This window comes from Ictidomys tridecemlineatus, chromosome 1 (assembly GCF_052094955.1).
Source record: "Ictidomys tridecemlineatus isolate mIctTri1 chromosome 1, mIctTri1.hap1, whole genome shotgun sequence".
Taxonomy (NCBI): Eukaryota; Metazoa; Chordata; class Mammalia; order Rodentia; family Sciuridae; genus Ictidomys; species Ictidomys tridecemlineatus.
In genome coordinates, this window is record NC_135477.1 from 75,176,122 (window position 1) to 75,247,960 (window position 71,839).

Below are 71,839 nucleotides of genomic sequence, written 5' to 3' on the forward strand. Positions count from 1 at the left end.
ATTATTTATTCAAGATAGTTTGTTCTTTTAAAGTTAACACAAGAGGAATAAACAAAAAGTCTCAGAACTCAATGCTTTTATCACTTGTTAATTTTATGTTATACACATTGAGGTCTCTTTTACAGCTATTAAGGAAGGGTTTTTAAGCATACAAAACCTTTATGAATACAAACTCAAAGAAAATAAAATTGATCAAGGTATTTCTAAGATTGTTTCCCTTCACGATCTGCGGTTTCAGAATTCCTTTTCAATGCCATAACTGCACCCCTGTTTCCCACACTGTGCCTCACTCCAGAGTCCAAGTGCTGCGATGCCTTGGGGTCAAAGCACTGGGTGTGTCCTTCCACCCACACGCCTCCTGTGAAAGCAGGGGTCTGTGGGGCTCCATCTGAACCTTGACAGGTCAGTGACTGCTCTGACCAGAGTACAGTGGAAGTGGCAGTATGTGACTTCTGAGGTGATGTCATAGAGGGCGCTACAGTTTCTACCTTGCTCAATTCAAATATTTTGAGCTCTGAGTTCAGACCTCTGAGCCACCATAAAAAAGGTGCACCCACCTTGAAAGCTCATGCCAAGAGGAAAACTGAGTCATAATAAAAGGCCACACTTAGGGTCTCTGGGGATGGTAGATACCTGAATTGGAGTTACCTTACCCATATAGGAGAGTGGGAAAGCCAATACTGACCTCCAGTCACCAGTAACCCAAATCTTTCCCGATGCTCAAATCTCCCTATAAGGTACCTCATGGGGACCCCTCTCTAATTTGCCATCCCTACCTGTCTGATTCACAGAAACTGTGAGCACAACAAAATTGTTCTTGTCACTGAGTTTATGTGCTTGTTACCAGGCAGTGGATAAGGGACTGACCTCCTATTCTAAGGGACTTAGGCAAGAGCACACAGTATTCATCGCCTTCTAGATCCTGCCATCTGATGGCTGACTTCAGGGTTCACACAAATGGCCCCTCCATTTCCAACCCACTGGCCTCCCAATTCCTGACTCCTCACCCACAGTGATGTCCTGATCTTCAGCCATCCTCTTTGGTTAACTAAATGCCTGATTTCCTTTAGGTGGACCCTTAAGGACCAGCTGTAAGGAGATGGGTTGTGGGACAAGGAGGTTTTTATCTTACACACCCTTCAAGGATCCAGTGACTGCTATTTGGTATTGTCTATATGAAGGGTATTGAGCAGAGTTCAGGTCACAAAGTCACCATGTCAACCTTCCTGTCAATCATAAGCACAGAAAATTCTGTCCCAGGGTGGGGGAAGGGCTGTGCAGACAGCTGGTGGCAGAATACTCAGAGCTGCTGCTTCCCCAGTCCCTGTGCTCTGAGTAGGGACCTGGTAGAGTGCTGTAGTGATCATTGGTAGTGATCATATGGCAATGGTCCATAGGGGCTATGATCCCTGGGTACAGGTGGAGGTGGCAGAAAAGGAAGCCAGAGGTGGATAGTGCCCAGCCTACCTGTAAACCTGTACAGAGAGCTAAATGCAATTAAGTTCACAGGGACATCAAGAAAATGGTGATCCACAATTCCTGGCTGCCTGGCACTGCACTCTTTCTGCTACTGCTGCTTCTGCCACCATCCCTTTTGAGAGCAGGGAGCCTACAGCATCATGGCGCTGGCTGGAGAATATTCCACCATGTGGGCAAGGGCTCAAGAAGCTACCACCACCGCCAAAGTCCTGGTGGATGGCAACGATGGCCACAGAGGAAAACAAAAAATGAATGCCACGGTGTGTTTGACCTCTACTTCATCCTGGACAAGTGAGTGGTCCTCTGGTTCTGTCCCCAGATAGCTCAGGGGGATTTGCTTTTAGGTTCCAGTCACTATGGTTGGAACATGGCCTTAAAAATTGCAGACTCCGGAAGAGGACAAACAGGGTTGTCTGTGGACAGACCTCAGGCATGGTCCTCAGCAGCTTACTTACTGCCTACAAGGAGAGACACCATCACAGGGGTCCTGGATGGCTCTGCCCCTCCAGCAGATCTCCCTGGCCCAGATCTTGTTCCTACCTGCCTCTCAGTCGGCTTATGGTTAGGATTCACCTTCTCAGCCGTGTGGAGGGCTCACTGCTGGCTCACTGCAGAATAGCTCACTGCTATTCTGGAGAGAGTGCTCTGTGGCCTCTGCTGGGCTCTCTCCCAGTGCCACTGCTCAGAATGTCCTGTGCTTTCCTGCCCCTCATGTTTGCTTCTTCCTTCCCCCATGTTACCATCCAAGGCATCTGCACTGACAAGAGCAGGTGACTCTATCTCAGGATTGTCCTGGGGAAGCTAGATGGTGCCTTAGGCACCTGTTGGCTGTCTAGAAAGGTAAAGGTGAGTGGTTGTTTGGTTCTGGAGAAGTGGTTTGGACCAGTCCTTTCAGAGAGTAGCTGTGATTCTTTGAGTTTCTCAGCTGCCCTGTGGTAAGTGTCTTATCCACTTCTCTAAGACTGTTGTGAGGATAGTGGGGGTTCGGCCCAGCCTTGAGATGTATGGAAGGGTCATTGGCATAGGTGCCAGTGTTAATGAAGTACTTGCTTATGACAGAGAAAGTAGTAAAAATTGATATTCTAACAGTTTGAGGAGGCAAGTCAATCCCCACATTTTGGGAGGGTTATATTGAGGATGGAAGTGGTTCAGTCAACCATAGCTGGTTTGCTGCAAAACATCAGAAAATTAGAGATCCTCCCCTTACCTTTCTGCAAAAATATGAATAAGGTAGGGTCCTAGAGAGGGCCAGAGAAATGGTTTCCTGAGTAAAGAAGGTCCCCACTTGCACCCCCAGTCATTGCCTCACACCGGATCCCACATGGCATCTTCAATGCCAGAAGAGACAGGCCCAGGTAATCAGGCCACACTTGGCTGGGGTTGGAACATGAGCTGAAGGGTCTGAACATTATCCAGACTGGGAAGCCAGGAAAGAAAGGAAGCAGCTCAAGTCCCCTGTGTATACCAGGTCAGTCTACAGGACTGAGGAGATCGCTGGATCTCCCTCAATTCCTAATGTCTGAATTGCCAACTGTCACTCCTATAAGCCTCAACAGAATCCTGTCTGAGGAGGAGCCCCTGCACTTCCATTTCCTACCCATGCTTTCAGAGGTGGCAGCCTTGATTCTGGTCACAGTGAGCCAGGGAGGAGTCCCTCAGCCCGAGGGAAATAACACACCCTTTCCCTGTGAGCCATCTCACAGGGTCTGTTGGAAGGGGCTTGGTACCTTACAGGGCCAGCATGGTGACAAGTACTTGGGGGGTGAGGACATCTTTCTCCCAGGGTTACCTGTGTGGGTGCTCTGTGGCTCTTTGAGAAAAGCAGCCAATGACCAAGTGGCAGCCTAGCCATGGGGTCACTCATTACCTATGGGGTCCTGGGAAATCAGCCTCATCCTTTTGTGATTCAGAATCTCTCACTGTAACATGACTGTCTTTGTACCCGCCTTGCCGGGCGAGATGAGGATGAAGGGAAAGTTGGCTGACTAGATGCAACAGCAGAGGATGAGTGTGATGTGCATCTCCAGGCTAAGCAGAGACATAGCTGAAGTGCTCCCAGCGCTCTCAGGGCTCTTGATGCAGTCCTGGCTCCTTCAAGCTATAGCTCTCTTCCTATGTCCCTCCTGCAGAGGCTGGGGGTGGGCTTCAGAGCACCTCTGCTGATCTAGCAGGGAAAAAGACCAGGGTTCAGGCGGAGCCAGGTTGTCTGAGACCCTTCACCCACAGGGAAAGCCCATTTTGATCATTCATTTCCCCCACCCCCATTAGTTAGCTTTCCATTGTAACAAAATACCTGATATAATCAACTTAAGTGAAGAAAAGTTTATTTTGGTTCATGTTTTCAGAGGTTCAGTCTCTTGGCCCTATTGCTTTGGGTCTGTGGCAGCAGCACAATTCACATTAGTCAAATTATTGAACTAGCCTAGGTTAATGGGTAAAGAAAACGTGGCATATATACCCGATGGAGTACACAGCACAAGGAACCCACTCACCTCATGCCAACCAGCAAGCAAAGGGCAAAATGGGGAGTGTCTGGCGTCCCAACATCCCTGTCCTTACACAGCCCCAGGGACCAATCTTTCTTCCACTGGACCTCACCTCCTCAATGTTCCACCACCTTCCAGTAGCACGAGAGAATTAGAAACAGCTCTTCAGCACATGGCATTTGGGGGACATTCAATATTTAGACTATAACACCTTGATCACCTCCACTTTATTGTTTGCATCTATTAATTGTCCCATTTTAGATATTGTGTAAGTGGGTCATATTGGCCTTTTATGTCTAGCATATTGCACTAAGCACAGTGTTTGCAAGGTTCTGCAGTGTAGCATCCATCAGAACATCATCCATGGTTATGGCTGAATTATATCCCATCGTATGTTCATGTTGTTGACCCATCATCTCATGATGGATAATTGAGTTTTTTCTACACTTGGCTATTGTGAACAATGCTGCTGTGAAAAATCTGTATATGGGTCTATGTGAGTCTGATTTCACTTCTTTTGGGGATAGTCCAAGAGTCATATTGCTGGATCTGTGTTTAGCCTTTTCAGGAGATGTCAAATTGTTTTCCACCATGGTTCTATTATTTTACATTCCTTCCCCAAATCCACTGTTTTTGTTTTCTTTTGTTGTATTTATTTATTTATTTATTTGCTTTTTATAATAGCCTTTCCAATGGATATGGAATTATATCTCATTGTGGTTTTCCTTGTCATTTGTCTAATAAATATTTATATTATCTTTTTATGTGCTTCTTAGCTATTTATGTATCTCCTTCAGAGAAATGTCTATGCAAGTCTTTTGTTCATTTCCTTCTTGTTCTTTATTGATTGTTGTTTGCTTTTTATTGCTGAGTTGTGGGACTTTATATCTTTCTGGATTCTTACCCCATATGAGATACAGGATTTGCAAATATTCTCTTACATTTTGTGGGTTATCTTTCACATACTTTTTATTTTCTTTCTGAAATATGGTCATTTGTTGTTACATATTTATACATGCACACAATATACAATATAAGGATGTAATTTGGCCAATATCACTAACCAGCACATGCCCCTCCCCCCCCTCAACTTCTCCCATTGGACCATTTTCTCATCTGATCTCCCTTTGATTTTGATAAAATCTGCTCCCACCTTTCTCTTCCTTTCTCCTTTCTAAGTTCTTCATATTTCAGAAAACATATGACCCTTAACTTTCTGAGTTTGACTTATTTTACTTGGCACAACAGTCTCTAATTTCATCTATTTTCCTGCAAATGCCATAGTTTCATTTTCTTTATGGCTGAATAGAACTCCATTGGATCTGTGTTTAGCCTTTTCAGGAGATGTCAAATTGTTTTCCACCATGGTTCTATTATTTTACATTCCTTCCCCAAATCCACTGTCTTTGTTTTCTTTTGTTGTATTTATTTATTTATTTATTTGCTTTTTATAATAGCCTTTCCAATGGATATGGAATTATATCTTTTTTTTAAATATATGCCACGTTTTCTTTACCCATTCACCTAGACTAGTTCAATAATTTGACTAATGTGAATTGTGCTGCCATAACATGGGCATGCATGTATCACTATGGCATGAGGACTCTAATTCTTCAAGATAAATATAGAGGAAATGTATAGTTGGGACACATGGTGGTTCTTAGTATGTTCTAGATATTAATCTCTGTTAGAAGAGTAGCTAGCAAATATTTTCTTCCATTTTATAGGTTCCGTCTTCACATTCTTATTTGATTTGCCAAATAAGATCTTATTTGGAGAAACTTTTTAATTTGATGCCATCCCATTTATTAACTCCTGGCATTACTTCTTGAGTTTTAGGGGTCCCATTGAGAAAGTTGTTGCCTGTGCCTATAAGCTGGAATGTTGACCCCAAATTTTCTTCTAGGAGATGCATAGTTTCTGGTCTAATTCCTAGGTCTTTGATCCATTTTGAATTGATTTTTGTCCAGGATGAGAGATAAGTGTCTAGTTTCATTCTACACATAATCAATTTAACCAGCACTATTTGTTGTTAAACGCTGTCTTTTGGCATCCTTGTGAAGGATCAAATGACTGCCAATGTGTAGGTTTGTCTCCGTGTCTTCTATTCTGTACCATCAGACTGTATGTCTGTTTTTATTTCAGTACCATGCACTTCCTTTAGTATAATTTCAGATCAGGTATTATGATGCCTCCTGCTTCACTTTTCTTGCTTATTATTGCTTTGGCTATTCTGAGTCTCTTATTCTCCCAATGAATTTTTTAAAAATTATTCTTCTAATTCTGTGAATAATTTTATTGTTATTATATAATTTTCACCTTAGATTTCTTCTACTCCCTTCATTAATTAATTAACAAGCATATATGCCTATTTTTTGAGGTTATTGTGAAGAGAATGGTTTTCCCGATTTCTTCCTTGGCTGAATCACTGTTGGAGTAGGAAAGCTGTCAATTTATGGATGCTGATCTTCTATCCTGCTACTTTGCTGAACTCATTTATAAGCTCTAAAAGTTTTCTAGTGGAGTTTTGAGGATCTTCTAGATGTAGGACCATCTCTTTGGCAAGAAGAGATAGTTTAATTTATTTTTCTATTTTTATCCTTTTGGTTTTCTTTTCTTGCCTGATCCCTCTGGATAATGTTTTATTGTATTATATTTAATAGGAGTGCTGAGAGTAGACAGTTCATCTTGTTCCTGGTTTTTGAGGAAACACTTTTAGTTTTTCTCCATTTAATATGTTGTTAGCTTTGAGTTTGTAATAAATTACCTTTATAATATTAAGGAAAGCTCTTTCAGTCCCTAGCTTCTGTATCATTTTTATCATTAATGAGTGTTGAAGGCCTTTTCTGTATTTATTGAGATGATCATAAAATTCTTGTGCTTAATTCTGTAAGTGTTCAATTACATTTAATGTTTTGAATATGTTGAACCAATCTTTCATTCCTGGAATGAAACCAACTTGACCACAGTGTATTTTTTTATGTGTTTAGAATGCAGTTTACTAATATTTTATTAAGGATTTTTATACCTATGTTCATTAGGCATATTTGTAGTTTTCTTCCTTGATGCATCTTCATCTGGTTTTGGTATCTGGGTGGTACTGGCTTCATAAAAAGCATTTGGGGGTGTTCTCTTCTTTTCAATTTTATGAAATGCTTTAAGAAAGAATGGTTTTAATTCCTCTATGAAGGTCTGGTAGAATCTTGCTGAGAATCCATCAGGTCCTGGTCTTTTCTTTTTGGAAGGCTTTTAATTTCTGTTTCAATTTCATGACTTGATATTGGTATATCTGGATTTTCTAGATCTTCATAATTAAATTTGGGTAGGTCATATGTGTCTAAAAAATGGTCAACGTCTTCAGATTTTCCAGTTTATGAAGTATAAATTTTCTAAATAGGTTCTGATAAAATATGGATTTCAGAAGAGACTGTGATGATATCTTCTTTTCATCTCTTTTTGTTTATTTGGGTCTTCTCACTTTCTTTTGAGTAGTTTGGCTGAAGTTTTGCCAGTCTTATTTATCTTTTCAAAGAACAAACTCTTTGTTGTATTGATTCTGTGTAATTATTTCTTATCAATTTTGTTAATTTCGTCTCTGATCTTAATTATTTTCTGATTTCTACTGCTATTGAAGTTAGTTTTTTCTTCTTTTTCTAAGGCCTTAAGGTAGAATATAGGATTATTTACTTGGAATCTCAATAATTTTTTTTAATGTAGGCACTCGGTTCTATAAAGTTCCCCCTTAGAACCACTTTCATGTAGGCATGGTGCATGCCTGTAATCTCAGCAATTTTGTAGATCTAAGATTGGAGGATCACAATTTTGAAGACAGCTCCAACAACATAGCAAGACACAGACTCAAAATAAAACTAACAAGGGCTGGATATTTGAGTCAACTATTAAATGTCCTGGATTCAATCTCCATTACAAAAAAGAATTGCTTTGGTACTGTCCCAGAGATTTTAATAGGTACTGTCCCAGAGATTTTGATAGGTTGTATCTCTGTTCTCATTCATTTCTAAGAGTATTGTTCAATATCCATGTGTTTATGTGACTTCTATTATTTCTTTTGTCGTCGATTTCTAGTTTCATTCCATTATGATCTGATAAGATACATGGGATTCTATAGATTATTTTTGTATTTGATAAGATTTGGCTTCTCCCAAATAAAACCGGGTTTGAGGAGTACTCTTTTCCTTGCCTGCCGTGCCTCCTTTGTGGGAGCTGGGTCAGAGGAGCCATCACAAAACCCAAAGAAAACATTAATAATAATAATAATAATAATAATAATAATAATAATAATAATAATAATATTTTAATGTGAAAAAAGGAAAAGATTTGCTTTGTGGCCTAGAATATGATCTGTTTTGTAAAAAGTTCTATTATGACTGAGAAAAAGGTAAATTCAGCTGTTTTGCATAGAATATTTTGTAGATGTTCATTAGGTTGGTTGATTTGATTAATGCTTTTATCTAGGTTGAGTTTACATGTTGTTGACATGTAAACTTTATTGAGTTTACATGTTGTTGTCCTGTTTATTGGTGATAAGGGTGTATTAAATTATTTGTCATTATTATGTTGTTGTCTCTGTGGGGTTTATGTCATGGAGCATTTTTATTTATGTAATTGGGTGTGTTGACATTTGGGGAATAAATGCTCAGTATTGCTCTATCTTCCTGTTGAATTGTTCCCTTAACCAGAATGTAGTGGCCTTCCTTGTCTCTTCTTTGCTTGAAATCAGCTTTGACAGATATGAGAATAGTTAACTCCTGCTTGTGGTTTGTTGCATGAAATATTTTTTCTATCCTTTTTCCCTAAGCCTGTGGATGCCTTTGCCTTTAAGATGATTTTCTTATGAGTAGTATATAGTTGAATATTGATATTTAATTAGTTTTACATGACATTAAAATGCATGTATGCACTTTGATATATCATACATAAATCGGGTATAATTTCTCATTTTTCTGACTGTACATGCTGTTCTTTCAGTTAACCTGTATATTTTAATTGTTGAGTTGAGACTATTAACATTCAGTGTTAGTATTAATATATGTTTGTGGTTTCCTGACATTTTGATTTTTTGCTATATTTTATCCTGCCTTGATTCGAATTTAATGTGTTATTCTTCTATTGACCTTCCTCTGACCTTCCTGAGAATTTTGGGAATTGTTTTTTATTTCCTTTGTGTGCACACAGTATTCTTTAATAGTGCCAGCTTGGTGTTCATGAATTCCTTTAGTTCTTTTCATAGAAAAGAGCATTTTTCATGAGATAGTTACAGAAAACTTTTCCCATTTCAAAATGAGATAGATATCCACATACAGGAGGCTTATAGGACCTCAATTATACCCATTCAAATGAGAAGCTCTCCAAGACACATCATAATAAAATAAACATATATAATTATTTATTATTATATTATATAAGTATTTTTGGGCTTTCTATTTTGATCATTGGTCCGCATGACTATATTCATGCAAATTACCACGGTGTTTTAATTAATTTTGTAATAAATTTTGGATCAAAAATGTGCATACTCCGAGTTAGTACTGGTCTTTTAAAGTATATTGTGGCACTTTGATATTCTATAAAATTTATGGATGAGTTTTTCTACTTCTGAAAAAAAATACCATTAGGGTTTTAATGAAGACACATTAAATCTTTAGATAGTTTTGACTGGTGTTGTCATCTTGACAAAATTTGTCTTCTAATCCCTAAAATGTGATATTTTCTCATTTCTTTATGTCTAAATTATTTCAGCAATGTATTATTAGTTTTCAATCTACGTCTTTTATTTATTTATTTATTTGTAAATTTATTTATTTATTTATTTATTAATAAGTATTTTTTCCCAGCTGGATGTATTTATAAATGAAATAATTTTCTTAATTTTCTTTTTGGATGCTTCATTGTTAAGATTTGGAAATGTAACTGGTTTGTATATTTTTAAATTTGTGTCCTGTTATTCTGCTGAATTTGTTTATTAGAGTCAAAAGACTGTTTAGTAAAATTTTCAGATTTTCTCATGTAAGAATATCATCTACAAAGAGTAATAACCTTATTCTGTCTTTCTAATTTGAATTTATCTTATTCCGTTTTCTTCCTTACTTTCTCTGGTTTGAGCTATCAATATTATGTTGAAGAAAAGTGATAGTGACAGGCAACATATCTGGATCTTAGGAGAAAGGCTTTTATCATTTTTTAGTCTTTCATCATTGAACATACTAGTTGAATGTCTTTCGTATCTGGCCTTCGATATTGAAAATATCTTTCTTTAGTCATAACTGTTTTTTACAAAGAAATGTGCGGGATTTTTTTTTCCATATGTTTTTCTCCTTCATCAATTGGTATAGGTTTTTTTTCTTCATTTCAATAATGAGGTGCATACACTAATTTTTTTTAGAACCATCTTTGCATTGTGAAAATAAATCCCACAATGTATAAGCCTTTTAGTGTGCTTCTGAATAAATTTCATACATTCCACCTGGTATTTTGTTAAAGTTATTGTATCTATGTTCAGAGGGATTGTTGGCCTATACATTCCTCAAATGTCTTTATTTGACTCTGGTGTTAGGGTAATACTGCATCATAGAATGAATCTGATATTTTCTCCTCATCTTCAATTTTTGGAAAAGTTTAAGAAAAAAATATTGAAATTTCTTTCTGAATGTTTTCTAGAATTTACCAGTGAATCAAGGTAGCCTTTTTGGGGTGGGGGGATGTAGATTTTTATTATCTTTTAAAAATTGCAGGTCTATTCACATTTTCTATTTGTTTTCATGACTTACTTTAGGTAGATTTAGTGTTTTTAGAAAAAAATACCATTTCATCTAGGCATACAATTTGTTAGCCTAGATATCCATCGTATGCTGTTAATTTCTATAAAATTGGCAATAATGCTATTATAATGTTGATTCTCTTTTATTTATCGATTCTCTAACATCTTTTCTACTTCATTCTTTCACTAGCTTTGAATTTAATTTTATTTTTTCATAAGTGGTAAATTTAATCTATGGATAAATCTTTTTACTTTTAAATGTACTTGTTTTTATATAAACAAATACATTTAAAAGTAAAAAGATTTATCCATAGATTAAATCATCTTAGGACTGCTTTAGCTTCATTCCATGTTTTCTTATGTTGTGTTTTTATTTTTATTTATTTGTCTCAGGTACTTTCCAATTTATTTTTTGATTTATTCTTTGAGACATTGACTATTTAATAGTACACAGTGCAATTGTTTAATTTCTGCCTGCTTATGAATTTTCAAGGTCTCTTTTTGGTTGATTTTGAGGGTTTTTTTATTATGATAAGGAAATATACTTCAGGTGACTGAATGACTATCCTCATGCCAATTACTTGTGCGAGTGTGTGTGTATGTGTGTGTGTGTGTGTGTGTTTCTGTTTTGTGGCTTAACATGTGATCTACTAAGATGAATCTTCCATGTGAATTTGGAAAAAAAATATGTATTCTGCTGTTGTCAGGTAGGGTGTTCTGTAAATATCTGTTTGTTACAGGATTTTTTTCTTTTTTGTCTTTCTTATTGTTGCATTATAATTATCCCCATACTGAGATTCAACATGCCACAATAATACATTAACATGATATAATTTGATCAGTTTTAAATAATGATATTAAAATCTTCTCTTTTGACTTTTCTCTATTTTCTTTGTTTTATATGGTCCTATTCATGATTGAAAAGAGCATCTCAAAATCTCAAACTTGAGTTTAGCACTATTTACTTAATTCTGTTCAATTTTGTTTCATGAGTTTGGAACTATGATTTTTTTTGTAGAGGTCTGTTTGTAATTGTAGTATCCTTTTTGTGAATACACTTTTATGACCATGACCTTATGAGTTTCACTTTAAATTATTTGCACCTTTAGGTCTAAAATGAGTCACTTGTAAACAGCATAAAATTAGATCATGGATTTTTGTTTTCATTATTTAAAATCCATTCTGACAATCTGTGTCTTTAGATTTTCATCTGCTTGTAATTGAAGTAATTTCTGTTAGGAAGGGATTTGGCATTAAATGGTTGTTTCCTGTATTTTTTCAGCCTTTTCTGTTCTTCCTTTTCTTCTTCTGTCTCTTTTTGTGCTTAGTTGATACTTTTGAAATGAGACATTTCATTATTTCATTTACATTCTCATTTCTTTTGTATGTATTCTATTTTGTATATTTTCTTTGTGATTACATGCAGATTACTTGTAGCCTTCTAATCTTATACATAGCAAGCCAATCTGAATTTCTGCCAACTTAACTTTAATTACATACAAAAATTCTACTATAGTCTGAAATCATGTAACATTTTGTTACCAATGCCACAAATTACATCTTTACATGTTGTGGGCTCAATAATATATATTCATAATGATTTTGGGCATTTGTCTTATAAATGCTGCAGAAAAGAAAAATAAAGTTACAAAACAAGATTACAATAAAAATGGTTCATATATTTGCTCTTTTATTTATCTTTCTGTGTTCAAATGGCTTTGAGTTATTGTCTGGTGTCTTTCACTTTTTACTTGAAGGACTTTATTTAGTATTTCCTAGAATGCAGTTGTAGAGCTTGTCTTCTGGATCTTCAATAATCTATTGTATGACTCCACCCAAAATCTTTGGCCCAGGACATCTATGATTTGTCTCCTGAAGGTTTGTGGTTGTTATTAAGTAGAGTGCCTGTTCCTTTTTTATCCATGTTTCAAGTTATGCAAAGGAAAGTTGAGGGAATCAATCCATGAAGTATCCCCAAGACAAGTAAAAACATATGGACACAGTAATTAGCAACTGCTCCTTCTGATTGAAGAAGAATAATTTTAAACTAGGTCCACTGCTCGAAACCAAACTGTTTCCATACTGGGAATAGAGTAGGGGAAGTGTGATAAAACACTACGTACACATTTCTGTGACTTTGAAGATGGCTTTTTTTCCACTGAACACTTATATTATTGCTATCAAAGTTTCATTTATTTCCAGAGATTCTGCAAAGTTGGCCTGGAAGCATTCAGGTCTTCTGTTGCTTTTGTCTAATTGTATATTTGTTTGTTTTGTGTATGCTCTGTGTGTGTGTGTGTGTGTGTGTATGTGTGTGTGTCTGTATGTGTGTGTCTGACTGTTTGTTTTGGAATGCTTCCATGATTAGTAGAGCATTGAGATTCAAAGACACCATTTCTCTGAACAGCTACTAGTTTGATACTATAATTGCATTTTTAGATTCATCTCAAAACATTTGAAGATCCATTGAAATTTCAATTACTAGAATGAGGCTCACAGCAATTTAAAAACATAATTAATTAATAAATACTCCTGCCCAACTCTGTGAGACTCCAGATCCCATTCCCCCAAGGCAACCACTTGCAAACCTACTAACTTTCATTTATGATATTATGCCCTTCTTTCTAATTATACGTTTGTTCTGGCTGGTGTTTCTTTTTGTTTCTCTCTTTACAATGGAGATAAAGCATTGGCTTCTTCATAACTGGCTCCCCTGCATGCTTCTGTAACGTCCTCTTTCATCCTGCCTACATGATCAAATCACTATGATGTTTTGAACTCAAACATTAACATCAGAAGTGTCCTCAGTATCCAGTGTTCTTGTCTCTCTTGGGTACTAGCATGATTGGAGCCTTATGTTTGGGAACTTCAGTTTTCTAGGGAGTGGTTTGTCTCTGTATTCCTTTACTCTTTCCATAAACACTGTCTTTCTTCTTCATTTTTTTTTAGATTTTTTAAAAATAATCTATTGGTTTTTAATTTTTATCTATTTATCTATCTATCTATCTACCTATCTATCTATCCATCTATTTCGTGTGGTGCTGTGGATCAGACCCAGTGCATCACATGAGCTAGGCAAGCATTCTACCACTGAGCTACAAACCCAGACCCCTTTCTTCTATGTTTTAGAATACACAGCCTCTTTGGAAATCATCTCAAACTGAAACTTTTGCAGAGCATATGAAGAGGTTGATGACTCTGGCTCCCCACGAGTCTTCAGTGGACAATACTCCTGGCTACAGAGTCAGGGTTGGGGAACAGGAGAACAATAAGAGTAAGAAAGAAAGCAAAGAGTGTTACCCTCAGTTAGGAGAAGGAGTTGTCTTGCACATTAGCCTGGGTGGTGTGGAGAGCAAAAGTCTGTGTTATGGATGGGCTTGCTATCTAGCACTTAGTCAGCCAGATATTGTTGGATACCACATCATTATCCAGGTATGCCAAATGAAGTGGGCAGTGTGTGGGATTTGGAGAAAGATCTGGTTTCAGATCCATGCTAGATATGAATATGGTCAAGAATTGCTTGAGGTTTCAGAGCCTCAGTTTTCTCAGTTGTGCAAGGGGAATAAGTTCATATTAAAAGGAATGCATGCACATCAGTTTCCTGGCATATGTGCTCAGTGAAGGATAATCCTGATATTGTTAGGGTTATATAGATCTTATTTCCTCATCGGCTACATGCAGTTGGGTATGAAGCCTAGAGGAGGTAGTAAGATGGTAGAGAGAAGGTTGCTATTGGTAAGTGACAATCAGCACATATAAGCATGACCTTGCAGACACTCAAATTTAAGGACACAGTGATAAATGGAGAGAAGAAATGGTGACTCCTGGTAGGGATTATGACTCTCATAACATATCAATCACATTAACCACCATGGATCCAGGAAAAATGTCCAGACAAGGGCACCAGCCTCAGTTTCACCATAGACCATCTTTCAGAACTTGGACAAAGAGCATAGACATTAAGCTTGACATTTCTCTTCCATACCTGGAATCTACTTGCTGTTCCTTCATGCAATGCAGACTGTCAGCTGAAGAATTGCAAACACCTTTGTTCCTACGATGTAGCCCAGATGGAAGTGATTCCCACAATGTGGAAGATCAGGAGGACCCAATTTCTTTTCCCTCCTTCCCAACAATCCAGGGACTAAATGTGAGACAAAGAGAGGAGGGACCTGAGAGTCAGGATGGGAAGAGCCTGTGGGTCTCCCTCCTAGTTGGAAATGATGACAGCTGGACATGCTGCTTCCCTGGCAGTGCATACTGGAAAAGGCCTTCTGTGCTCAGAGTAGCTGAGAACTGCAAGCTGGTGAGAAACCTAGGATATAAAGCAAGCTCATGTTTCCATCTGTACTTGCTGAGGTTTAGGTTCCTATTGGAAATTCCTGCACTTGCTGCTGTGAGTGCTGGGAAATGTGGGACAGTGAGAGGAATCTGGCAATGTCATGAGGTTACAGGTCAGACATAGGTCTGCAAAAGAATCCCCACCCTGAGGGATGGGGGACTTACAGACCAGGACTGGTCACACCCTGGGCCTGGGATAGGGCTGTCCAGGTATGTTTGATGGCAGTGATGTCAAGGTCCCTTATGTGGGCATCCATAGAGAGAATAGGAAATGGTTAAAACAAGGGCAAATGGAGGGAAAAAGAGAACTTGCATATCAGACCATATGGAGGTGATGGACCTTTCTATCCAAGATATCTTACCCATTTAGAGTCTACACAGGCCCCATGTAGCACGACCAGCCACACTGGTAAATTATCAAAGTTCCCTCATCTTGGGATGCCCCACAGCCCCAGGTTGGTGGGGTTGCTTGGCCACTCTCTGCTACTCCTGGCCCTGACTAATGTTACCTCTAAGGATGATCCACTCTAGTTCTTGGTTCTGGGTTGCACTTATTACAGAGCCTGCTGGACAGCGGGGCAAGGCAGAAACTGCCCATTTGTTGAATATGCCATATCCCCAACTCGTGTTTCCTTTGCTTTTAGGTCCAGCAGCGTGCATGGCGACTGGATTCACATTTATTCCTTTGTGGAGCATTTGGTGCATAAATTCAAAAAGTATGGCTTCTCCACACTGCAGGATCCTATATGCTGCAGGGAGCACTACTCTGGCAGACAGAGGACATGGCAAATACATTTTGTGGGTGTCAGAGCACCCTCATGTAGGGAGCACAGAGAGTGCCCAGGGTGCTGGTTCACAAACCACACTAGATATGTGGGGTCTCAGCAACATGGGACAAAGAGCATAGATGTTAAGCCTGACATTTCTGGGGCACAGGGCATAGTGCAGAGACACAGTCTTGCCTCCAGGACCTCACAGGCTGGGAAGAAGTCAAGACAGACAAAACAGTAAATCAGTAACTGGCCCCAGGTTTCAAAGTTCTCAGAGTCTAAAGAAAGGTACAGAGAACTAGAGTTTCCATGGAAGTTTAAAGGAAAAAGCAAGAGTGCCAGAAATCAAAAGTAGTTTTCCCCAAAGAAGGTAGAAATTTTAACTTGATCTTTAAGGATAGAGAAAAGTCAGGGTCACAGCAACCATCAAGGTGATCTCTAATGAATGTGGGGATCTGGAGACCTCTAATGATGGTGATACTGAACATGCAGGGGAGGGAGGGAAATTCAAAGCCAGGCTCAAAAATGAGGCTGTACTGATCAGCTTGGGGCCAAGTCAAGTGACTCATCATATCAGGTCAAGGGATGTAGAATTCACCCTGTGAGCCATAAGGAAGTCACGGAAGATTCATGGATTGGGGAAGACAAGATCAAGATTGTGCCTTGGGAAGAAAATTCCAATAGCTATAAGTGAAGTGATTTGGGGAAAAACAAGATACTAGGAGATCAGCCAGGGAGGCCTGTAGAAATCTTACTATGGGGTCTGAGGGTCTTGGGTTATAGGGCACTAAAGAGAGAGAAAGGGGAGGCAGGTGTGTAAATGGCTGCCAAAAAGAAGATGAACTCTTTGAGCCAGAGTGAAGTGGGCTCAAAGATACAAACAAGGTGACAGTAGAAGATAGTCCAGGTTGGTGGGCTCATGGAGGAATGTAGATGTATCTGTCTCCATGAGTGTGGGTTGTGTGTATGTGTGTGTGTATGTGTGTGTGTGTGTGTGTGCACATGCATGTGAGTATGTGAGTGTGAGAGAGAGAGTTGGGGTGTTGGGAATACAGAGCTGAAGCAGGAAACCTTCAGCACCCTCTTTTTCCTTGGACACTTCATCTCCATAGTCTTTAGAATCCTTCACCAAATACTTCTGACCGCCCCCCTCATGTGAAATGACCCCAGGGCAGAAGAGATGGGGTGGGGATCAGGGAAATATGCACCTCCTCCCTGGCTGCTCACTGATATCCAGTAGAACCAGTGCATTGGCTTCTCATGAACTGTGCTTCCTCCTCAGCCCAAATATGCAGATGTCCTTCGTTCTCTACTCAGAAAATGCAGAAATTCTCATGCCGCTCACTGGAGACAGGTAGGTGCTGCTGTGAAGCCCAAGGCAGGCCTGATGAGCCTGGCCACATGGAGCTCCAAGGATCTGAGAGGCTCACGGAGAGCAAGGTGGGCTGGTCCTGACAACCTTAAATACCCACATTGGCCTCCAGCCCTGGCTTGCCAGTGCCCCTCTGTCGACTGCTTCATTGATACCTGCAGATTCTGTGCTTTCAGAAGTTCATCTACCCTGCCCTTTATCAGCCCTGAATTCTTCCCTGGAGGCTGGCTGTGTCAACCTTCCCCATCCCTATTCTAAAAGCTCATGGGGCAGATAGGTAGGTCCCACCAGAACTCTGGCCTGGGACCTTCCATGGCAGGTAAATGCCTGCCCAGGCCAGTGAGGCAGGGAGACAGCCTGGGGACCATGGGAAGTGCTTTGTAGAGGGTCTAGGCCAGGAGGGGCCCTGAGTCCAAGGCAGGGATGGGTGCTGCAGGGAGGCATGAGGAGCAAGTATCCAGGGTGTGGAGGTGGAGCACCTGTGCCAAGGGGCCCAGAGGTGGGAAGTTGTGGAGCTTCTGACTGACTGGGAGGGAGGGAGAGCTTGGGATGCAATGTCCAGTGCTCTGCAGAGTAGGACAGGCACAGAAGAGGGGTGGAGACACTGAAGACATCTGCATGTTTGGAGTTGTGGGGGAATTTTTGTTCAGGGACACCCTTCTCCCCCCCCCCCAAAAAAAAAAGCCAGTATCAGGGAATGAAGAGGGACAAGCCAGCCCCAGGCAAGAGGAAGGAGTTTCAGGGCATATGGATAGGTTGACACCCAGGTATATCGTCAAGGAGACAGGGAGGGGCTGACTCTGTGGACACAGGGAAGGCCTGGGTTGGTGTCCTGTGGTGTGGGTTGGGGAGAGATCTGAGTGGGTGTGAGGTGGTAGAGAGGAAGGATGTGGGAAGGATGCTGGTGGGGGTCCCTGAGGGGCAGTGTTGCTGGGCCGGCAGCAGGAGGTGCTGGGCTGGGCAGCCCCTGGTTTGGCCTTCCCTGGGCAGGGCTGGGTGTGGCCTCCTCACCCCCCGCCCTCAGGGAAGAGCCAGGCAGGGTCAGGATTAGGGCCTTCAGTTTTCACCCAGGGGAGCTTCTCTCTGCCTGCACTGGAAAGCCACCCTCAGGGTCTATTTTCTAGGTCATTTTGCTGACTCAGCCTATCACATGTACTCAGCCCAAGCCTCAATGTGCCCCTTCCTGTACCATCATTGCCAATAGAGCCATCTGGCCTGCCCTAATCCTGTCTGTCTGCTTTAACAGCATCCGACAGGCCAAATCCCCCAGCCAGTCCACAGAGCACTGTTGGGCATCCTCATGGCCAGCCTTGGGTCTTTGTTTCAGAAACATTTGAGGTCCTGGAGCCCCAGCTCTCTAATTAAGCAGACTAGCTACTACCTTTGGCAGGGGAAAGGGAGGAAGAAGGTCAGGCCAGAGGTCTGTGGCAGTGGGGGATAGTAGCTGGCAGAGCTTAGCCACATGACCTTTCCTCAACCCAGCCTTCCCTATGGAAAGACAGAGTGTTCAGGAGGACAGTGTTCCAAGATTTAGAGATAGAGGCAGGAATGATGAGGCCCCATGGTGTCTCTCACACACAAGCACACCCTGTGGGCCTCCTTGTGTAGGCCCATGGAGAGCTCCCGGAGGCCTAAATACTCTCAGAAAGGCATGAGCTCAGAAAAAGGCAGACATTACGTGGGACCCTCTAAGCAGGCCCCCACTCTTGCCTGACCTGCCTCAGGGCTCATGGAATCATGGACAAAGAAGGCTGTAAACCTCCTGTCCAAGTCCCAGAGCCGAATGTGGGTCAAGGTGGTGCTTGCCTCGTGTCCTCTCCTGTCCAAGCAGTTCCACAGTAGACAGAGCTGTGGGGTAGTGTATGAGCTGGTTTGTAATAGTCAATCTTCCTAAGTCAAGCTTCATTTTCACCTTTTTTTTTTTTTTAGAAAAAAAATTCATGAGGGTCTTCGACAACTTCTGAGAGTGGTACCTAGAGGACAGGAACATATGCAAGAAGGATTTAAGTTGGTATGTAGGGCTGGAGTCTGGAGTCGAGGTTGCTGGCTCACTGCTCTTAGAGCTTTACTGAGGAATCTCACTCCCCGCCCCCCACCAAATGTTTCTTCATTTCCTTGCAGGTAAATGAGCAAATGGCAAAAATCAGCTCCACAGGTAAGTTGCCCTGCCATCTTCCTGGTAAGTGGGGCACACAGCTGGTGCCCCTGGGTGAGGTGTGTGCAGATTCCTAGCTCCTAGTGCCTCTTCCTAGCCCTTGCTCTTGGAGTCAGTACCTCTCCTTTCAGAGCATAGGATTTTTGCATCAGGTAGGCTCTGCTGTCCCCTGTTTCAATGCAAGGATCTTGGTCACTCTATGATTTTTGACCTAGGGTTGTTCCCAGTGAGCAAAAAGAAAAAGAAAAAAAAATTGTAGGAACCTTGAGCAGACTGAGGCCTCTTTTCTGTGGAATCCACATCTTGTTTTCCCCTACCTGGCCTTACCTTCCTCTTCCTGCTCCCATTCATTTCTTCCTACTCTTGAGTTGCCTCCGGGGCATACAGCTCAGACAGTGCAACTATCTCTTTTGCTTAGCATGCATGAGGCCCTGGGTTTGATCCCCTGCTCCCCCCACAAGATATATAAATATATATATATATATATATATATATATATATATATATATATATATATTGCACACCCTGAATAGAAGTCTCTCTGAACTGTGAGCTTGTAACTTCCATCAGGAATAGGTGGAACTTGTTGGGGAACAACAGTGAGGGGTTGTGGGGTCCCCTTCTAAATAACTACAAGACTTGACACAGATGCCAAGAGTTTCTACAAGCTGTACCTGAATTGGGTGCTTGGCTTCTGCCATGTTCACTGGGCTCTGCAGGAGGGTCTGATTGCTCCTTCCTCCATACAGCTAATAGGCTGGCCCTTGTAGACAAATGGCTGGGCTTCCTGGGGCGGGGGGAAGGGTTCACAGACAGGGAGTTAATGAGAACTCAAAGCACCTGTCTCAGAATGCTGAGGTGAGGGGAGCCCCAGACCTGCCTGTAGTAGTCACTGCAGGGCTCTGGAGACCTGCAGCAGTGTCACAGCTTCTTTAGCTCCACATGGACACGTGCTAACTAGGCCCCCCACTTGTTGATTATTCTGTAGGCAACAACGTGGCCAGCATAATTATTGCTCTGATGGGTGGACTACTAGAAGAAATGACATTTAAGGAGACCAAGGAAGAGGTGAGTCCAGTCCGTGGTTCTCTGCACTGTGCCCCACAAAGACTGATGATTTACTCTTTGACACCTTTTTTTTAGGCTGACAAGTGTCGGAGTCGAGGGGCAGTCATCTACACTGTGGGTGTGCTGGGATACAACAAACACCAGGTACTTCAGAGCAGATGCCCAGGGGTCCCTCTGCAGCCTAGTTGGGGAAGGTCTCACGGGTGGCTTCCCAGGGCCTGGAAGAAGCTGCTCTTCTCACCTGCCTCAGGGAACTTGAAAACAGGTGGCTGCGGTGAAAGGACAACCAGAGGGTGTGAGTCACCAGCATCACCTGTGCTGGGTGGGTGGGGGGAGCTTCCTGCTCCCTAAGCCTGGGCTGTGGGCAGAAGCCAACGTCTGACCCCAGCTCCTGACACTCCACTAGCCCCACTGCAAGAGGGCAAGACACTCTGCCCTGGGTCTGGGAACCTGCTTTCTCAAGACCCTGGGCTAGCTGAGGGGCTCAAGTCACCTCTTTTCCTTTGTAGATGACAGCCATTGCAGACTCCCCAGATTACACAGTTGGGGTGGACACAGGATTTAAGGATCTGAAAAACATTGTTGAGTCGGTGAGTCTGGCTGAATGTGAGCAGAGGTGATCTGCGTCTCTCTGGATCCTGAGGATCACACTCCTAGCCCCCTTCCTCCCCTCTCTCTTCCAGCTTGCTTCCAAGACCTGCATTGAAATCACATCTGTAGAGGCTTCCACTCTGTGTGCAGGAGGTGAGAGCTGAGGGGCCCCTGGGGTGGACAGATGGTTTAATGGATGAGTGTTCACATTGCATGAGTGTGCGTGAATGTGTATGTGGTGTTTTGTGTGGGAGGTGAGACTGCATGGTATGTGTTGTGTATATGGTAACAGTGGTGTGGGATGTGTGTGGTGTGTGTGTGATGGGTGTTTCAGTGTTGTGGTGTGTTGTCTACTGTGCAGGAGGATATGAAGTGTATATGCACTGTGTGGTGTTTATGTGATGTGTGGTGCATCTCAGAATTTGTAGGTGGTGTGTGGCATGTGTGATTTGTAGAATATCTTTGTGGTGTTTACAGTCTCTAAGAGTAGTATATGCTGTGTTTATCATTTGCACGAGCCATGTATTGGTGTGTGTGTTTCTCTGTGTGTGACTTACGGGTGGTGTTTTGTAGTGTGTATAGTGTTTGTGTGGAGTTCTTTATTGAGGTGTATGTGCTGTGGACCCAAGTGTGGGTGTGAACTGTATGAATTATGTGGTTTTGGTATAGCTTTGTGGGATATGTATTCAATATGTATGTGGTGTGTGTCATGCATGTTTGTAATTTATGGGTGGCATGAGTGGTATTACAACAGGGAGTTTGGTGTTTGTGTATATTTATGGTTTCTGCCTATATAGGTCATGGGGAATATACATGAGTGCACAGTGTTGTGTGGTATGTGTGCCAGAGAATATGTTGTATGTGAGCACAGTGGTATTGTGTGCGGTATGTGCTTATGTTGTGGGTGTGTAGAATCTGTATGCAGGGTATTTGTGGTATATGCAGTATTCAGGGACTGGTTTGTGGTGTGTTAGGAGTATGGTATTGGATATTATGTTTTTTTGTATGTGTGTGGTGTGTGATTTAGTACCTGTGGGTGGAGTGTTTTTCTATGGTATATGGAGGGGTAAGTGTGCTTGGGGTATACAGTATATGCATGTGCATATGTGTGCCGAGGTGTATGTGTGGTAGAGTGTTTGTGGGTGGGTGGATGTGTGGGGAGGTGTGCATGGGTGATGTGTATAGATATGTTGTATATGAAATGTACATTGTGGGGGTATGTGTGTTAGAAAGCATGGTGTGGGTATGTGCCCAAATATTATCTATCTAATACAAAATGTTTAATTGCAAAAGTAGAAAAACATATTTTTAAAAACTCTCAAGGAAACACTAGAAAATCAATGGAGCAACATTTAACAGGCCAGTAGGTCAAGAGAAGTCAGGGCTCATTCCAGGAGGACCAGGCTGATGGGGGATTTGAAAAATCTGTAGAGTTAGTACAGCCACAAAAAGTGTGGAAACAGTGATATCAATGGATAAAGAAAAATAACTGAACAAAAGTCAGCTTCCAGTGTCCCTGCCTGACAAAGGTGTCCACCCTGACAGTCACCCAGTGGGGAAAGGGCCACTTCTGTTCCTTGTCCCCAAGGACTAGACCTAACCAGGATGCCTCTGACCATCCTGCATTCCTGCCTCAGTGTGCTGAGGACACAATTGTATGGTCTTGGGGATGGTCACCTCTCCTTGTCACAAACCCTGTATGTAGCCTTGGTACCACATGGTTGGTGTCCTCACACTGTGGTTGATGGAGACAGAACCCACCACCTCCTTTTATCCCTGGTGACAGCTCAGCTGCTACAGTGAACTCTGGCCCAGGTAGCTGGGTCCTGGCCTCCCTGCCCTCGACAAGGAGGCTCCATGGCCACAGGCTGTTGGCAGCAGAACCGTGTGTTCATCCATGCTCTGCTACCTGTGGCACCAGGCCTGTGGCACCAGGCCTGTGGCAAAGTGTGGCCTAATATGGATAGAAATAGTACTGTCAGGACTGTTGGGAGACACAGAGGTGGTGATTGGATCGGCACTTGGAGGCTGATGGGTCCTAAGGACAGTGGCAGGTCCTGATATTTCCACTTTGGTTCTTGGTTCAACATTCCCCCTGCCTTTGCTTGTGCTGGGCAAGTACTAAGGGGTGGGGGTGGACTCAAGGACCCCCATTCCCCCATATGGCCTCTTCTGCTTCTGGTTTAAAGCAGCCCAGGTGGCTGGTGCCTGTGTGTCATTATGTGCCCTAGACACACAGGCCTTGGCATCTGAACAGTTAGGACAAACCCCAGCTGGGGATGTGAGATGTCACTCCCTCTCCTAGCAGCTGTACCAGTGTGACAGATGTGTCCAAACACAAGCTCAGCCAGTGACCTGTTCACTTACTGGCCATCTTGTGCAACTTGCCACATACAGAGGGACAGTCACTCACATGGGAATCCCAAAGCAGAATCCTTAGAGCTAAATGAAACAGATCAATCCTCAGTTTATCCTGTGAGAATCAATACATCTGTCAGAGAGTCTGATGAAGGAGGTCAGGTGAAGAATAAAGTCCTTGATCAAGTGAGCTGGGGCATCTCAAGTGCCATTTTAGTCTGGAATGAGTCAGACATGGGTCAGGAGGTACCGTGCAGGTGAATAGGCCTGGAATCTGACTCCTTTGCAGCTGGCCACGCTGCTCTCCTCTCTGTTCCCTGTATTGGCCTCAGGAGAAGGAGGCTACACACTGGTAGAAGGAAGTGCTCTGTGCTATACAGGGTGGTGGCTGTGCTCCTAGGTATTTCATGAAGAGACAGGGATGAGGGATGATGTGCTGGCCTCAGGACCCACAGTTGGGAATGGACACATCCTGAGAGGAAACCTCCTGGGCAGGGTAGGGGCCTCTCCTGTGCCATACCTGTGTTCCTGCCCTGCTCCTAGGGTCTCCACTATCACAGGCAGGAGGAGGAGAGAGAGTCCCTGTACATCCAGGAGCCCCACAGGCATAAGGCAGGGCTTCTTCAGCCTGTGCATCAGAGCTCCTCTCTGCCTTCCATATGGGAGGGCCGGCTCAGTGCACAGCCTGGGGCCCTTGTGTGAGACTTCCTCTGAGTTGGACCTTGTGCATGCACTGGTGTGGGCTATAATCATGAACTTTTGGGATCAACTGATGGGAGGAGGACCACCAAGTGTCCAAGGCCCAGCCACCTCTGCCACATCAGATGAGAATGTGTCCAGAGGGACCCATGGATGCTGGTTCAGACGCAGCTGCTGCCTCATTAGAGCCCTTGGGAATCTTACCTTGTGTGGAATGGACCCCCATGAACAGTGAGCGGAGGGAATGCAGCCCTCAGCTCTTCCTCACTTAGACATTTTAATGTTTTGTTTGTTTGTTTGTTTGTTTTTCTAGAAATCTATGAAGTGATTATTACTGGACAAGGTTTTCATAATGCAAAAAGTAGGGACCAGGTTATTTGTAGATTCCTGTTCTCAGACAACATTCACGTGGGTAAGTCATGCCTCATACCACCAGGTTACACATTTATTTTACAACAGAACCCCATCCCTCAACCAGCTAGTTCCCAGTCCCTGCTGACCATTCTCAGTGGGTATTGTGTGGTTAGAGGCAATGTGGACAAGTGGAAGGAGAGACCTGCTGGGATGCACGGCCACCACTCCTTTCATCTAAACATGGGAAGTAATAAATCCTCAGCAGCCCAAGAGTGTCCTGGAGTAGGGATTCACACCTCCACAAGGATGAGTTTATGCTGGGCTGTCCCCACAGCAGCATTTGCCCCACAGTGTCCTCAGCTCCCTTTCCCTGATGGCAGATGACCTGAGCTCAGGAGGCTTACGGTAGGAAATGTAGCAGCACCTAGTCTCTGGACCTAGTCAGGTGCAGTGAGCCTCCCTGGGCCTTCAATCATTCCTTCAATCAGAGAATAAATCAAAGACACTGAAACCTCAAGACGGCAGGTACAGAGCTGGCTGCCCATCTTGGCTCTCACACTTGACCACAGCTAAGGAGGTGTAAAGAGGATTTAGACTCAGGGCAGAGAAGGTTCCATGACTACAAGTTATAAAGCTCTTCCCAGGCTCCCAAGGGAGGGAAGGAAGGAAGGAAGGAAGGAAGGAAGGAAGGAAGGAAGGAAGGAAGGAAGGAAGGAAGGAAGGAAAGAAGGAAGGAAGGAAGGAAACCCTATTTCCTCTTCAGGTTTTCCCATCTCAGATGACACCACCATCCACCCTGTTCCTCTGGTCAAAAATCCCAGTGTCATCTTTGGTTTCTCATAGCTCTATCCTCACACCTAAAGAGTCCTGCAATATTTATGGCTGAACAATATCAAGAACCTGTACATTCTCCTGAAAGATCCATCAGATGTGAAATAAAGCACAATTGTTTTTCCAAGTCCATAAAAATCACCCCACTCTTGGCTCACTCCTTCCCAACTCAACAAGCTCAGTAGTTCATGACCTCAGGGCCTTGGCAAATGTCACGCCCACAGCCCAGAACACTCTTTCCTCCCTCTGTTCACTGGACGTTCTTTGTCTGGTTGGTATGAGCTCCTCAGAGAGCACTTGCCTACGTAAGTACCAAGAATTGTATATGAATTTAAAGCACCTACCACCACTCTCATCATTCCCATCACACACTATCTGAATTCCCTCACACCATCAAGAGTGTTTTTCATCGTGTTCCAGATATTGCATCAATTCATGTGTGAATATTTTAGTTTTTTAAAGGACAAATTGTACCTCTACAAAAGGGAACAGGTCAGGCATAATTAAGCAGCCTTCCTCCCCCTGCATGCCCTGTCCTTTCCTCTGCTTATCAATGGCACAACACTTTGCACTATTTCCCATGAATGTTCCCTTACTCTCATTTTGTTCAATGTCCTCTGCAGTTCCTAACAGGAGATTCCTTGAGAGTAGGGCCTCTTGCTGCCTGTTCCTATTGGAGAAATGAGTTCTGCTCAGTGATGGGCAAAGAATGTGCTCAGCAGATGTCTTTGAAAAGAAGATAGGCAGAGGGGAGAGGCTGGGACGTGGTCAAAGTATCAGCTCTGCTTGCTCAGGGCAGGCAGAGCATGCCAGGGTAGATGAACAGGTCTGTTGACATTCTCATGTCATTGTGTTTTAGATAACAACCCCACCAGTATGAGCAAAACTTCCATAATTTGTCCTGGACCAATGATAACACAACCTAATCAGTAAGTGCCCTGCTTGGAGGTCTTAGGGTGGGAGATCAGGTGCTCAGCATTTACCACCACTATGTGTAAAGAATTTGGAATGCCCACCTCTGCCAGGAAGCATGCCTATCTCTTAGTGGGAGAAGGGAATCTTCCCCACCTTTCCTTCTTGGTGACCTGCAAGGGGTTTAGGAATTCACAGTGGCCCAGGATCTGCTGAGGGCAGGATGCATGAGACGATGTGCCCTAAGACTGGTACCTTTGTTCCAATTTGACTTGCAGAAATAAGATGACATATTCTGTAATAAAATTAAGGATGGTGACACCATGCAGAACTTTCTGGTCACTCAACCTATGGCCATGATGACATCAGATGCCATGAGGAAGAATCGTGGTCTGACCCATAGTCCCCTTGAAATCATGGCTGAGGTCTTTCTCCTCATGCTTTGGTCAATGGGCTCTCAATATCCACCTCTATACTCCTGGAGATCTTAAATGCTGGGATTTCAGAGTCATTATCATGAGGATTTCTATGGGCTATGGTTTCCCAAGGGTCTGGGCTGGTTCTCAACATCTGTCCTTTCTGTGCCTTAGGGAGGTATTTGTTGAAGTCAGCTTGAACAATGGTCTCAGCTTCATTGGGAACCAACACAACATAACCAGCTCTAACTGTATTGTAAGTACCTGGGTGGGGATGCAGCCCCCCCGGCCGTGCTGTCCCTGCCCCTGTTCTAGATGCCAATGCACCCTGGGCAGAGGGTACCAGATAGGCCCAGAAAGCAGCTTGGACAGACAGGTTCCTCCAAATTCCAGGTGGGCCTGGATGTGTGGGAGCCTGGATGATTGCCTGTTACATGCTAGAGTCTATAGCATCTAGGGTGCCCACCCATTTCATGTGGGAATGCCTAGGTACAGGGATCTGGCTGGTTCTGCCAGCTGAGGTAGGATGTGTGTGTGCACTGAATTGGTGCCTCAGTCATGGATGTGATACCAAATTCATTCTGGACCTGGCCTTGAGGCCTGCTCAGTAGCCCTTCAGGAATGCCTGGGTCCTCAGTTCTCCTCTCTGCCCCAGCTGTCTCCCTCTGTGCCTGCCACCTTACCCCACTGTGGTTGGAAAACAGCTACCAGTTGCGTGTGGCCTTCTCAGCTCAGCAAGAGCAATCTGAAAATGAGGGTGTTACCCACCCAGTGTAGATTTTCTGAGTTTCACATCATCCCAGCAATTTAACCAAATGTAGGATAATAGGAGGCCTGGAAAGAGGAGATTGTGCCCACCTGTTGTTCACCTGTAGGTACAGTCTGAGTTTGTTAGGACCCTACAGGTTTGACAGTCCTCCTCAAGGTCTGTCTTGGCTTGTTCCTGCACATCCACACACAGATCATCAGGCTGAACTCACACATGTGCTCATCAGGAGACCATCTGTTCATAGCCCATCCTGAAACAGGCACAGATAGGAAAGAGCACAGGCACAGCCCAAGTGACCCCAGCCCAGCCAGTGCCCATCACTGTCACGCTGCATGTTGCTTCTCCTTTCAGCCACCTGTTTTCTAGCCACAGGCTCCTCCCCCTGTTACCCCTCTGTCGCCTTCTCTCTAAGCAATCACTTGACTCTGGACAGTGGAGCAGGCTGTGTGCCCACAGGATAGCCTGGGATCCCTGGACCAGAATGATCAGCCCCGATTCCTTAAGCCCCATATGGACCTTAGTCTGAGCAAGGACATTCTAAACTCTGAATTCACAATTACCCCTGGAGGAGGGCTGCTTCTCCCCTTGGTTAAAGATGTGCTAGCTGAACCTCTGAGAAAGGAATTGGAATTGGTTACAGAGTCCGCAAGTGTGGGGAGGCCATGGGTTGACAGACAGCTGTTGCCTGTTTCTGCTCTTGGGCCTATATCTTTCTGGGAACCCCTTTATGGGCATCTGTACTTATTGTGGTGTTTACAAAGTACTTTTTTAAAATTTATATATGACAGCAGAATATATGACAATTCTTACTATACATATAGAGTATAATTTTCCTATCTTTGGTTGTATACAAAGTTATATTCGCACCAATATGTCTTCATACCTGTACTTTGGATGATAATGATCATCACATTCCACCATCATTATTTACCCCACGTCCCCTCCCTTCCCCCTCCCACCCCTCTGCCCTATCTAGAGTTCGTCTATTCCTCCCATGCTCCCCTCTTCCTATCTCACTATGAATCAGCCTCCTTATATCAAAGAAAACATTCAGCATTTGGTTTTTTGGGATTGGCTAACTTCACTAAGCATTTCCTTCTCTAACTCCAACCATTTTCCTGCAAATGCCATGATTTTATTCTCTTTATAGCTGAGTAATATTCCATTGTGTATACATGCCACATTTTTTTTATCTATTTATCCACTGAAGGGCATCTAGGTTGGCTCCACAGTTTAGCTATTGTGAATTGTGCTACTATAAACGTTGATATGGCTGTTTCCCTGTAGTATGCTTGTTTTTAAGTCCTTTGGGTATAGACTGAGGAGAGGGATAGCTTGGTCAAACAGTGGTTTCATTCCCATATTTCCAAGCAATCTCCATACTGCTTTCCATTTTGGCTGAACCAATTTGTAGTCCCACCAGCAATATATGATTTTTTCCCCTCATCCTCGCCAACACTTATTGTTGTTTGTCTTCATAATAGCTGCCATTCTGACTGGAGTTAGATGATATCTTAGAGTAGTTTTGATTTGCATTTCTCTAATTGCTAGAGATGATGAACATTGTTTCATATATTTGTTGATTGATTGTATATCCTCTTCTGAGAAGTGTCTGTTCAGGTCCTTGGCCCGTTTGTTGATTTGGGTCATTTGGGTTTTTTTGGTGTTTATCTTTTTGAGTTCTTTATATACCCTAGAAATTAGTGCTCTGTCTGATGTGTGAGGGGTAAAAATTTGCTCCCAGGATGTAGGCTCTCTGTTCACTTCACAGATTGTTTCTTTTGCTGAGAAGAAACTTTTTAGTTTGAATCCATCCCATTTATTGATTCTTGGTTTTAATTCTTGTGCTATAGGAGTCTTATTAAGGAAGTCAGGGCCTAATCCCACATGATGAAAATTAGGGTCTACTTTTTCTTCTATTAGACACAGAGTCTCTGGTTTAATTCCTAGGTCCTTGATCCACTTTGAGTTGAGTTTTTTGCATGGTGAGAGATAGGGGTTTCATTTCATTTTGTTGCATATGGATTTCCAGTTTTCCCAGCACCTTTTGTTGAAGAGGCTTTATTTTCTCCAGTGCATGTTTCTGGCAACTTTGTCTAATATAAGATAATTGTAACTTTGTGGTTAGTCTCTGTGTTGTGTACCATTGGTCTACCAGTCTGTTTGGGTACCAATACCATGCTGTTTTTGTCACTATTTGCTCTGTAGTATATTTTAAGGTCTGGTATAGTGGTGCCACCAGCTTCACTCTTCCTGATTTAGCTATTCTGAGTCTTTTTTTTTCCAGATGAATTTCATGATTGCTTTTTCTATTTCTATGAGGAATATCATTGGAATTTTGATCAGAATTGTTTTAAATCTATATAGTGCTTTTGGTAGTATGGTCATTTTGATAATATTAATTCTGCCTATCCAAGAGTAAGGTAGATCTTTCCATCTTCTAAGGTCTTCTTTGATTTCTTTCTTTAGGGTTCTGTAGTTTTCATTGTATAGATCTTTCACCTTTTTCATTAAGTTGATTCCCAAGTATGTTTTTTAGGCTATTGAGAATAGGGTAGTTTTCCTTTCTGAGGATTTGTCACTGATATACAGAAATGCCTTTGATTTATGGGTGTTGATTTTATATTCTGCTACTTTGCTGAATTAATTTACTAGTTCTAGGAGTTTTCTGGTGGAATTTTTAGGATCTTCTAGGTATAGAAGATCATCAGCAAATAGTGCAAATTTAATTTCTTCTTTTCCTATGTGTATCCCTTTAATTTCTTTCACCTGTTTAATTGCTCTGGCCAGCATTTCGAGAACTATGTTGAATAGAAGTGGTGAAAGAGGGCACCCCTGTCTTGTTCCAGTTTTTGGAGGGAATGCCTTCCATTTTTTCTCCATTTAGAATGATGTTGGCCTGAGGCTTAGCATAGATAGCCTTTACAATGTTGAGATATGTTCCTGTTATTTGTAGTTTTTCTAGTGTTTTGAACATAAAGAAGTGCTGTATTTTGTCAAATGCTTTTTCTGTGTCTATTGAGATGATCACATGATTTCTATCTTTAAGTCTATTGATGTGATGAATTACATTTATTGATTTCCATATGTTGAACCAACCTTGCATCCCTGGGGTGAATCCCACTTGATCATGGTGAAAGATCTTTTTTATACATTTTTTAATTCAATTTGCCAGTTTTATACTGAGAATTTTTGCATCTATATTCATTAGAAATATTGGTCTGACATTTTCTTTCTTTGATGTGTTTTTGCCTGGTTTTCGATTCAGAGTGATATTGGCCTCATAGAATGAGTTTGAAAGTGCTGCCTCTTTTTCTATTTCCTGAAATAAGTTGAAGAATATTGGTATTAGTTCTTCTTTAAAGGTCTTGTAGAACTCAGCTGTGTATCCAGCCGGTCCTGGGCTTTTCTTGATAGGTAGACTTTTGATGGTATCTGCTGTTTTGTCACTTGAAATTGATCTGTTTAAATTGTTTTATATCATCCTGATTCAATTTGGGCAAATTATATGACTATAGAAATTTGTTGATGCCTTCGATATTTTCTATTTTATTGATATTTTCTATTTTATTGGAGTACAAGTTTTCAAAATAATTTCTAATTATCTTCTGTATTTCTGTAGTGTCTGTTGTGATATTTCCTTTTTCATCACATATGTTAGTGATTTGAGTTTTCTCTCTCCTCTTCATCAGCATGGCTAAGGGTCTGTCAATTGTATTTATAATTTTAATGAACAACTTTTTGTTCTGTCATTTTTTTCAATTGTTTCTTTTATATCAATTTCATTGATTTTAGCTCTGATTTTAATTATATTCTGTCTTCTGCTGCTTTTGGTGTTAATTTGTTCTTTTTTTCTAGGATTTTGAGACATAATATTCGTCATTTATTTATTGGCTTTTTCTTCTTTTAAGGAATGAACTCCATGCAAGAAACTTTTCTCTTAGAACTGCCTTCATAGTGTCCCAGAGATTTTAATATGTTGTGTTCTCATTTACCTCTAAAAAATTTTAATCTCCTCCTTGATGTCTTCTGTAACCCATTGTTCATTCAGTACAATATTATTTAGTCTCCAGGTGTTGGAGTGTATTTTATTTATAATTTTATCATTGATTTCTAATTTCTAATTTCTAATTTTATTCCATTATGATCTGATAGAATGTAGGGTAGTATCTATACATTTTTATATTTGATACGAGTTGCTTAGTGGCACAGTATATGGTCTATTTTAGAAAAGGATCCATGTGTTGCTGAGAAGAAAGTGTATTTTCTCATTGAAGGATGAAATACTCTATATATGTCAGTTAAGTCTGAGTTATTGATTCTATTATTGAGTTCTAAAGTTTCTTTGTTCAGATTTTGTTTGGAAGATCTATCTAGTGATGAAAGAGGTGTGTTAGGTCACACCAAATTATTGTGTTGAGGTCTATTTGACTCTTGAACTTAAGAAGAGTTTTTTTGATGAATGTAGAGGCTCCATTGTTTGGGGCATATATATTTATAATTGCTAAATCTCGTTGGGCAGTATGTAGTGTCCTCCTTCATCCTTTTTGATTGACTTTAGTTTGAATTCTACTTTATTTGATATGAAGAAGGAAACCTGTGCTTGCTTCCGCAGTCTATGTGAGTGGTATGATTTTTCCCAACCCTTCACCTTCAGTCTGGGATGCTGCTTTTTTTTTTTCTATGAGATGAGTCTTTTGGAGACAGTGTATTGTTGGATCTTTTATTTTTTTTCATCCAATCTGCTAATCTATGTCTTTTGATTGGTAAGTTTAGGCCATTAACATTCAGGGTTCTTATTGAGACATGATTTGTATTCCAAGTCATTTTTGTTTATTTTTGCTATTTAATGTGACTTGGTTTCTCCTCTGAATAGATTTGCCTTTAGTGTAATATCTCCCTCTGCTGATTTTCATCATTGTTTTTCATTTCCTCTTCATGAAATATTTTGCTGAGGATGTTCTGTAGTGCAGGCTTTCTAGTTGTAAATTCTTTTAACTTTTGTTTATCATGGAAGATTTTTATTTCATCATCAAATCTAAAGCTTAGTTTTGCTGTATATAAGATTCTTGGTTGGCATCCATTTTCTTTCAGAGCTTGGTATATGTTGTTCCATTAAGGGTCTGGGTTGAAAATCTGCTGAAATACGAATTTGTCTCCCCCTAAATGTGATCAGATTCCTCTCTCTTGTGGCTATTAAGATCCTATCTTTATTCTGTATGCTAGGCATTTTTATTATAATGTGCCTTGGTGTAGATCTGTTGTAATTTTGTACATTTGGTGTCCTGAAGGCTCTTATATTGGTTTTCCAATTCGTTCTTCATGCTTGGGAATTTTTTTGATATTATGTCATTAAAGAGATTGTACATTCCATTGGATTGAAACTCTGTTCCTTCCTCTATCCCAATAACTCTTAGATTTGGGCTTTTGATTCTGTTTCATAATTCTTGGATGTTCTCTTCATGGTTTCTAGCTATCTTCACTGTGTGGTCAACTTTATTTTCCAGGTTGTTTACTTTGCTTTTATTATCTGATGTTTTTTCTTCCAGGTGATCTAGTCTGTTGGTAATGCTTCCTACTGAGATTTTTATTTGATTTATTGTATCCATCATTTCAAGTATTTCTGACTCTTTTTTTTTCCAGAGTCTCTATCTCAAGAGAGATCAAAGTAATCTTTTGCTCCCTGTATTTGCTTTCTTACCTCTTTGTTGGAGTGATCAATTTTTGCCTGTATTTGCTCATTCAGGTCATTCTTTAATTCACAGATCATTTGCTCTCATCTCTACTGAGAGCCTAGGTCTCGTGAGGACTGGTGTGGGCAGTACAAAGTACTTTACTGTCAGTGGCGGTGAGCAGTGAGGGCCAGATTCATCAGACATGAGGCTTTAGGGACTTGTTTTCCTGGGCTCAGGGGATTCTTTCATCAGGACCAGAGGCAGCAGGGTCAGCAGCTCTCTGTGAACCCACTTATACCTTATCCCATGTGCTCCCTGAAAGTCAGGCAACCTGAGAACTAACAGTGAGACAGATAGGAAGCAGGGGGTGGGCAGTCAGGAAGAAGCCATCGAGTCCTTCCCAGGGCCTATGGCAATGGTGCTGTCAGGTCCATTCTTCTCTTACAGGGAACACTGGGCAACTTTGGAGTTCCTGTCAGCACCACTGTCAGCACCACTGTCAGCACCACTGTCAGCACCACCGTCAGCAGCACTAACACTGCTGTCACAGGCATGAACGCTGCTGTAAGAAGCAATGTTATAACCACTATCAGCAGCTCTGCCAGACTCTTCGTCAGACATTCTGTCACTGGCACTTACAGAATGATTTCAAAAGTGCCCTTCGACAAGCGCTTGCTTGCTTTGCTGCCACTTTTGCTGCTGATCCCACTGTTGGTGTACTGTTGCTGGAGATACTTCTTCAAAGTGAGTATGTCCACCCACACAGCCCTGGGCTCAGGCAGAGATCCTACATCCAAGGCAGTTGCCCATGAGCTCTGAAGCCATCACAAGATCCAGTGAAGGCACGACTGACCTCACATTCCCAGACTCTAGACACAGCTGGTTCGTATAGGGTCTCCTTCTAAGGCTATTAGAGTTGGCCTGGGAACCCTAGATACTGGTTTCAGGCCTGCCTTGAGACCTTGAGAGAGGACACCCAGAACCTCTGAGACCAGGAGGAACTCTCAGCAAAGGATCAGGCCTTGGATGAACAAGGACCTGGGGCTGGCCTTTGTGTCAGAAGAAGAGGAGGAGAGGGACCCTGTGAAATGCACGTGGCCCCAAATGCAGAGTGATGCTGGCCAGGGAGTTGTAGCAACCTCTGGGCCAGAGGAGCTGTTAAACCAATGTGGATCTCTGCACCTTTGTGGTGCCTTCTGCCACTTCTTCATCTCCCATGGCTGAATGCCAGTGATTGGAGGCCCATGATGGGCTCCAGAGGTAGAGAAAGGAAGCAGGTACCCTCCTGGCCATGGGGAGCTCCCAGACCTGAGTTCATTCAGGGCATGAGAGTGAGATGTCACTCTGGGTAGGATGCAGTCAGTGTCCTGAGTACAGCAAAGCAATAGCAAAGGACTGAGACTCGCACCCCGGGGGCATTAGGGAAGGCAGAGGCTCTGGAGAGCAGGGATGGAAGGAACATCACAGAGAACTAGGGAATGGAAGCAGAAAGAGCTGATGTGGGAAGGACAACAGCCAGCACAGGGCAGGAGGGTCCTCATTGTGCACAGTGGGAGCAGTGAGCAGAGAAAGCCTATGACTATCCCAAGGTGCGGAGGCAAGTGAGGGCACCAGAGACAGAGAGGATCTCCAGAGGAAGAGAGGCCAGAGTGTGTTCTGGCTCCAGGTAGGTTCTGGTTAGATGTGCAGCACTCCAGCAGCTGAGCCTCTCTAGGGGTAGGCTGCTTGGCCTGGCTCATCTTCCATAACCCTTCTAGGAAGCATGAGACACCCAATGGGTCAGGTGGAGCCTGCTACACAGAGCACCTTAGGCACAGGGAACCCCTGCCCCCCCACACACACACACCAAAGCCAAGCCATGTTCCATTTCTTTGCTCCATCCCAGTGTCCCCTCTGACTGCAGAGCCCAGGCAGAATCCATGACACCCCCTCCACTTCCTGACTTTTGTCTGTTTAACATTCCAGGATATCATGAAGCCACCTCCACAAAAGGTACGTGCAGGTTTGAATCAAGACTTTGTTACTTACCTGAGAACAACACTGACCTTCAAAAGAGGCATCAGGAAGCCTGTGCCCTGGAGCTCAACCTACCTGGGGAAAGACAATGGGAACAGAGGGTCAAAGAGGGCTCTGGGGAGGACATTGACTAGGTTGATATCACCCATACAACTCCCCTCCAGGCACCCAGAAATTCTTAACCATGAATCTGTGCTACAAAAATAGTGCCTTGAAGGCATGTTCAGAAAATGTGATGATCTCTACTAAAGTAAGTGGGCTTTCTGTGGGACTCAAAGGACTTACTGTAGAATGCTGAGTAATCAGGGAGCCTTTTGCAATAAGAACCTCAAGTTTCAGGTGCTCGTTCCCTTCTCTAGACTCTGGAGGTTGGTTTGGCTCCTTTGAATGAGTCTTCATTCCTGTCTCAGGAATTGAGGGTGGGTCTGGGTTAGGGGTACCTGGGACTGGAATGTGGTAGGAAGCTGGCCTTCCTGCCCAGGTGGAATCTGTACTGGCTTCACATTGGCCTGGGAAGGCTGCATCTGCACCTGCCATAGCCAGCTGGAGTGACAGGCATCTGCAGAGGCAGGGCCACTGAACAACATCCTCCAGGCCAGGCTTCTTCCAGCAAGGGAGTATCTGGAGAGCTAAGAACACAGAAGTGAGGTCATTGGCAATTTGGGTCACAGACAGATGTGCAAACAGGGGGACTTTTACTGTTCTCCTGTGGCATATACTCCCCTTGGTGTGGGAGGCTATTCACTTGTCTTTTCTCTTTGGGGGAGGGTACCAGGGATTGAACCAGGGCACTCAACCACTGAGCCATATCTCCCAGCCCTATATTCTATTTTATTCAGAGACATGGTCTCACTGAGTTTCTTAGTGCCTTACTGTTAACGGAGGCTAGCTTTGAAATCTTGATCCTCCTGCCTCAGCTGCCCAAACTGCTGGGATTACAAGTGTGCACCACCATGCCTGGCTCATTGGTCTTTTCATGTAACCCAAAACATTATCCAAGTGGCCCCAAAGGGCAGGGTTCCTGTGCCTACAACCACGTGTCCAGCTCCCCAGCACCCAGACTATGATGCAGAAAGGTATTTTCCTTCCTAGGACCCAGAAGAAGATAAACCACCTCCTCCACCACCTCCACCACCTATAAATACATGCCCCACAGTGATCGTCTCCTGTTGTGGGTGTGGACCCAGAGCAGTAGAGGTAAGAGGGGCCCATCAGTGGAAGTGCTGTGTCCCTCACATTAGGAAGGACTTGACTTTGTGGAACTGTTCATTTCATGCCACAAAATAACCAGAGGCCCATAACTTGTGGCTAAGGAAGGCAGTAAAAATGAGGGTTCACCCCACACCAGTTTACTGTTCCATCAACAAGGGCTCTGTTATTAGAATCTGGAATTCTGGACTATGGCCAATAGCTAACTTCTGGCCAGTCTCTATCTTCAAGAGACTTAACCCTGGAGAAGTGGGTTTTGTTTCAGATTCCTGGTCCATGGTAGGTAAGACAAGAAAGTGACAGAGAGACTTTAAGGTTAGGGACAATACAAACAAAAAGGACCAGTGCTGAGAAACCTTCTTCCCTCCATGAAAACTCCAGAAATGTCATTGTCCAGACAGGCTTGACTCCAGGCTATTTGTACAGGGCAAAGGAAAAGCACAACCCAGTGACTCTACAGCTCACTGAGGTAGGATGGCAAGAGTCACAACAGGAAGAGGCACAGATACAGGCCCTGAAGGGCATCACAAATTCCCTGTGCAGGGGTGGAGCCCTAGGATGTAATGTCAAAGCCTGAGGAGCCCTGCTTAGCCCAGAAGAGCCAGGGCCCATCTTGGTGAGAGAGAAGCAGGCCAGGCAACAGCATTGGGCCTGGGACAGGGGTGCACAGGCTCTCACAAAAAATGGTGTTGAGGAAGGAAGAGCACCCAATTACCACTGGCTTTGTGCTCCTCCTCCCTGGTTCTGCCTGTACATTACTTCTCCCAGGAGCTTCTAGCCCCTCTAAAGCCTCACAGGCAGCTGAGAAGCCATGCCTGCAACTCTCCTGATAAGGGACCACAAAGAAGCCAAAACATGCTCTCCAGAGGACAAGGCCACTACCAATGGTCTGTTCCAGTCTGCAAGGCCTGGGCCTATCCACTCAGGGCCAGAGAGGCCTGGACTCCAGAGCTTGAGGCCATGTGCTGCCCTCTTCTGGCCTCCTCACTGCCTTTCTCTTCTCTCTGTCCAGGTCTCAGGTACCTGCTCATGAGAAGGACATTGATACCTCTTTTCTACCCTCTCCCTGTCTGCCCCCTCCCCTTCCTGGAGCTCCTGCTCAGGACCCCAGGCCCACCACATGTTCCCTTTTGATGACGTCTGCTTGTCCACCACACATCCCTCTCTATGTTTGTGCTTCAGGGCGATCCTGACTCCTGTTGCCAGTATGTCTACCCAAGCTGCCACCCAATGCCAAGCTGCCGCCCAGTGCCATTGACTTGGTATCATCCCAGGGACCAGGTGAGCCAAACACGGGGATGCTCCCAATGGGAAGAATGGCCACCATTGTGGCCCTTGAACAGTTGCCCTTTGGTACTGTGCCTCATAGCCTCAGAGCCATGAGTGGGCCTATGCTAGAAGGAATGCCTAAGACATGGGACAGGTCAGGTCCCTCTGGAGTTTCCCTGACAGTGTCTGTGCGTGGCCCCGTGCAGTTCTCCTGCTATTCACTGGAGACCAGCAGGGCTGGTGGATGTGGTTGATAGTGCTGCAGGGCCAACACTGACCCCTTTACCAGGTGTTAAAGCTCTGGCCTTCTTTCATCATCTGGTGACATAGGGAAAAAGCACATCACTTAGTTGTCTTCCTTGGAATGTCACAATACTGATTGATGGCTGTTATTTAGTGAGTCATCCTGTGGGCCAAAGGCGAGCCTCAGAACTTTTGCTATTTTCATCGTCCCGGTAACTGTACAGGAGGGGCTAGTAGATTCCCAGTTTACCTTTAAGGGCAAATCAAAGAAAAATTGAGTGACCTGTTCCATGTTCAAAGTCTAGGACTCAGAGAGTTGGACTTGAATTTGGGCCTAGTTCACTTCCTTCATTCACCCAATTCCCTATGAGGTCAGCTTTATGACCTGGTGATGGTTATTTTCAAGTCACTGGAAGGCTGCCTTGATGAGGCCAGAACCTGGAGAGTTCTCTTCTGACTTTCCTTGGGGCTCATGTGCCCAGACCCTTCCCTCCATTCTCGAGCCTTCTACAAAGAGAAAGTTCAGGGCCTGGAGGATGACAGTCAGTGCCCAGGAACTCTGTGACTGCAGCTCAGGTAATACCACCCGAATGGAGTCAAACCCAGCCCTCATTGGCTGGGTGTGTGCATATTTAGTAGGTCCATGCTGGCCGAAAGCCTCTGGATACTCTTGATAAGAAGTGAATGAGAAGGCCTCTGTTGCTGGCTGACATGCAACAGGGCATCACTTGGTGATGGAGGCTCTGGGGCTCCCCAAGAGATCATTCCACTCAGTGTCTCTGAAAAAGGCCATCAGGCCAAGCCCAGGTTGCCACAGATGACCATCCTCCATGTGCTTTCTCATGGAGCCTCTCCACCTTGCAATTGCCCCCATGCCCACACAGACACTCACCAGTCTTGTGCTCTGAACAAGAGGAGACACCCGCCCTGAGAGGTCCACTCAGGTAGGATGGACAGAACTAGATGGACAGCTGTGAAAATGAGGCATCTGAAGAAGAGGGAAAGCCAGAAGCCAAAAGTGGACATAGGAAAGAAGCCAGAAATGTCCTCCTGTCCAACAAGATGTGAGTATGAGCAGTTTCAGTGATCAGTCCTGTGAAACAAAAATTTGGAGGACAGTGGCCAAGTGAATGTATATAGAGAGTTTCCCATCTCTGCCCGGCCTCTCGATTGTCATCTCAGCATGTCCAACCTGAAATCTTATGGGCAGGGGGATCCATCTTGTGGACACTAAGGTCAAAAATGTACACAGTCCAGAGAAGGCCAGAAAGTTTCCCACAGCCACCCAAACAGTCAGTAGAAACATCTAGAGTTACGTGAAATCAACCCCATCTCTCACCTAAACCCAAGGAGACCCATAGCTGTGCCTAACAGAAACTCACTTATGACTCTCTGCCACTGTCCATTTGACATAGCCCCTCCCCACCACAGACCCACTGAGTGCCATGTAAGGCTTCTGTTGGGTTCCACGTAGTTAGGGATGTTGGGAGGACTTCCAGGTCTCTCCTTTTAAGCTCTCAGTGTACTGGTCCCAGGGCTTAAAGCGAGCCAGCCAATGAAGCAGATGAGTGGGTGTCAGGTTAGACCTACAGTCCTCCACGGGGCACAGGCAGCCTTCAACCCCAGTCCTGCATATACATGGCCTCAACCGGGTTCCTCCTTGAAGTCACTTGGCAATGTATCATCAGGACCTGGCCTTCCTGCATAAGCAGAAAGAGAGCCCTTGTTGTTGGGAACCTGAGAGACCAGGTTCCTCCTGACTGACTTTTCAGGTAGGATAAGGGATAAAGTTAGGATAAATGATTTATCCCTAGCCTAGGAGCTCAAGCCCAGGTGTGATGTGTGGCAGTATCGGTCAAGGGGCCTGCCCAGGATAAGTGCCAGCTCTCTGTCATTGCAGGCCATCTGTGTCCCTTCATCTCTCTTCCTGATGTTCCTCTCAGGGCTTCACAAACGCCCTCTTGCAAGGTTTGGCAGGAAGTGGAATCAGCAGGGTCAGAGTCCTGACAGAACTGGTGGTGCCCCCCCTCCACCCACATTCCACCCAGAGGGAAGGCTGTTTGGAATCTCCTCCTCCTGACATGGAAAGGCAAACAGGCCTGGGGAGATGAATGAGCTCAGCAAGTTAATGAATCTGTTCAGATGGAGCTGGTCTTGAACTCACAGGAACTGCTATCTCCTAAAGCCTCATTTAGTTGCTTTTTCCAACAAATCCAGACATTTTTGCACTTCGGCACATCATAACCCAGGAAATTCTAAAATGGCTCAGTTTACCCTAAAATTCGGCATTTTCACAGTGAAAGCAGTCCATCTCGTTTACTTTCCACTTTTGTAAAATAAATGTGTTCCTCTGCCCCAGAGGGACTTTTCTAATTGTGACCCCTTTGAGATCAACTCACACATACATACAAAACGAAGCAGAAAGATTCAGTCCAGTTTGTTAATCTTAAGCCAAATCCTGCCTCCCTTTAAGGGGAGGATTCCCTTCCTTCTTTGCCTTAGGTGGCAGTCATTCCACAGGTAGAAAATGTACCTCCTAAATCAGGAAAATCAGGCTGATGTGAAATCTCACTCTCGCTCCCTGAGTAGAATACTTACAATAACGGCACAGGCTTTCCAATGAACACCCGTCCTGTGCTGTCACTGGGGGAGGCCGGTCAGGATCTGGATCTCATTTCATTCTCTCAGCAGCCCTGGAGGGATAGGAGCTGTACTGACACAGGCACTGTTCTAAGTACTCTCCACAGACTGAGGCTTAACCAAACCAGCCACTCTATTGTTGGAAGGAAGCTACAGGCCCTACAAAGTCAAGTAACGGGGTCACAGCCACGCAACCATGAGGCAACAGGGCCAACATCCAATGGCCTGACTCCAATCTATTAGCCATTTATGTGACTCCATCTTTGTCCTTGGAAATGGTTACTAGTCTGCATTTTTCAATGGTGGAAACCACAGATGTGGTATTTAGTAATGGGCTGGGCATGGCAGGGTTGCTAAATGGTATGACTATGTTGTGAAGTGACCCCAGGGTAGGCTCACTTTCAAGTCCTGGCTCCTCTCCAATGTCATGTTATCAGAGTGATCTATGGAGGCATCTAGAAAATGGATCTTTTTACAGTACTAAATGTGATAGATGCAAATCATTTGTGAATATTCACATCTTGATTTTTTAAGGTCACTTGCTGAGCTCCTTATAAATTTGAATTCATCTATTTGTGGATTAAAGCTGTTGTTCTGGATAGCAGTGTAACTTGATAATGAATGGGCCACAAGATGCATTCATGACCAAGGGATTACTGCATTTTCCTTCTTATTTTACCCATGGAGCGAGGTATACCAAGGGAGTGATGAAGCTGGGGTTGGGCTCTAACTGCCCAAGGTTCATACATAACTTATTGTTGTCCTGTAAGTCAGTGCTCTGTAGAATTCTCACATTCTAATAATGATTCACCACCTTATACACACTTGTTGCTCCCTAGAAATACCAGGAAATCTAGAAATATTACAGAAATTCTAAAGCACTGACAGTGAGTGCTTTTAATCAAATATTTGCCAAATACTTTGTGGAATATCTCATTACTGTGGAGTGGCTGAGCTAATGTGAGCAATGTTATATTGCTGTCTTGGGTCTCTGCAATCAACAGCCAGAGAAGGAGACTTCTTGATTCTAGACACCTCTCTCCTCTCATTAAGCCTTCCTCATCAATTCACGGGCAGTCTCTGCAAATAACTAGACTCCAGACTCTGCTGTTTGGAGACCCCTGTCTCTTCTTCATCAGTACACCTGCTGATCCATACCTCCACACTCGTGGCCTGGGGACCTGCTCTTGAAAAAGTCAAAAGTCTTCCCACAGAAGGTGGTGAACACCAGGCCTATAGTGATTGTTCATCCTCTGGAGTAAATAGAAAGGGAAAAAAGGAGCTATTAACAAACATAAAGAAATCTCTTCTATTCATAGGAGAAAAAAACACCTATGCATAAGTGTAACAAAAATGTACTTACCTATGATGAAAACAAATCAAAAAACTAGGCTGTTTGCAAAAGTAGATTTGAAAATATAAAAACTTGAACCGCAATGCTGACTTTTCCTCAAGGAATTCATGAACATAATACTAATGTACTGAAAATTGCAAAGAAACATTCTTAAGTAATTTGATCAAAATGATTCTGAAATTTACCTGAAATTCTACATAATTAAGAATAGCTAAGGAATTTTTGAAAAAACAACACTGAGGAGAGAATATTTGCCTTGATCCTACCCTAAAACTTTAAGCTCCAGCAATTAAAATAACTAAAGCAATCTCCAAGCAAAGTTATTCCAGGACCAAAAACAGATGTGGCACCAACACAAGGTTAAACAATTGTCCTTGCACCGAAGTATTTATTGTGTAAAGGATTTAAAAAGGTATGAGATGTTAGGCATTTAGGCCATTGATTGCTATGAAGCTGCTGTATTTGTGAAGTCATTAATGTTAAAGCTTTGTGGCAGGCTTTACACAAAGTTGTGATTCTGGTAGTTTTTAGTGATAGCTCTTGTTAATCAGGCACATGTACATGAAATCTCCTCCTCCATAAACTCTCACTTCTTGTATCATCTCTTTCATTTTTGTTAGAGGTTGACCCAAGTGACTCCATCTTGAATATGATTGGATTTGATTAACAGGGAGCATCAACAAGACCACTCTGTCAGTCCTGACCGGTCCTGACTCCACTGCCTTAATCCAGCCAACTGAAGTCTTCTGGCCCAATTCCAGAAGCATCTCAGTGACTTCTCTTTCTTTTCTTCCCTACAGAGGTGCAACAACATTGTCTTGATGAAACCTCGTGTTGGACGGGTCCCCTGCAACTCAAAGATCGTCCTACCACCCCTTAGGGAATACTGCCAGTTCACACAGGCACCCTGCTCCCCAAAGATCTGTCTTGCACCAAGCAGGGAGTATTTCCCCGCCCCACAGGAACTGTGTACCTCAGGGGGGGTCTGTCTTCAACCAGCTCGAGAGTGCTGCTCCATGCCACATACATCGTGCACCCCAAGGATATGCCTGCAACCCAGCAGGGATTGCATTTCCCTCAACAGCTACCCTCAATGCCAGCAGCCCCCACCTAGATACTCCCAGTCTTGCTTCAGAATACTGCCCCTGCTCCCTCCCTCTGCCCGGAAATCTATAGATTCCCTAGGTCACCCTCAGAACCCTCGCCCTACTTCTAAAGGACCCAAAACCTAAGATTAAGAGGTCTTTGTTGCTGAATTAGACACATGTATTGAGTCTTGGTTTATAGTGCAAAGGTGTTGGGGTTTGCCGCTGATCAGTATAAGTGTGTCACCTGGAGAGATGCTCTAGTGTCTAAGATATTTTTATGCTTCACCAGCCAGAACAAAGTACTCTGGTATGTGGATAACACCAGGCTTGGATGATGCCACTTCCAACAGCCCTCTCACCCAGAGCTAAGAAGAAAAGGCTTATGCCAAGTTCTCTATAAAAACAAAAGCTCCCAAAGTCTTTAAACACAAATACTCTCCTCAGTATCCTTCCTTCATTTGTTGCAAAAATAAGTACTTGTGTTTCTCATCCCTTGCACTGCACATCTCTGGTTTCTATTTCTGGACTCCCAGAATTCTGAATGTGTTCTAGAAGGAGGCAACATTTCTTCTAGAAGTGAGACTTCTCCTTTCTGATACCTCACGCTGTCTGACAGCACAGGGGATTTCAAAACATCCTTTGAATTTCAGTGAAGGAGGTAAACCTCCCTTGTGTGCTCTTCAACATCAGAGAAGAAAACTAGTCCCACATCTGAGTTTACCATGCAGCCTCCTGCCACCCAGAGTGGGCACCAGTGTCAGCATGGTCTCCCAGACACACAGGCATGAGAGCCCTAAGGGGCCTTGATGTCCTCAGGAGGGTGGGAAACCATGGCCCAGGTGGCCAAGTCATTTCTAATTCATCTTGATATTCGATTTAGTGGTAGCCTTGCAACCTTGCATGCTCAGGGAAAAATGTGCCAAGTTTTCGGTTGTAAGCAGTATTGATTGATTTGGATGAATAGTGAAAACCATAACTGTCTCTCCTATTTCCAAAGAAACAGGGTGTGCTGGGATGGCTTGTGTTATGTATGTAGGGGCTATTTGCAGACTTTCAAAATATCCCTTCCAGAAGTTACTATGTTTCGTCCCTCTCCAACTTGTCTGTCCTCCACTCTCTTGAGTTAACTGCAGTCTGTGCCCCACATCTGAGTCCTATCAGCTGATGGGAACTGATCATCTTCCAACCTTCCAGGCCTGTCCCATCTGTGACAGCACATTTGCCTCCCAGCTGGGTATAGGAGGCATTCACACACCCTGGGAAAATAAGTCAAGTCAAAGCAAAGAAATGGACAAAGAAACTCCAAACCTGGAATTGTGGACTCAGTGGTTTGGTTTGGTCCCATTTGGAGACCTATTCCCAGAGCAACCATGGATGCTTCAGAGCATCAGCAGCCATTCCACATCTCACTTCCTGAGAATTGTCATGGGATATGAGCCCTAACTGGGTCAACTTTTTAATGTTATTCTGTTTTTTGATTTTGTTTGTTTTTGTTTTGTTTTGTTTTACAAAAAATAAAAGCCTCTGATTATGTATATACAGAAAGACCCGAGTGGAATGTTCCCACTTTACTGTTGGTCAGGTAGAAGTGTTTAGGCCAAGGGTACCTGGAGACCGACTGGTAATTGGCACAGGGTCCAGAAAAGAGAGTCACAGACACACATGTTGGGGTAGGGTGGGATGCACATTCCACAGCAGTTCATCCAATCACCTTATAAACTCCAGGTTGCAGCTCCATTGTCATTCAAGGACCCCAATATGAAGGGGGTCACTCCACCATGTGGGAACCTTCTGTGATGGCTTTCTAGTTAGCCAGAAGGAAAGGGCAGGCTTGACAAAGGGGCATCCATGTCCATGTGGCCCTGACTCCAGTGAGCTCAGACAGGCTCACCTAGGGGCTGGAGAGTTGATAATTAAGTCCAGCTGTGGCCCATCAATGAGCTGATGTGGATTTGTGGGCAGTTCTTAGTCTGTGCCAGGCCCTAGTCACTGAAGATAATAATTCTGGGGCTTTATATCTCCTGGTGAATTCCTTCTTACATTGGCCAAAAACCTCAGTCATTCTAACCCTAGAAATAGACATCAGTGGAAGATTTGCATATAAGAGGTCAATTAATTCAGATCTTCACCTGAGCAAGAGAGAGAATAAACCAAACCTACACAGAGAGGTGGACTTATGATATGCTATAGTGAACATTGCAGATCCACTAGAAAAGAAATCAGTGGGGATGAAGGGCTATTCGCTGGAAGGAAAATGCAATTTAAGGTACTTTTCCTGAAAGTACTGAAATATCCTGAAACTTTAATGCTCAACCAAGCAGACCCTATGGGGGCAGTGGATGTGAACAGGGACAGGGGTTGCCAGTGATGTGGTGGGCAGTCAGATCCTTGCTCACTGCTAGGATCCTGAGACACAGTGAGAAGGTATACATGCTGTCAGAGTGTGGAGGACCAGGTCAGGTTGAGTGGCCAAGTCTTCTGCTTATAGCCCAGGTCCCTGAGTGCTTACCATCAGGTCGCCCACCCTCTGCAGTTCACTCCCACCCCCGTGGTGTGCTCCGTGATGCAGCTGCTTTTTTGCAGTGCATGATCACTATTATCAGAGTGGCCCTTTCAGAGCTTCCCTAGTGCAGGCGGGGCCTTTAGGTATGATGCCCCTCCTCCACCCTTGGCCTGGGAGCTAGAGGATGTCACAACAGAACACTGGAGTGTTTTGTAAACCTTGCTCTACCCTCATAGGTATCTGCTTCTGTGGCCCCACAAGCGAATCCTTATATCCTCACCAACATTTTGTGAGCTTGCTTTTTTTTTTTTTTCCTTCCCATTTGATGGATCAGAAAACATTTCTGGGAACTTAATGAGAACTTCAGATCCCAAAGCTTTTAAGTGGAAGAAACAGGAGTCTAAGCACAGAGGCTGTCTGAAGAGACATCCTGGGAATGTCATCCTTGTCTCCTGGGTGACAGGGTGGAAACTGAAGGCCTCCTATAGAGGGTCACAGCCTAGAACATGTCACAGCCCTCTGCCCAGTCATTACTGGACTCCAAAAGAACTCCCAACATAGCTGGATGTAGGCCATGGCACTGAACTGGGGAGAGCCTCCCTCAGCACTGACAGTGGAGTGGCCTGTCCCCCTGGCTGATCAGTATCCCCCTGAAGGGCAATGTTCATCCTTTCCCTTTATCCCTCAATGTGACTGAATGTCTCTAAGAGTGAATGGGTGCCTGAGCTCCTTGAAGCTAGGAGCTTCCCCAGACACTCAGAGTTGGGGAGAGCTACAGGCCTCCTCTAAGAGCACCAGGGCCCAGCACACACCTCTACACCCCAGTTGGAGCATGTGCTTATACGAGCTGTGGCCTTAAAGAAGTTCCCCCAATCCTTTGTGCACCAGGGCACCGGAGTAGGCTCAGAATGTAGAGGAAGTCAAGGTTGAAAGGAAACCCATTTCCCACTCTAGAGTTTGCAATTGTGCTGTGCCAGGCACTTGGCATAGCTGATAAGCAATCCATCAACCCATTCAGTATTGTGTTCTTTCTGTCTCTCCTCTCTGTTGTCCTGTTCACATTTAAGTAAGGTAGCTGGCCCTTGTTAGTGTCACATGGTTTGGATAAGTTTGGGTTTACATAAGAGAACATTTATTACAGGTTCACATGAAGACAGAGAAGTCTGGCTAGCAGTTCTCATGGTTACCCAAGTCACCCAGTATGCAGCTTGTCATCTGGAGAGGGTGGGGGCAGTGTAAGTCCAGATGCTAAGGTCTGAAAGTGGACCATCCCCTTAAAATTCCTGTGTGGAGATCCCTGTGCCCAGGGAGATGGCATTGTGTGTGGAACTCTAGAGGGGGATTAGACCATGAGATTGGTGCCCCATCATTAGGATTCATGCCTTATAAGAGAGACCCTGGGGCACTGCTTTGCCCCTTCCACCATGGGATGACAAAGCCACAAAGACCCACAGTGAACCAGACACTCACCAGACTCCTAATCTGATTTGTTGTTAGACATCCCAAACTCCAGAACTATGAGAAATAAATTGCTGCTGTTTATTGGCCACTTGGTCTATGGTGGCTTCCTGCAGCCCTATGAGGTACCACTCAGTGGGAAGCAAGATGCCTGAAGTCACCTCCCTCCACCTTGTATCAGGACTGAAAGTCCTGAATGGTGACAGTCAGTCTCTCTGAATGAGGGGGTAGAGTGAGGACAGAGGCAGGAAGAGAGGACCGGGATTAGGCAGGTCACCTGCACATCAGCAGACACCAGAGGGGTGGTAGGGTGATGACCAGGCCCAAGCACCCAGCTTCACCATAGTTGCCAGGACTGGAGGCCCATGCAAGCTGCATACTGGGTGACTTGGGCAACCATGAGAACTGCGAACCAGGGTCCTTCTGGCCACAGGACTTTAGCACAACCTTGAAGAAGAAGGAGCCCCACCAAGAACATATGAAATTTATTCCAAAATATAAGTCCATTTCTAAATCATAATTCTCTTAGATGAACCACAAAGCTTGCAGAAACTTCACAGACCACTTCAGAATATGACTGCAACTTGTAGAAACATTAAAGAAACCCCATGGGAGGCCTGTACAAGGTATGCAAAGGCAGGACAAGGATAGTTCTAAAGTGGCTGCAAACTCCTGGAATGTCATCATGAGGGCATCCAGGCCTCAGTGGGTCCACACCCTGGAACCACCCTTGGCCTTCCCCTTGAGATCTTCCTGAACTCTGGGCCATGACAACTAGGACAGTTTTCCGAGCTAGGACAGTTTCCCCTCTCTGCACCATGTTCCTAGTCTGACCATCTCTGTCTCTTTATGCACATGGTTGTCCATAGTCTTCCAGTCCCTGGTTGTTTATCCGCTGCATAGACAATGGACAGAATTTAATTAGATGCTCCCCAGAACAACATTTCTAGATGAAATATTCTCATTGGTCCAGCCCGAGTCAAGGTGTCTTTGTCAATTTTGCATTAGTTCAATAAAATACCTGGAACACCTAACTGATAAAGAAAAATGACGTGTAGAGGTTGCAGTCTAAGATCAAGCAGCCCCATTCTTTGGTCTCTGGTGAGGGCAGTGCATCATGGTAGGAGCATGTGGCACAGCAAACTGCTTGTAACATGAGCCAAGGAAACAGAGAAACAAGGAAGGCTGGGGTCTTACAATTTCCTTCAAGGACACGCCCTCAATGACCAAAGGACCTCTCACTAGGTCCACAATATTTCCCCAAAGCACCACCCTAGAGATCAAACACATAGACCCCTGAGGGACACTATCCAAACTATAGCAGTGCCCAGCTGTCCCGACCGGCAGGACACATCAACATGGGCAGCGAACCTAGATGGGGAGGAATGAAGGGACAAGAGACATGAAGGATGACAGCAAGACAAAAGTTCTGATCAAGCTGCAAACTTTTATTGTTCACACAGGGGTATTTATGGGCTGGGGATGGGGGGAGCTCTCTTATCGGCAGTTGCTAGAAGTCTTCACAAGGTGAGATAGCGCAGGATGTTTCAGGAAGACAGATGGCCGCAGGATGTCTCAGGGAAATGGATGGCTGCAGGGTGTCTCCCAGGCGAGATGTCTCCTAGGGGGCTGTTTCTTGTAACTGTCAGGCTATTCTTTGAAGGAGAACTCCCTTTTGGTCCCTGGCACCCAGCTATTAGAATTGTACCACACTAGCATAGCTGCTGTTGGATCAAGCAGGAGGCTTTGGGAGCAGTATTGAGGATATGAAAAAATGGGTTGAAAAGATGACTCCAAAACTCCATTGTTTGGGATGAGTAGGGTGCCTATAGGCAGGTTCCCTCAGAGCTGCAATGAAGGTTGGAAGAGTTTATGTATATACCCAATGCCAGCATAACATGGGGTCCTGAGTGCAGCTCCGGCATGATGGGCTCAGGACCCAGTGACTCAGGCCAGACTGCAAGATCATGAAGAGGGGACCTTGGACACATATCATCTCCTTTAATTTACAAGGAATCAAGGCAGAAAGTGTTAGTGTCCTTGACATTCTGGGGGTGATATCACCAGGTTCATGATTCCTGTGGGAATTCTGGGGCTCTAAGGAATTCCAGGCCAGAAGGCCAGCAGTCTAGCTCAGGAGCCCAAAGGTGACCTGGGAGCCTAAAACTCAGGGATGTAATTCCTGGTAACCAGAAATCCTATTGCCCTGCTCCCCATGGGTGAGAAGAGGAATCCCAGGGAGAAAATTCAGGTTCAGAGAACAAATGGCCCTGGAGGTACATTTGGACAGTAGGGAAGCCATGGAGAGGTGGGAGGCCAGGGCTCAGGCTTTCAGAGATGGAAAAGTACTAAATCTGCAGGAGCTGTATCCTGGTCCCAGGGGGCAAGAGACACAGGCAGCTGAGGAGTATCTCCTACAACCCAACCCCCAAGTTATTCCTGCCACAGCCTCAGGAATTAGGTGCTCAGGAGCCTGCTTGAAGACTGGGTGAAGACGTGGGTGAGGCCAATGTGATGCTAGACTTTTCCAGAAGGTGGCGCACAGGGCTTTCATTGATTTTCTAGGCTAACATTCGAAATGTTTGGAAAACTGTGAGCCAAATGGATGGAGACTTCTGTCTTGAGGTTTAGCTGTCTTTACATATTGTCCTTTCTATGATATTGCCAACTGTTAAAACTACTTTCCCCTTTCTGGAGCCTGGGGGTATTTCTTTAAAACATGCACAATAAGGAGACGTCTTAGGAATACTATATACCCTGCAGAACCCATGGCACATCCCTAGCCCCATGGCTTTCACTGAACATGCAGCTGCCTGTTCTGAACAGCAGACCCATGGCTGGGTCTGCCAGGCTTGGGCAGTCAGGTCACCTGCGGTAGGACCTGGAACCTGTGAGTGTCTTGGCCCCACACATTCAGACACCATGGAAGAGTCCTGCTTCTCAGTTGTGCCGCCCCTCATCATCCATCTCATCCTCATTTACTGCAGACTGGATGACATGCCCCACAGCCCAAGGCCAGCTATTATCCAGGGAACTACAATATTCACGTAATATCCCATCCATTGGTTGTCTTGACCTCTTCCTTCAGTTATTTCCCTCCTCCCAGATTCATCTGGGAATTCTCAGATTAAACAGTCATCTGCCAAACCCTCAATTCAGACATTTCTCTCTCGCCCACTCCTGAGGATGCTTCAAATTTATAGACGTTTCTCCCATCCAACTATTTGCTTACCCTCATTTTAACCTCCAGCCCACCCACATCTCCATTTTCTATCCAGTGCCAGGCATGTGGACCAACCACGGTCATTCAAACTGCTGCTTGTCCTTGCTCCTTTTCTTTGTCCCATGTTTAGGGTAAAACTTCCAACTAACATGAATGAAGCCTCTGTGTCCATTCTATGCTGCTGAAGGCTATTTGGGGAAAATACTCCATTTATCATATTGGCGACCACATAGGTAACTGTCTCCCATGCTCAGCTGACACCTCACTGCTGAGCACAACTTTTTAATCCAAACTTCGACCAAAAGAAAGAAAATCAATTTTCTAAGTGCCAGAAAAAAACTGTAGAAACTTGTTTTTAATGGAAAAAATCTACATTTATTTATTTTTAAACATTTAAAAATTTTAATTTGTTATATATGACAGCAGAATGCACTGCAATTCATATTACACATACAGAGCACAATTTTTCATATCTCTGGTTGCACACAATATAGAGTCACAACATTCGTGTTCCTACATGTGCTTAGAGCCTTGAAGATATAGGATCAGGGCTTATGCCTAAAGGATTAAGATGCTTTGTTCCAGGCAGGGTTAGGAGGTAAGGCCTCAGCCCTGAGACTCCTACACTTGGAATGTGCTTCCCATAACCCAGGAGTAGAGAGGGCTAACTTCTCCCAACCCCAAGAAAACTTGTCCCCAGCTCAGAATTCAGTATAGTAGAGGGCCACCTGCCCAAAGTACGTGTGAAAGGTCACTATCCCAGATCTGCAGAGAGTTGGTGCAGATACTAAAACCCTAACATGATCATCCAACAACAACTGATAGAATCAGACAACTTCAACAAGCAAACCTGAACACAGAGCTCTCCATTTGGAGACATCTTCTATCCAGATTATCAGGACAAACCAATTCCTGCTCAAGGAGAGTTGGCAAGAGAAATCCTAGGTATCTAACCAGGGTCAAGAAACAACATCTAGGATATCAGGAGATTCAGAGCCAAGAAAGTAGAGAGGATGGTGCAGGCCAAGAGGAACACTAAGGACAGGGTGTGAAAGGTTCAAAAATTAATAATATCAGAGGAAGGAAATAAAACTGAGAGGCAAGACCAGCAACTAGGAAAAAGACAGAGTTTGAAAAGGACCAAAGCAAGGTTCTAGAAGGGCACAAGAACTTAGTGTGACGAGGCAGAGTTGAGGAAAGTCTAAGGTACAGCACGAGAAGTGACAGGAACCATGGGGAAGAGTGGCGCCCGAGGAGCAGGAGAGGGGCTGCAGGCATGGCGGTCTTCTTTCCCATTCTCCATGGTCAAGGCTGGCAGGCGGCCACTGGGCTCAGGCAAACACAGATACACAAGCTTGAGCGTGACTTGCCAGGAAAGAGGCAAACCCAGAGGAGAAACCCACAAGGTGTCTGTTGTGAAGGTGGCAGCTTGGGTTCCAGGAGGGCTGGTGGGGATTCCTGGTAAGCAGGATGATCAAGGGTGCAGAACTGGCCCCCTGATGGGGCAGACCCAGGTTCTTCTGGTCTGCGTCTGGGTCATTAAAATAGGTCCTCTGCTGGGGGATCCTGGAGGGCTTCAATCAGGTCTCTTGCCCCAGGTGGCTCATTTTCTCACCAGCATTAGGATAAACAGCCTCTGGCAACTGCCACCATCCCTATTAACTCCTCTCCTGACTACAGTCTTGCCTCACCTCTTACTACACTGACAAAACCAAGTTCATGGTGAAGATCAGTCCCAGAATCACAAGGAGCTGGGGCACTCTGCTCTGAGTTCTCATGGTACTCTGTGTCACCCACCACTCCATAGGCAGTGGGAAGCCACATGGGAGGAGCCCCTCAGTCCCTCTTCAATATGCCCAGGCTAATCTCAGAATCTTTTGTACCACAAGCTTCACACTGCATCTCCAGCCCCACCTGCTTGTTTCTTTCCTGAGTCCACAGCCATCATCCACTGGAACAGACCACACCCTCTCAAGCCACAAGCCTGTGCTTGCATGTCCCTTCTTCTCTCTGAAACTTTTATGGCTTGGCGGGAGCTGAGCACCTATAAGTGAGGCACAAACTGGGTGCCATGCACAGGCTCCAGCCCCATGCACACACACTCTGTTACTTTGCACACTTCATCTGTGCAAAAACACTACACCAAGGCTCCCTGCCTCTCTTTCACCTTGCTGCCTCTCTGCCCCTCCTTAGCTAGCTCTTGTGAAGAGCAGGGGACACAGGGAGATTTCTTTCTCACAGCAGCCTTCCCCAGCACCCCAGGTTCAAGAACAGAGCAGCCCCCTGCCCTTTGCTCAAAAAGCATTCGGTCCTTCCCTCTGCACAGGCAGCACTGCACATGCAGTTCAGCATCTGGAATGCAGCACAGCCCTGCACTCTTTGGAATGTGAGTGACATGTGTAGTGGATCTGGGAACCCACTGGAGCTCATTCAGGCTGGGTACTAAGTACCACCTGGCACTGAGCTAGCTTCTACTATCCTAATTGTGTGTGTGTGTGTGTGTGTGTGTGTGTGTGTGTGTGTGTGTGTGTGTGTGTGTCCTGAGTGTGGAAATTCAGAGTACAATGAATTCTGCCTTTGGGACCCAAAACAGTGCTTAGGAAGTCTCCCAATTTCTGTGTGACTCCAGGGTTAGCTCTCACACAGAAGGTCACAGAGAGGATTGGTAAGGTTTCAGCACCTTCTCCTGGTCTAACTCAGTCATGTCACCTGGGGAAAGAGGATCACTCCAGATGGCAAAGAGACAGACATTCATACCTGCCAGGTGCCCCAGTGCCCATGCAGAAGAGAGGAAAGGCTAATCAGGAGAGGGGGGACAGGCTCAAGGCAAAATGTGGCACAAAATGTGGCAAGGAGTTCCAAGGTGGATGTGCAGATGATACACCATGCCAGAGACTGTGGGTGTCCGGGAACTTGATAGATGATACTGGTAGTTGAGCCCAGAGGTCTCTACAGGAGTGGAGGATTAGAGGACCTCTGGTCTCTGAGACTGGAGGTTGGAAAATGTGTCCTGGTGATCCCAAAGATCCACCAGGGTCTGATCCCCAGACATGAAGGAGAAGAAGGGGTAGCTGAGAATGGTGTCCTGGGGACACACCAATGAGGTTGGCAGAAGACAGATTGGAAAGAAGGATGATGGATTCTGGGCCTCCCATGATCAGGTAAGGGAGAAGAAGGGGGAATTCCTGACTCTAGGTGCTGATCAGGATGGGGCTGAGAAGAGGATGTGAGTACTGGTGGGGAGAAGGCCACACAGGCCTAGTGCTCTCCTATAGCTCCACTGTGTCAGTGGTCCCAGTGGACCTCAGAGGGCAGGGCCATCTGGCATTTTTCCAACATCCTGACCTGGAACCTGTCCAAGACTCAAGGGATGGCCTTTCTCTCTGGGCTCAGTGCAGGACTCTACACTGTTGCTCCTCAAGGGAGCCCATCTTAGTCATCAGCATAACTGGACTTTGGTCAGACTCTCCCAGAGGAGACACACCCCAGAATAACTGGCCCCAAACACTCACACTCATGGCCCTGTGGGCATGCAGGCAGAGTGGCTGAGCTCCCCAGAATGCCAGCCAGGGGCCTGGGTCCCAGCCCCCAGGGCTCCCAAGCAGGCAGGGGAGTCTGGGCACTCAAAGGCCTGGAATGAACCCTCTATCAATCCACAGGGCTAGAGGCAGTGCAATCTTCCTCTTTTGATGACATCTCACAGTGCTGTTCACCTGACGGCTCCCCAGTTTCACTGGCAGCTCTGGAGGGGCATGGTTGCCTCCCTCTAGTCTGCTTGCTGACCCAGCTCCGTCTCCATTCACACCACCAAAAGAAACAGGCTGAGAAATCCATGTGTGTGGAACAAAGAGCACTGGACTTCGGGTCATGAACCTGGCACTTTGCATTAAAGGCCAATTCTTAGCTGTTACATGGGAAGATTCACTGAATTTAAAAAATTCAACATTAAGCTGGATTTTACTCAGTTGCTTGGAGCTGCAGAGATTCTGGCATCTCTCTGAGAGCCTTCCTGGTTTGCAGGATTAGTCCCCAAGGCAGGGTGTTTATGCTAAAGGGTGAGTAGGATCTAGCTAAGTTAAAGGATGGTAAGAGCAGAGAGATACTGGGGGAACATTCTAGGTAGAATTCCAGGTGGGAAAACCCCAGAGATGCAAAGCAGACCTTCTCCTAGAAAGATTTCTCCTTGTCTTGGCAGTCAGTACTCTAGGGGTCCCAGCAAAGAACAGGACCCCATAAGGCCAAGAAGCCTGGTGATTATGACTGTGTCTCACAGATGTACCATTTAAACAAATTATCTTTGTACCATTTGAACAAATTATTAGTAACCAGAAGTTATACCTAATTCTTAGGACTAAGGCAAGAATTCAAGGGGCCAATAATCAGAGTGATTAAAGAGGTATCTAGACAAAGCAACACCCCAAGAATGAAGGCTGCTGTGTCCATTTTGTTTGCTGAGCTGGATAAGTTAAAACTGTGCAGTAAGTGGGGGACTCATGGTATTATTTATTTTTTTTATTTTGATTGGTTTTATTAAAATGCCATCTAAGTTTAGCAAAACCTGGAGAAAGCTACAGCTGTGTTTACCAAGTAGACTTTCAAAGGCTGGCTCAGATTCTCCAGGGCAAACCTGGGCAGTGCCTGGGTGGGGCCTGGGAGCCACAGGAAGGGCCCAGAGCCAAGCAGAGCACAGAGGGGAGAGGAGGAGGGCAGGGGTGGAGCTGGGCGGAGCCTCCTTACACCACCACACCCATCATCAGAGCTGCCTGAGGGGCAGTGTGTAGTGGGAGACAGACTGTACAGTCTGAGTGCAGCCTGAGTAGTGTCTCTTCTCTCCCTGGGAAAGGGGACCAAAATGGCCTGGTAGAAAGCTTGGGTAAGTGGGGTTGAGCAGGGCAAGTGGTTTCTTGCATGGTGTTGGGTGTTGGGGGGCCCAAGACAACCTGAAGGCAGAACCTCTGATACTGAGGTCAGCTCAGACTACACTTGGTCACCTGCTGCAGCAAGCCCTGGGGAGGAAGCTGAGAAGAAACTGCCCAACTCCAGAGGAGCCACCACAGGGACAGGGACAGAGTCGGGGAGATGGACAGATAAAGACACCTTGAAATGCAACAGGGAAGTAGAGGTGGGCACAGTTCACAGAAAGAGCCCCTGCTGTGTGTGCTGAACTTCCTGTGTGAACCTGAGCAGGGTGTGCACTTGAGTCTGCCCTGGGGAGAATCCAGCAGACTTTTCTTGGGAAGGGATTACAGCTTTGGAGGGAAGAAGCTTGAATGAACTGAGGGCTCTGGGTGGGTTAGAAATGGACCTGGACCCCATTGCTGCCATGTGAGGCTCCTTAGGATCTGCCCTGCAGGCCTCTCCAGGGTCCATTTTGGGGATGTGGCCCCTGCTATTGCAATGTGGTCTTTGCCATCAGGTTGGGGCTCTCTCTGTGCTTTTCTTGGAAAAACATTTCTGTCTGCCAGGTTCAGTGATCAACTCTGTGACAGGGTAAGATCAAGTTTGGTAGCCCTTTTGTGCTCTTCACAGACCACCATACAGATGTGGTCACAGGCTCTGAATCACCTCCTAGAAAGGTGCCTGTGGGCATGCTCCCCCTCTTGGGCTGACTTCAGCAGGAGCTTGACCATCAGCCTAGCTCAGGGGCCCTGGGGTTCTGTCCCTGAACCACATGTTCTTTGCGAGCTTGTTCTTCATGTCATTGGACTGATGAGATGAAATTCATCATCTTCTTGTGCATGTCTAGTGCCACTCAGCTGATGAGAGGTACAGGGACAGAGGAGGCAATGTCAGGGCACAGGAGCTGCCCTGACTTCAGGGCCTCTCCTCCTATGTTCACATCCAGTGTGCAGCCTTGTCAAGCTGTGGGGCTGGGGAGAGAGCAACAGAGTCTTGGATTCCCTGTCAATCAAGAAGGAGGTACGGGGGATGCGCTTTTTATTGTGTACTCTATCATCTGTGAGTCCCCAAGTAGCTGCTCTCTCTCCATAGTCTCGAGGAGTATAAGAAAAATGCACAAGAGCGTTGAAGACAGGATCAAGAGCAAGACTCATGGTTCCTTGGAGGAAGCCATGTGCACTGTGTGTGGGACCTGGGACACAGTGCTCAGATGCACATAGGTCCACAGCTGAGCAACGCCAAAGGGTAAAGGGCAAAGGGCCCACGGAGGTAACAGAAAGCAACAGGAGCCCATGTCACCTTCATAGGTCCTCCCCATACCTCCCACGCTCTCAGCCTGTACCCTGGGATTGTTCCACTCCTAGCATCTCAGTGTGTCCTGCTAAGGAATATTACCAGTGCTGTCTTCATTGCACCCAGTGCCTTATGAGGATGTGTAAATATGCGTAAGCATGTGAATATGTGTCAAAGAAAGAGCGTAAGTGTGCCTATGTGGGTATAAATGTAAATGTGTGAGGAGGTGCTTAAGTTGTGAGTGGGAATGTGTGCATGCGTGTGTGCTTGTGTATAGAGATGTGTTTGAAAAACAGTGGAAGTATATGAGCATATGTGAGAAAATGAGTGTATTCATGAGTGTATGCAGGTGTGTGACAGTGTATTTGAGAGATTGTGTGTGTGTGTGTGTAAGCATGTGAGAGGTTTCTGGTTGAAAAGGCTTGAACAAAGCCACCTGTCTTAGTTGCCAATTGCAGAAATGATGGTGTGAGATTTTACAACACCAGGAGCATTGAGCACCTTCCCCACAATGAGAAGTAAGATCCAATAGAAGACCCAGTAAGAGCACAATAGAAAGTCATTGAAGAGTAGAGAGCTGCTGCTGAGGCAGAGGAACATCTCCTCTACACCTCACTCAATGGAGCTGAGGTCAGGGCTGCTGGGATGGGACATTCATCTCCACATCAGGTTACCTCTGGAAGGAGCTGGGTGCTTCTCCTTCTTCACTGTCTCTCTGGTGAATGTTGTTTTCTGGAACTCCCCAGCCAACTTTGACCCTGGTGATATCCAGTCTCTGTTGGAGCATCTAGGCACACTCCTACCTCAACCTCAGCAACACTGTCATCCCTTCAGTCCTAAATAACAAAACCTAATTAATATCCTCTGGCAGGGAGCAGTGAAGGTGTGCCTGGCCTCACTATGCTGGGCACTTCCCGTTCATTTCTCCTTAAAATATCACTCGCTGTCACGTCACAGATGAGTCAGGGATGTCATGCAATGCAGTTACACCACACCATCAAGGCAGCATTTAAACACATGCCTGCGTCCTTCAGAGCCTATCTTCTGCATCCCTGGCTTAAAATATTGCTTCCCCATGCAGATGCCAACTCTCTGCAGGAACATTCATGACAGGGGTTTCATGGAAAAGCAAGCATGGGGCCTGCTCTCTCAACCAGGTGTCCCTGGGACCTTAGTCCTCCTGGGCTGAGCCCCACTCATCACATGGGAATTGAAAATGCAGGGGTCCTCTGAGGCCATGGCCACCGTGCTGTGCTGCCTCTGTGGAGCTGACTGGCTGGATTCTTGATGGTGCTACGTTTGGTGGAAAGCCCAGGAACTCTCCAGGTCTAAGCTGAGCACAACTCTTACCAGGACCCAATAGCTGCTGAGGCTGGATACCCAGAGAAGAAGGCAGTATTTCTAAATATTTGTTTGATGTTCTAAATAATAAACATTTGTTCAATCATAACGTGTCTGTGTTTTTAACAATGACCAGAGTAAGACCAATTTCATTGGTCAGAATTAGATCTTTGGGGAGCAATCAAACTTCAACACCTCTGTGGGCATTTCCCTGAAGGAACACTGAGGGTGAGCTGTGTCCACTGTTGCCCTGGGGACAAAACCTGTGAATGAGGATACTTTCTAGTTACCCTCTTTTTTTTTTTAGCCAATATCTCAGGGTTGAAAACGGCTTTGAAAGTCACCTGGACCTGTTCCATCCTACAGCATGATAGCCCTCTCTGTTGTCATTGTTGTTCCTTGGTGTCCTAGAGATAGCTCTAAATAGACTCAATATGTGTACAATGTCCTAAACTATCTCTAAAGATGGAGACTTACTGTCTCTGTGGAATTTCTAATCTTTTTCCAACTGGTGTGATCTGTAAAATTTTTACCTGAGCTCAGACTTGCCCCTTAATGCACACTGCTTTTGACTCCGCCATCTGGAGCCACAACTTTTATTCTTTCCTATTTAAAACATTTTGACATCTGAAGAAGGCCACATATTCCAGTAAACCTCCTGCCAAAGGTAGATGTCCCCATTGTCTCCAGCAGTTTGTTGGAATCTAGTTTGAGGCCATGACCTCTGAACATGCTCCAGCTTACAAACTTCAGAGTGTGTCTCCAAAGGGTCTGGGCATGCCAGGGAGACAAGAGCAGCGTGGGCTCCAGAGGTGGATTCTGGATTCATGACTCTGACCTACTCACTTTCTCTAAAACTCAGTGTCCTTGTGTTTCAGTGCAGGGTGGAGTCCTGGTTAAGATTGCTGCCTTAGAGCTAGTGGTGTAAAATCATCATTTAATGGTGCTCACAGATTCTGTAGATCAAGAATTCAGTCAGGACACACTGCAGATGGTTTATCTCTACTCCAGAAAATCTGGACACTTTGTTGGGAAGATCTAAAACCTGGGGTAATTATAGAGCAGGAGGTCTCCATCACATGCAAGATTCTCCATTCCCATATTTAGTGCCTGGGTGAGAAGACTGGAAGGCTGGGTTCAGTGGGCCCCATAGAGCCCTGACATGTAGTCTTTCCATCATGGTGGCCTGGGGATGGAAGGGTGCCTCACGTGTCAGCTCAGGACACCGTATTCATCTAGTAGATGAAGAGCAGGCTGCATTGCCCTCTGTGATGTAGACTCAGGAGTTACACTGCCCCTGCATCCTGTTGGTCCAAAATATCACTAGCCATCCAGCTTCAAGATAGGGACACAGTCCCCACCTGTCAATGAGAGGAGGGTCAAGGACTTGAGAGACCACTTTTTAATCTACCACAGGTGGTGCTCAAAGTATTCAACAATTAGGGCGACACAGCCCACTCATTTGTAAGGGTGATACCTGTAGGGCTGGAGCAGAACTCCAGAGGCCCCTTCAGGGCCAGGCCTTGAGCTTTGGTGCTAAATGAAGGGTTATCTGTGGGGCACCAGGGTGGCTTGGAGGGTAGGCGTGAGGAGCAGCAGCTATGTACCAATATGTCTTAGTCTGCTCAAGTTTTCATTATACACCTTTGATAATTGAGTGGCTTAAGCAATAGATTTTTTTTTTTTTTTCCGCTCATAGCTCTGGATGTGAGGAATTCTAAGGTCAAGAGTGAGCCTTATCAGTTTCTGGTGAGTGCTCTCTTCCTAGCTTTCAGAAGGTTTCCTTCTGGCTGTGCCTACACATGGCTGTTCTCTAAGTTCACATTCAGAGACAGAACTCTCTCTCTCTCCTCCCCCCTCCTCCTCTTTCTCTTCCTTCTCCTCCTCCTCTTTCTTCTTCTTCTCTCATTTCTCTCTCCCTCTCCTGAGGACTAGAGCAGAACTTCCTCTTCTCATATGGTCACTAATCCTATCATGAAGGTCCCACCCCTTTATAAGATTAGATGACCTCATCTAGCCCTAATTACCTCCCAAAAGCCCCATCTCCAAATACCATCACACTAGGAGCTGGGATTCAACAGCAAACATTCAGTCCTTAGCACAGCAGTGCTAAAGATCCCCGCAGTTTCACATCTGCCTTTAACAGCTGTGCCAGGGTGGGGCACCCAAACACTGGCCCTGCCTGATGATTCCTTTTTTCCCTCCTTTTAGCTCAAGTCCTGCCCTGGACTTCCTCTCAGTGCTGAGTCACTGTCTGACCCATAGCTCTTTTCTGCCAAAGTGCTTTAGGAAGAACTTGGAGGACTCCTCTGCCCTGCCATCCTGTACCCCCTGCTTTAAAGGCTTAGAATTCTTTTGCAGCCTACCTGAGAAAGCCTTCATGTGACCCATAGGAGCCCTGAGCAAAGCTGAGACTGGCCAGGAAATGACAGCCTGTCCAAGTGGACACTCAGCCGGGTGTCTCTTTTAGCAGAAACAACACTTCTTCATCTTTCCTAATGACCAAGAAGACACTCCTACCCCCAGAAAACAGTAGGCAGGGTGGAAACAGGAGGTCTGCTCCGATTAGAGGGTATGTACTCTCTCCTTGGGGTCAGTTAGGCAGACATGCTGGGTGGGCGTGGGTAGATTTCCACAAGGTGTCTCCAGCTGAGTGGCATCTATTAAGTGATACTCATGGTGGCTCAGGAAGCAGGAGGATCTGGTCAGGACAAAAGATATTTTTGAACACTCCTGTGTTTTCAAAGATAATTCGGGGTCTGCTTCCTGTGATTTGAGCAAAGTGGAAGAATGAGGGACTCATGACAAAGTTTCTTTGCTTGGAAAAAATTTAGTCAAACTCCTAAAAGGTCTCCAGACCCATAAGTGTACTTCCTTGTAAGTCCAGTTTGAGCAAGTACTCTTTGAAGCCAATGCAGTAAGAACCTCCATGATCACTTTCCTCATCACCCCCCATCCCACCGCAGCTGACATCTGGTCTGATCAACTCAGCTTGTCTTCTACAAAAATCTTGTTTCATGGCTTCAGACAGAGTCTCCCTGACCCTGATGTTTCCTGTTGGTGGTTTTCTATCACTGACCCTCTCATCCTGCTCCTTGGTTCTAAGTCCCCCTATCCTTGCAGTATCCAGAACTGAGTTCTCTTCTACATGAAATCTATCCTACCTTGATACAACCATCCTGAATTGAATCCATTTTTACCACTTTAATTATTGCCCAGCTCTGGTCTTTCTTTGGTAGCAGATATTTCCTGCTTATGGCTTTGCCATGGTTCTATAATGACTGTGGTTTGTTGTTGCATTATTGCCTTTTAACCCTCTGTTAGAGATTATGTACTTGAACTCCCTCCATTCTCCGATCAAGTCTTTTACTCCCTAGGGGATGGATGTGTTTATTTCCATTGCAAAACTAGCTGGCGACAAGGAAACAGGATCCAGAGAATGGAGTTGGAATTTCTGCTACTACATGATCTGAGACAAGGATTTCATCCCTCATGAAATGAAATCTGTGAGCTTACGATAGCCTTTCAGAAATTTCTTTTCTCTTTAAACTGACCAGATTGGCTGCTCTTTTTAGCAACAAAGAACTCTCTTTACTACAGAGTTCCTGCCCTAATGGCATCTTATCTGGTTATATGTCTCCCGAAGGAAAGCTCTGAGTCCCACAAAGGCAAGAACGTAGTTTTATTCAGTTTTGAACATTTTTCCTAACACATAGCATGTACTTCGTAGATATTTTTCAATGAACAGCAACAACCAAGATAATAGAATTTGTAGAGAAAAAAATATCTACAAGGCAATGATTTGAGGCCAAATCTTTCTGGTCACTGATTCTGTAGGCTCCTTGGATTTCCCTGTGGAAGAAATTCTCAGCCAATGCTAGTGAAAAAAGATCTGGGAAAGATCTAAGCAGGGAGGAGAACTGCTCTCAATTCTTTTGGCACAAACTTGGCCCTAGCCCTTGTCTTAGATTCTGCCACTTGCCACCCTAGTGCCACCAGTTCAGTGGGGTATGCCTTCAAGTACTGGTTTCATGCTCTTGTGAAGGAAGGGCTGGAATGCTGAGATTGACCTATTTATTCTGTATCCTTGAGCTGGGGAAAGGTTACCTTTCTGTAGGTTGAATACTTGGGCAAAATCTGGATTCATTAGGAAGTAATAAAGCAGGCACAATGGATTTGTGATCAGCATCATACACTGCCACCACAACCAAGCATCCTCCCTGCCCCCAGATGGGGGCTGGCCAGATCATTCTTCATAAGGAAGGTGAAGCTTGAGCAGTTTTGAAGAATAACTCAGCGTTTACCAGGTTGACAGGACAGAGAAGAACATTCCTGACAATGGGCGGAATGTAAACAGCCAAAGGAATCTGGTCTGCACCAGACACACTAAAGAATGGCATGCGTATGCCCAAGGAGGTGGGAGAGTCCAAAGATAAAGACGTCAGAGGACAAGCAAAGAAGGCTCATGCTGCCAGGCTGAGGAGCTCCAAGATTGCCAAGGTCATTTGGGAAGACTGGCAGAGGACGTGCAGGGATGGGTATCTTGACTGGTTTCCATATGGTTTCTGCCCTCAGGATGGGTGGTGAAAACTGCAGCTGGTTTGGAAGGCGGAGGCCCAGCACTGAACCTCTTTCCACACTCTATCATGACCTGCACCCAATTCCCTTCAGCTTTATAGGCCAGCATTTTGTGGTCCTGGGTTAATTCTCTGAGAGGAAGCTGACCTTAATAACCCTGTGTCCTGGTCCTGGGAAGTCTTTCTAAGTATTTGAGGGTACCTCAGGCCATCTCTTTCTTCTCAGTGAGGAGAAGATACTGACTTCCACAGCTGCTACTCTGAGACCATTGACACCTGAAATTTCTCTTGTGACCCTGAGGCCTAAGCCTGAAGTTTCTGTACTGTCACAGCCCCATGTAGGTGTCAAGCTCCCTCCCTGCCTGGTGCTCCAGTGGCCCATGACTACCTTTGTTCCTCTGCCAGCCTCTTCCTGTCCCTGGGCCTGTCCCTGGGGCTATCCTCTGATAGAATTCTAGTGTTTCCAGCAGGTGATCAGGGCTGTCCCTGTTTCTGTAATATGCTGTGGACCTGGATTACCATCAGCCTCTCTCAGACGAGAACCCCAAGGTGGTGTCTTGGTTGGCCATGCTTGGTTCACTCTGCCTGCAACTGTCAGCTGCTTCCAGGAAGCCACATCTTCCTCTCCAAGACTCAGTGCCTCTTTTCCTCCCTGAGTACCTGAGCAGCTGGCCATGGGTGAGCCATGACTTCTCCCACAATCACCCCGTCTCTGCTGTCTACAGTTCCTCCCAGATATGGTCTCCGTCCCAACCCCTTCCCATCTGGTCCTAACTGAAACAGGACTCAGTCATCTCGACTCTGCCCCTGGCCTGGTGGGATGTAGACCATCGTCCTCCCAACCTGGGGACTGCTGACACGTCCTGGCTGCCAGGCCCTGTCACATCCCACATCACTCTGTGCCAAGATCAAGGACTTGTTGTCTTTGTTTTCAGCCCCACCTGCTCTTCCTGGGCTCCTTTGTTTTCCTGATGGCTTTATTTCCAGTTCTGTGTTCTGAGGAAATACACCCGAAGGAGAGAGAGTGATGTGGAGTGAAGTCACCCTCATCCCTGCCTCCCATGTGTCTACCCTGGCCAGGCAGTCAGGGCCCAGGTCTGCATCCTTGCTTCAGAGTGGTTCCAAGCTGCCTGGAAACCTGCTCTCACAGTGCCCTCTAGTGGCTGACGCTGACCAGGAGGAAGCCTAAATGGCCTGGAGGCTGATACCCACTGAGCTGGCCAGGGAAAGCTGAGGGGCTATCGAGGAATAATACTGGTCCACCCCAGCACTGGGTGGACATAAAGAAATCTGTAACATATTATCTCATTCATATTTAAACTAATTATGGTGAAAGAAATCAGACTAGCAATTGCCTTGGGGTTTAGGGGTGGAGTGATATGGCAGAGATTAGTTGGAAAAGGCACCAAGAAACATTCTGGGGTGTTAGAATAAGATGGAAGGAGACCCTCATGGGTTCACAAAATGCATATACGATGGTGTGAGGGGGAAGAGAAGGGAAAAAGGAGAAAGAGAGATAAGTGTCACAGTAGAATGGGTAGAGAGAGGTGATGGGAGGGGAGGAGAGGGGAGGGGGGATAGGGAGGGCAGCAGAATACAACTGCCCTCCTTATCCTGTATGTATACATATGACCAATGTGATCCTGCAATCTGTACACGTGGAAAAATGAGAATTCATACCCTATTTGAATCAAATGTATGATATGTCAAAATCATTGTATTGTCTTGAACAACTAATAAAAAAAAGAATATTCTAAATTTTATAAAGGGTGGATTGCATGTGTGAATGTGTTAACAAAAATATATTGAATGTAACATTTAAGATTTGTAAATTTTGTTTTGTGTAAATTATCCACCAAGAAAAACAGTACAAAGCTACTATGAACATGCATGTGCATTTTTCTGGGTGGACTTAAATATTAGTTTAACTGATAAATGCCCAGGACGGTTGTTTTCAGGTAATATGGTAAGTGCTTGTTTAGCTCGTTGTTTATTTATTTGCTTTATGAAGTTGCCATCTATTTTCCAGAGTGGCCTTATGTACCGTTTCTTATTTCCACAGGTATTAGAAATCCAGTTACTCTACATCTATGCTAGCATTTACTTTTGTCATTACCTTTAAATCTTAGCTGTTCTAAAAGACATGTAGTGTTTTTATATGATGATTTTAATTTGCATTTCCTCAGTGTCAAGTGTTGTTAAGCCTCATTTTATGTACTTATTTGCCTCTGCCATGAAATGTCTCTTCATCTATTTTTCATTTCCAATTGAATTACTTTTTACTAATTTGAGTTTTGAGATTTCTTTATATATTCTAGATAGGAGTCCATTATGCTTTGCACATATTTTCTAATATCTATAGCTTGTTTTTCCATCCCTTTAGCAGAATCGTTTGCAGAGACAATTTTTTTTTTTTTGAAATTTCTTTAATATTTATTTCTCAGTTCTCGGCGGACACAACATCTTTGTTTGTATGTGGTGCTGAGGATCGAACCCGGGCTGCACGCATGCCAGGCGAGCGCGCTACCGCTTGAGCCACATCCCCAGCCCCCAATTTTTTTTATTTTGATCAAATTCGACTTATCATTATTTTTCATTCATAGAGCATACTTTTAGTGTCATGTCTAGAAATTCTTCCCCAAGCTCTAGATCTGAAAGATTATCCAATGTGTTGTCTCATAATAGCTCCAAACTAAAACACTGAAATGTCCCTCAGTGGATGAGTAGTTAAACAAACTGATATAACCATGCCAAGATTTGGCAATAAAAAGAAACATATTATTGATATATGCAACACATTGGGCTAAGTGAAAAAGTCATTGTCAAAAGATTGCAAGCTGTATGATCTTGTTTATATAGAATTCTTCTAATGACAAATTATAAAATTGGAAAACATATCTGTGGTTACTCTGCTTTAAGGCTGGTCAGGGGGGTGGCATGAGCACAAAAGCATTGCCCAGGGGAGATCTTTGTGGTGGTGGAATCAGTCTGTAGCTCGACAGTAACACAAATATACCCAGGACAAAATCTCATAGAGTGGCACACATTGTGCCTATGTCAAATTTCCTGATTTTGATGCTGTACTATAGAATGTAAAATGTAAACATTCAGGGAAACTAGGCAAAGGATACCAGAACCTCTTTTCAAATTCTTATGAATCCATAACTATATGAAAAAAATTAAACATTCATAAAAACAAAAAATATCAAAAAGCAAAATAAGTAATACACAAAGTTGATAAAAAATCAAACAGTACAAAATAATATGTGGTAAAAATATAACTTTATACCGCTCTAGAGTCCTAGCCAAAATCTCTCCACAATAACTTTCACAATTAATGTTTCAACACTTCTGATAGGAATGTGTGAATATCTGTGTTTTTCCCACTTTTCCAGCTTTGGTCTTACACTATGAATTTAATATAACCTAGAAAGTAAATCAGTATCTATTTTTCACAGCAGTAAGACTTTCATTTTGAATATGCCATGCTTTATTGAAGTCTGTTCATTTCAACTGTTTTGTTCATTTGGTATTATAAATCATGTTGCATTAAATATCATTCAACCTTATGCAGCACTGTCATAGGAGAGACTCCTAGAATACAGTTTGTGGTTAATAAGGCATGTGAATTGTAGCTGAGAAAAGTTTTGCCAAATTGCACCCCAAATAACATTCCAAATAATAATAAAATATCAATTTTCTAATCTTTTCAATAACTGAGTAAACTTTTAAAATGTTTACTTTCAAAAGTTTACTTTGAAAATGTCATCATCACTACTCTGGTGAGTAAAATAAAGTGATACAATGTTTTTAAGTTACCTTCCTACTATAACAAGTGAAATTTTAAACATTTTCATATATTTAAATGGTTTTCGCATTTGATTTCCTGTGGATTGTGGACTCTGTCCTCCCACTTAGCAGAGTGCAGTGAACCTGCCATGTGTTCCTAAACAACTCCCTCTCCCAACACAGGAATGGAATATTACAACTGCTTATCCACTCATCAGTTCACATGGGTTACTTCTACCTTTTAACTATTGTGAATAATGCCGCTACCAAAATGCCTGTGGCACATTTTGTGTGGACATATGTCATATTATCCTGGGTATGTACCCAGAAGTAGACCTGCTTGGTCACATCATATTTCTACACTTAACTTTTTGAACCTCCAAACTATTTTCCAAAGTGACTACACCATTTTACATTTACCCCCACAGTATATAAACTTTCCCATTTTTCTGTATCTGCACTAACATTTGTTATTATCTCTCTTTTTTATTAAAACCATCTTACTGCCTGTCTAATGGTATCTTCCTGGAGTTTCATTTGCATTTTCCTACTGACTAATGATGGTGAAAACCTTTTCATGTGGCTTTTTGGCCATGTGTATATCTTCTTTGGAAAGACCTATATTCAAATCATTACCCATGTTTTAATCAGATCATTTGCCTTTTAAAAAGTGTTTTTTAAAAAAATATTCTTTATACAATTCCTTTTCAAAGTCCCTTGCAAATATTTGATTAGCAAATATCCTCTTCACATCCTGTGGCTTATCTATTGACAATCTCAATGGTGTCCCTTCACATCATTTCAATTTTAAAAATGTCCAGATTGTTTTTTTTTTTTGCTACCCTCATGCTTTGATAGTATATCTAAGAATCCTTTGCCAATTTGAGGTTATAAAATTGACCCCTACATTTTCTTCTAAAAGTTATAAATTTTTAATGTTCACATGTAGAATTTTCATCAAATTTGAGTTAATTTTTGTGTATTCAACTTTATTCTTTTGCATGTGCATATCTGGTTGTCTGAGCACTATTTATTGAAGTCCCTTTTTTATCTTATGGGGTTATCACATTGATACCTTTATCAAATATCAATTAATCATAAATGGAAGGATTTATTTTATTCCAATATTTAGTATTCTTTCCTTTCTTCCTGCTCTGAGATGAGTTTACTCTTTCTTTACAAGTTTATTAAGGTGAAGGGTTTGTTTATTGATTTGCTACATTTCTAATTTTAATATATACATTTACTGCTATATATTCCCCCTAAGTACTGATTTGGCTACATCACATAAGATTTGATATGTTGTGATTTTATTTTCATCCATATTTCAGAGTTTTCTAATATACTATGTGATTTCTTCTTTGGTTCATTGGCTATATGATTTCTTCATAGGTTGGATTTCCAAAATTTCATTTTGTTATTGATCTCAAATTTCATTCCACTATGGTTGGACAATACATTCGGTATAATGTTATCATAACAAAGTGTACCACAAACTTAGAGCTTAGACAACACTATTTATTACCTTACAGTTCTGTAGGCATGGTCCTACTGAGTTAAAAATGGGTGGCATGAATTTGTATTCCTTTCTGCAAGCTCTAGGAGATTTCCTTTGTTCATTCTGGTTGTTGAGAAAATTAACTTCCTAGCAGTTGGGTGACTGAATTCCCATTTCTTTGCTGGCTGTCAGGGGATGGTTCCCAAGGACTGGAAGCTAGCCGCACTGCTTTGTCCATAGGCCCCTTCTTCATCTTCACAGCCAGCAATGGTTTTCCAAGTTCCCCTTTCACCATGTCTCCTGTTAATCTCCTTGAAGAGTGTCTGGACATGATGGGTTGTGTTTCTCTTGATGCTTTCAACATTCTCTCTTTGCTTTTGACAGTTTTGATTCTCATGTATCTACATGAGGGATTTTTGTTTGCTTGATTCTATGCTACTTGGCTTTCTCTGAACTTACTGAGCATGCAAATTTACCCTTTTTGTGTGAAACACGTGGCAATTAAATCTTCAAATACCCTTTCTATGATCTTCTATTCTCTCCTCCTAGTATCCTCAGGATGCATCTGTTGGTCAATTTAAGGATGTGCACAGGTCTCTGAGGTGCTGCTCACTTGATGTTTTTTTCTTTCTGTTCCTCACACTGTGTAATCTCAACTGATCTATGCTGTTGAGTCCCTCTGGTGAATATTTCATTTCAATTGTACTGGGGAGTGTGAGGTGAGGCAGAACATCATGGCTAAAGTGTATGGTAGAGGAAAGCAGCTGGGGACATGGCACTAGGAAGCTGGAAGTGGGGAGGGAGGGAGGGAGGGAGAGAGACAGAGAAACACAGAGAGAGAGAGAGAGAGAGAGAGAGAGAGAGAGAGATGGCAGACCAGGGAAAAATATAAAACAGCCAGCTAGTTCTTACTCCTTAACAGGGGATTAATGCACTGATTAGGGTCACACTCATGACCCAATCATGTCACCTCTAAACCTTCTTGCATCTTCTCACACATGAGCTTTTGGGGGGACACCTAGTATTTCTGCTGATTGATTTTAGAGTTTTTGCTCATTTGTTTCTTAGGACCTTTTGTCTGTTTCATTCTGTTTTGTTTTGTGAGCTGGGGGAAACCCAGAGCCTCACACATGCTAGGCAGGCTCCCTACCACTGCTGAGTTCCCTGAGCCCAAGCTGATTGTTTGTGACAAATGCCCTCAGGATGAGGCGGTTCACACAGAATAATTTCTGAACCATGTCAAATAAATCCCTGAGAATGGAGCTTTTCCAGGGAGCTGTCAGACAGATAAAGTAGTGAGAGATCCCTGGGGATGGGATTTTTAAAGGGGCTCAAATCTGCTCTATCCTCTGCAGTGGCTGCCAGGCTGCTGCACTGCACAGCAGCCAGGTCTGTGAGGCCTTTTGTTTTCAAGTCTACAGTGGAGATCCGGAGAGGAGGGAAGGAGTAAGTCAAGTTTAAACGCCATAATGCTTGGTGTTCTTACAGAGATTCGGTTATTTTCCTTGAATAAATGCTACTTGAATTACAGAGAGCCTTCAGTTATCTTCCAGAGCTCTGAAAGGGTTAATTTTGATGCTGATTTTTTTCCATGTTCTTGATGTTCAAGAGGAGGATTTTCAGAATCCTTAGTTTGCATCCTTCAAATGTATTTTTGGTGTGGGTGTCCATGTGGCCCTTGTGGTTGTTGTTATTGTGTCTGTCTATCTGACTATTTGTTTATTTATTTAATTTATCTTGACACATGGGTCTTCACTGGAAACCCTTAGGACTATTCTTTTCTTAGTGTCAAACATTCAGTTTTTTAGGGTCATTCTCAGTGTTGACCTCACTATATCAATTCACTCAAATTCAAGTCTTCTTTTATTTCAGGAAAGTTATTTTGAATTTTGACCTTAACTATCTTTTTTTTCCTTCTCCTGTTCCATAGTTCAGGTTTCCCTAACTAGAAGTGAGGCAGAATGTTTTACTCTGCTGATGGCCTCCATGCTTTCTACTGAAGGCTCCCTGAGAATTACTTGCAATTCAAACGTGAGCCTCACTGTGGCTTCTTCTCTGTACCCGGGACAGTTTAGAAGTCTATGTCAGTGATTCTACATAAGTAACTATAACTGGAAGACAGGGATCTAATGCTTAAAAATCGGATGCCATGCCACAGCCACACCACCTGAGGTGGGGGTATAATCTGCATTTTATAGATGAAGGTTCTATGGCTCAGAGCTTCTATGTGACCCCACTGCTGACTTGACAGATCCATCTTATTTCTTCTCATTCTTCAGAAACCACTCCTCATTTACCTTTCCATAATCTCACTCTCACCATCATTATTCTCCCTCTTCCCCTTGCTTTCTTTTCTTTCATCAGAGCATTTACTGTATTTGACACACGTTGTCTGTTGGTATGGGAAGAGGTTCTTGTCATCTTCCCTGCAATGTGAACCTCATTAGGTTCCAACATCCTCACCTATACCTCCATAATGATTCTGTGTGCTTCTATTCTGGTCTCTTGGAAGTTCAACATATACTTCCAACACTTGCAATGATAGAACAGCAATTGTACTTGTCATATTTCTATTTGGCTCTACATCCTGACCCCACACCTGGACCTCACTTTTAGGAGAGAAATAATTCCAATTTGGACCTACCACTTGGGAAAGGGTGCCCAGGCATGGCTACCCTGGACCTTAAACTCTGAATCATATACCTGTTCTAGCCTGATCATGCTCTGAGCTAAGTGTTGGCAGCTAATGCATTTCCCAACCAGTATACAGTCTTCTTAAGCATCATACTCCCAAGTCTCCGTCCCTGCCATGGAATTAAAGGCTCCAAGAGGAATAGGGTAAAAAGAGCAAGAACAGCCTGGAGAAGTAAAGAAGGATCTAGAACAGGAGCTAGAACTTTAGAGCAATACATCATTGGAGGGCGGAAGAGAGGAGGCCTGGCTTCTCTCTATATATATGGTTTTGTCTTCCATTCAGAACTTCCCACTGGATAATCCCAATTTTTGACTAGTCATTAAGAAAGCCCCAGGCAGCCAAAGAAGTTAGGTCCCAAGGTCAAACAGTGGGTAGATACATCTGAACAAAAGGAGAATATCAAAAGGAGTCCAGGGCTCCTAAAAATGGTTCTTGGGGTCCAACTTCCTCATTTTCAAAAGGGGAAAATGAGGATGGGAAAGATGGGTGATTTGCCCAATTCGCCAGGTTGTGGCCAGGCTGAGCTCAGACCTTTGGTCAAATCATGCCCTGAAGTCCATTATATGACAAATTCCATGACTGCAACATTCCTTTTTATGTGGTTTCTTGGAATGCATGTGCGCTAAGATAAAATTTTTAAACCATTTTAAACAGGTGCATTGCTTTAAATTCCTTCCCAGACAGGAAACATGTTGGCTGGATGGCAGGAGGCTCAACAACTGGCCTTGAACTCCCTTGACCTCCCCAAGCTGAGTTTTCCCACACAGTGTTATTGTGGAATGCAAGCTAATGGAGGTGGCTGGAATAAAACAAAAATAGCCCTTTCCAGTGATTGCTCTGTAGCCAGAAGCTGGATTGATATTCAGGGAATATGGGAGGAGAAATATAATTGAATTCAAAGCCAATTTATGGCAGTGTCTTCTGGCATCTTTTAAGTCTGCATCACATTCATTTGGGGGCAATCAAATTAGGGTGCCCATGAGTGGCCAAGCTAGGGAAGGCTGGAGCCACATTCCCAGAGATAATGAGATCTCTGCAGTTAGGTAATTCAGGAGTCAGTAGGGGGTGTTGGCCAAAAGGTCATTACTTAATTATGGGAGGAGAAAAGGTGGGTTTTGGCAAGGGCAAGTGTAGACACCAGTCCCAGTTCCTTATGGGCTGCCTTTGTTTTTTACCTCCTGCAGCCCGAGACTCCTTGTCAGGATACAGCAGCAGCACATACTTCCAGAGGCTAAGTAGACACAAGTTAGATGAAGAGGTACTACCCATCCAGATGTTCAGGACCCCAACTCTGTGCCAATGACTCATCAGCACCCCTTTAATACCCATGATTCTCTGGTTTGAATAAACACCTTGAATTCAATGCTGGGCTCAGCCTGGCAGCTAACCCCCCATATAGTCTTGTGGCTAGAGCCATTGCAGGCTTCTCTAATTCCAGAAGACTGGCCTGGGAGACCTGATCTGAGGCCTGAAGAGGACACCTTAGAAGCACAAATAACCACCTAGGAAATGTGGGCTGCCTCACCACCACCCTGCATAGAACAAAGAGAACAGGCAACTCTCTTGTCATTGATTGGAGCCACCAAACCTTCACTTAGTGTACACCTTGTATGATCATGGTAAGAGGTAGCACATAAATATAATTTCACTCCATCCTTCCCAGACCCACAGAAGCAGGAACATGCTCCAA

General features: G+C 44.2%; 1 protein-coding gene across 3 annotated transcripts; it reads left to right on the plus strand.

Annotated features, from left to right (window-relative positions):
• The first annotated feature begins 12,508 nt into the window (after positions 1–12,508).
• LOC110598553 (ANTXR like) lies at positions 12,509–44,418 on the plus strand. Of its 3 annotated transcripts, none has more exons than XM_078042729.1 (16): positions 12,509–16,761; positions 17,137–17,208; positions 19,156–19,237; positions 19,348–19,381; positions 20,370–20,449; positions 20,525–20,593; positions 20,959–21,039; positions 21,133–21,193; positions 24,411–24,509; positions 26,142–26,211; positions 26,785–26,866; positions 33,502–33,798; positions 35,020–35,046; positions 36,163–36,267; positions 37,462–37,560; positions 42,586–44,418. In XM_078042729.1, exons 2-16 carry the CDS (start codon positions 17,144–17,146, stop codon positions 43,015–43,017), a joined length of 1,683 nt encoding a protein of 560 aa, XP_077898855.1. In that variant the 5' UTR covers positions 12,509–16,761; positions 17,137–17,143; the 3' UTR covers positions 43,018–44,418. The 3 variants fall into 3 exon arrangements, with proteins under 3 accessions (XP_077898855.1, XP_077898859.1, XP_077898852.1); XM_078042733.1 differs by adding an exon at positions 38,676–38,855 and having other exon boundaries at positions 12,509–17,208; positions 42,586–42,712; XM_078042726.1 differs by having other exon boundaries at positions 12,509–17,208.
• Positions 44,419–71,839: the final 27,421 nt, after the last annotated feature.

Bases quoted from the DNA above. Each gene is read 5' to 3' on its own strand.
- LOC110598553 (XM_078042726.1), top strand. From the start codon at position 17,015: ATGACCCCAGGGCAGAAGAGATGGGGTGGGGATCAGGGAAATATGCAC. The intron at 26,212-26,784 runs GTAAGTGCCCTG...TCTGTGCCTTAG, and splicing joins ATGATAACACAACCTAATCA to GGAGGTATTTGTTGAAGTCA. The intron at 35,047-36,162 runs GTACGTGCAGGT...TTTCCTTCCTAG, and splicing joins TGAAGCCACCTCCACAAAAG to GACCCAGAAGAAGATAAACC.